At 38.9% G+C, this 56,186-nt stretch overlaps 1 protein-coding gene and 1 non-coding gene across 2 annotated transcripts; both read right to left on the bottom strand.

Annotated features, from left to right (window-relative positions):
• Positions 1-13,223: 13,223 nt before the first annotated feature.
• Positions 13,224-13,296, bottom strand: TRNAG-UCC. Its single transcript has one exon. It is a non-coding gene; the product is annotated as a tRNA-Gly (tRNA).
• Positions 13,297-28,189: 14,893 nt separating this feature from the next.
• LOC122673001 (ras-related GTP-binding protein C-like) lies at positions 28,190-30,788 on the bottom strand. Its single transcript, XM_043870525.1, is given in 2 exon segments — positions 28,190-30,676; positions 30,678-30,788. Coding segments are annotated over 2 exon segments (1,206 nt in total). The 3' UTR covers positions 28,190-29,581.
• Positions 30,789-56,186: the final 25,398 nt, after the last annotated feature.

Raw genomic sequence — 56,186 nt, 5'->3', positions numbered from 1 at the left:
TTGCCCATCAACACATTTGTTGAGAATGCCATGGCTTTAGAGACGATTTTTAAAAACAATGTAGATTTCATTATGTCTTTTATGCTCTTAATTCGTTTCTTCCAGTAATAAATTATCAGTTTATAACTATTAGAACAATAACAATTATATTAACAATAATAATTATAACAAACTATGATTTATAAATATCTTACAAAAATATTTACATTGGCAAAAGGAATTTCCACAAACTATTCCAATATTTGTTGCTTTGAAACCCAAAAAACTCCAGGGACCCATGGAGAAATATTTGTAGTCCCCATTTGTTCTATGGATTCCCCCGTTTCATGAAAGATTATTACAAAATCTTAGATTTCATTCAAAGAGCTCAGATATCCCCCAGGACTAATAAAATAATTCTTGAAATATGGAAAACTTGAAGCGGTAACTTCAGCTTTGGTATTCTGGAATGTTTCTGTTTCCTTAACTTGTATAATTCCAGTAAATGTTCCAAGGATAGAGGCCAAAAAAATTGAAAGGTATTTCATTTAAGTTTTTCCAAATATTTTTTCTGAACTTTTAAAATGAATTCTAAAGTACAAAGGAACTAATATATTTTCTGCTATTTGAGAGGTCATAATAACTTGATTTAGTCTTTTCGTTTGTTTTTACAAGGAATGATTGTTAGAACTCTCTTAATAAAATGGAAACAACCTTGAGGATTTATAAAGAAGCACAAACCAATGCACAGCTAATATCAAGTTTCCTCTTCATTTCATGATGGCATTTAAGACTGAAAGAGACACAAGTGGGGCACCATCAACATTCTCTTACCATCCACAGCTTTTACGAAGTTTTTTAACCACATCCAGAGTGACATTCTAGAGAAGGCAATGGCACCCCACTCCAGTACTCTTGCCTGGAAAATCCCATGGACAGAGGAGCCTGGTAGGCTGTAGTCCATGGGGTCACGAAGGGTCGGATGTGACTGAGCGGCATCACTTTCACTTTTCACTTTTATGCATTGGAGAAGGAAATGGCAACCCACTCCAGTGTTCTTGCCTGGAGAATCCCAGGGATGGGGTCACACAGAGTCGGACATGACTGAAGTGACTTAGCAGCAGTAGCAGTAGAGTGACATTCATGCAGGTACTGAATTTCACACATTCCAAACTAATATGACAATAATTAGCCAATGAACAAATTCTGGAAAGGAGAAAAAGAACAAAAAGTTATTAGACTAGGTTGTGAAATGTATACTTCTTTTAAAGTTTTTAAAAATTATACCCTTAAATTTACCTTGGCCCTGCATAACCACTAACCCCACCCCATCCCTCCTCACCTATGTGTCCTGCCCCATAACCAGGCTGAAACTGCCAATGGAACTTCCCAAAACACACAATGAACATACCTAATAAAATTTCCAGACCATAAAAATCAAGCAAAAAAGGGCGACAGGGGCAAAGATCTAAGATGCCAAAGTTCCAGTCTCAAAGAATCCAGAGATTCTTTGAGAAATGGTAGTAGCACATAAATCCAGGTAATTATTTTAGTGTTATCATTGTATGTGTATTTAATAACAACAAGGTAAAAGTGATCATTATCTTAACATCTGGCATCAGAATTTACCCCCAAAAGGGAACCATCTTTTTTTGGGATAAAGCCTTGGTAGACTTTTGCAGGAGAAAACAATCTGTGGAATAATATGTGGAATAACATAGTTCTGATACTTTCCATGGAAAAAGATGGATTTTTCTTCCTTCTGATAGGTGAATGAGGAAGACAGCAAAGAGGAGAGAGATAGAACAATGGACAGAGGCTGGAGCCAGCAAGCTGAAGGCTATTGGGGAGGCAGTGGCGGGACTTGTGAAAGTGCTGTAAGGCCTTCCTTGGGTTCCCTGAAACATTTTACTGAAGTTTATTTTGCTTGCAAACAAACTAGTAGAAGAGGCTGAGTTAACATTGACTGTGTGAGAGGGAATAGGAGCTCAGGAGACAAGAGAAGACAGGAGGGAATACAAGAGCATTAAGTCCCACCCCAGACTTTGTCCAAACTGTGGGCATGGAATTTTGACAACCTTCAGTTCAGTTCAGTCACTCAGTCCTGTCTGACTCTTTGCGACCCCATGAACCACAGCACGCCAGGCCTCCCTGTCCATCACCAACACCCGGAGTCCACCCAAACCCATGTCCATTGAGTTGGTGATGCCATCCAACCATCTCACCCTCTGTCGTCCCCTTCTCCGCCTGCCCTCAATCTTTCCCAGCATCAGGGTCTTTTCTAATGAGTCAGCTCTTTGCATCCGGTGGCCAAAGTATTGGAGTTTCAGCTTCAACATCAGTCCTTCCAATGAACACCCAGGACTGATCTCCTTGAGGATGGACTGGGTGGATCTCCTTGCAGTCCAAGGGACTCTCAAGAGTCTTCTCCAACACCACAGTTCAAAAGCATCACTTCTTCTGTGCTCAGCTTTCTTTATAGTCCAACTCTCACATCCATACATGACTACTGGAAAAACCATAGCCTTGACTAGACAGACCTTTGTTGACAAAGTAATGTCTCTGCTTTTTAATATGCTGTCTAGGTTGGTCATAACTTTCCTTCCAAGGAGTAAGTGTCTTATGATTTCATGGCTGCAGTCACCATCTGCAGTGATTTTAGAGCCCCCCAAAATAAAGTCTGTTACTGTTTCCACTCTTTCCCTATCTATTTGCCATGAAGTGATGGGATCAGATGCCATGATCTTAGTTTTCTGAATGTTGAGCTTTAAGCCAACTTTTTCACTCTCCTCTTTCACTTTCATCCAGAAGCTCTTTAGTTCTTCTTCACTTTCTACCATAAGGGTGGTGTCATCTGCGTATCTGAGATTATTGATATTTCTCCCAGCAATCTTGATTCCAGCTTGTGCTTCCTCCAGCCCAGTGTTTCTCATGATGTACTCTGCATATAAGTTAAATAAGCAGGGTGAAAAAAAAAATAAGCAGGGTGACAATATACAGCCTTGATGTACTCCTTTTCCTATTTGGAACCAGTCTATTGTTCCATGTCCAGTTCTAACTGTTGCTTCCTGACCTGCATACAGGTTTCTCAAGAGGCAGGTCAGGTGGTCTGGTATTCCCTAAGTAAATGTTTACCTAGACCTCCGGAGGCAAACAGCCTGTTCCAGGACCAGGAATCTCTGTATCCCATAAATCACTAGTTCTCAAAGGATGGCTCCCAGACCAGCAGCATCAGCATCACCTGGGAAACTGTTAGAACTTCACCCCTGGCTCATCAATCAGCAACTCCAGGGGTGGGGCTCACCAGTCGAAGAAGTATTCCAGCTGGGCCCAATGCATGTAAAATCTGAGTGCTGCTGACCTAGAAAAATGGTTCACAGCTTGGCCACAGCTTAGTTTCACCTGTGACATGTTGATTAAAAAAACGCTGATGCCAGAGAGCCATTCTCAATGATTCCACCAATATAAACAAACTACACTTCAAAGAGACAGTTCCTGAAAACAAGTCTATCAGCAGAAACATCAAAAATCTCTACTAAGCAACATTTTTAATTGGCTTTCTGGCTGGATTTCTTAAAAGTAACTATTTTGGCTTAGCAAAACCCATGTTCAATATTATATGTATGCCCTCCAAAACCGGGTTCAGTTGCTGGGTTGGGAAGATCTTCTGGAGAAGGAAATGGCAACCCACTCCAATATTCTTGCCTGGAGAATTCCATGGATGGAGGAGCCTAGCAGGCTACAGTCCATGGGGTCACAAAGAGTCGGACACAGCTGAGCGACTAACACTTTCACTTCCAAAAGCCTTAATTCTTCTGCCCATTTCAAACTCTTCTGTTAGGCTAGTTGTTAGGTTTCAGTACAAAAACTGGGGGGCTGTAGGAAAACAGGTGAGAGAGGAGAACAGCAAGAAGATGGAAAAATTAGGGACTTCCCTGGTGGTCCAGTGGCTAAGACTCCACACTCCCAATGGAGGGAGCCTAGGTTCTATCCCTGATCAGGGAACTAAATCAGCTAAAGATCCTGCATGCTGAAAAAAATAATCCCACATGCCACAGCTAAGACACAGCCAAATAAATAATTAATTAAAAAGTCTATTTAAAAAGAAAAAGTAAAGAAATTAGAGGAAGTAGTCTTGCAGCAAACATGTTTCCATGAACTTCCCCAGAACTACTGCATAAACTGGACAGTCACCAATCTCAGAAGAGTGTAAACAGAAACATAAGACTGTCCCATAGAGATAAGGCCATACCAATATTAAAAGCAAAATAACTTTCAATTTTAAATCCTAAATATTATCATTTTTGCTCTCCAGATGATAGACCCAGTTAAGTATATGTGGCCTATGCACTTTATCAAAGATGATCCAGGTTAGAGATTTTGAACATTTCACATAGCATACCACGGAGGGGGGCTTCTCCAGTGGCTCAGTGGTAAACAGTCCGCCTGCAGTGAAGGAGTTGAAGGAGACACAGGTCTGATCCCTGGGTTGGGAAGGTCCCCTGCAGGAGGGCATGGTAGCCCACACCAGTATTCTTGCCTGGAGAATCCCATGGACAGAGGAGCCTGGCAGGCTACAGTCCATGGGGTCTCAAAGAGTTGGACACGACTGAATCGGCTTAACACATATGTACATGCACACACCATAGAAGGTGCTTCTTAATGTTAACAAGGGTAAGAAGAAGCTTCCACAGACTTTTCCTCAAATAATTCTCCAAGTTCCATAATGCTGAGAGCACACGTATATAGTGAGAAATATTTGCCTTTCAATGTTAAGACACATTATATATACACAAAACACTCATTTCTGTCTTCTCTAAAATCCACATTTTCTCTGATTTCAAAAATTAACAACAAAAAAATTTGAGTTACTTAAATTTCAAGGTAACACCCAGAAATACAGAAATTCTGTAATCTCATTGGGTTTCGGTGAGGGATTAAACTTGTGCCACTGAAGAAATCCAAAATTCTTCATAATGAGTTTACTCAAGCTGCATAATTCTGATAAGTTTGTTCTTTCTCTTCAAAAATATGCTTATTAAAAGAAGAACTAATACCTTTCCTTAAACCAGTAGCCTGAGCTTTTATGTACAGTGAATGAATAATACTTATTATTTGGAGTGAAGGAAAACTTACTATTGTAAACAAGTAATAATGCCTAATACGGAGTGCTGACTTTGTGCCAGGACCCTAAATCGGTGATAACTCACTTAATCCCTATAATGATCCTAAAGTAGCTGCTGTTATTTTCATCGTCATGTTACTGATGAAGAAACTAAATCACAGAGAGATTTAAGTGACTTACCCAAGGGCACACAGCTGATACAAGAGCTGGGGTTTGGACCAGGGAATTGGACTCCAGAGTCCACACTCTAAACCAACTTCCTGCCTCTCAAATGGATCAAATGATTCACATTATTTTCACAAGAATGAAATGAATCCTTTCCTAAACATTTTATCTAGAAATCATATTGCTTCACAGAAAAGATTACAAGTAATCTGCTGTGGAACATTCTGAAAGAGATGGGAATACCAGACCACCTGATCTGCCTCTTGAGAAACCTGTATGCAGGTCAGGAAGCACCAGTTAGAACTGGACATGGAAAAACAGACTGGTTCCAAATAGGAAAAGGAGTATGTCAAGGCTGTATATTGTCACCCTGCTTATTTAACTTATATGCAGAGTACATCATGAGAAACGCTGGACTGGATGAAGCACAAGCTGGAATCAAGATTGCTGGGAGAAATATCAATAATCTCAGATATGCAGATGACACCACCCTTATGGCAGAAAGTGAAGAAGAACTAAAGAGCTTCTGGATGAAAGTGAAAGAGGAGAGTGAAAAAGTTGGCTTAAAGCTCAACATTCAGAAAACGAAGATCATGGCATCCGGTCCCATCACTTCATGGCAAATAGATGGGGAAACAGTGGAAACAGTGTCAGACTGTTTTTTTGGGCTCCAAAATCACTGCAGATGGTGATTGCAGCCATGAAATCATAAAAGACGCTCACTCCTTGGAAGGAAAGTTATGACCACCCTAGACAGCATATTAGAAAGCAGAGATATTACTTTGTCAACAAAGGTCTGTCTAGTCAAGGCTATGGTTTTTCCAGTAGTCATGTATGGATGTGAGAGTTGGACTATAAAGAAAGCTGAGCATCGAAGAATTGATGCTTTTGAACTGTGGTGTTGGAGAAGACTCTTGAGAGTCCCTTGGACTGCAAGGAGATCCACCCAGTCCATCCTAAAGGAGATCAGTCCTGGGTGTTCATTGGAAGGACTGATGTTGAAGCTGAAACTCCAATACTTTGGCCACCTGATGTGAAGAGTTGACTCTTTTGAAAAGACCCTGATGCTGGGAAAGATTGAGGGCAGGAGGAGAAGGGGACAACAGAGAATGAGATGGTCGGATGGCATCACTGACTCAATGGACATGAATTTGGGTGAACTCCGGGTGTTGGTGATGGACAGGGAGGCCTGGCGTGCTGTGGTTCATGGGGTTGAAAGAGTTGGACACGACTGAGCAACGGAACTGAACTAAACTGAATCTGCCTCTCATTCCTGGTAGTCTATTAGTAAATGAATAGACATGACTCTGTTTTTGTATAACTGTTCTTATTCATCTGGGCCTAACCTAGATGTTAACATAAAACCTCATTATTGCCCCCACAGAGTGCAGACAGATTTCTGCTGAGTGTTTTCATGAGCACAAGACTGGTGCTTCTGGAAAACAAATTCGCTAATGTGAGAAATGCAATGAAAGGACAGGTTTTATACTGCTGTAACACTTTTTCTCACATTATTTAATGGCCACTGGAAGTTCCCATCACTATCACTTTTAGAACAAAGCATTCTTTTCTCTCATCACTGAGTAAATCCTGCTAAAATTAGCCAGGCTCTGCTCAAGAGGTATCATTGCTCCAAGAGTTGTAATAAAGCAATGAGACACTGATGTTGCTGAGTGCCTGGCATACATTTATCTACTCAGTCACCGCTCTGTAAATTAAACTACTGAAGTACTGACTTGGGTGCAGTAAACAATACAGTGTATTTGTTTTGAATGAACATTTGAATCAACAGAATAAGACATGTGAGTAAAATATTGGGTTGGCCAGAAAGTTCATTTGGAATTTTCCATTGCATCTGACAGAAAACCACGAATGAACTTTCTGTCCAAGGCAATATAAATGCAAGATAACAAGGAGGCCCGAAATACTCTGAGAGAGTGCCTGGAAAGCCAACAAAAATGGGGATGTTGCCATAGTTTCCAGGAAACACACACTGCCTAAAATCTCAGTGTCAGAAGGAAACTGAAAATGCGGCATAATGAGCTCTTAAGTTAGGGGTTATTCTCTCCTCTGTCCTTTAATTAGTGTGATCTTGGCCTTTGGAGAAAAGCCATAATGAAAAAAAAAAAAAAAAAACAACAGTGTCTTTAATTCTGCCTGTTGGCAACCTTCTATCCTTATGAATCTCTCTTTGGAGCTTCTGCTGTGTAATGAGAGACACAACCTCCTTCTAAAATGAAGATGATTTCCTAATGAGGGAACTGACCTGAGCTTCAAAGCTCAGCACTGTCTGTAACCCAGGAAACTGTGGTTCTAGCTGAATTGCCCTTTTGTTAGTTCTCCATCACCCAAGGAAGCTACTTTATCTCAGAGACAAAATCAGTAGTTAAAAATCTAACAGTGGCTTATCGTTAGCCCCAGCATACCCCATATTCTCTTTTTTCTTCATTATATTCATAAGATATTTATAAGTGAAATGCAAGAATGTATAACAAGTTCATCAAAGGGATCATAACTGCAGTCTTTATCCAGATATTCACAGATGAAAGACAAAAAGAAATGCAGAGAGAGAATTTCCATCTGTAATAGGGCTTAAACATAAATAACAAGTTGGGCCTAAATTAAAATGAGGCTTCAGAGCTATCATTGTGTGCATGCATGCTTAGTCGCTTCAGCGTGTCTGACTCTTTGCGACCCTATGGACTAAAGCCCACCAGGCTCCTCTGTCCATGGGATTCTCCAAGCAAGAATACTGGAGCAAGTTGCCATGCTGTCCTCCAGGGGATCTTCCCGACCCAGGAATCGAACCCACATCTTCGGAATCTTCTGCATTGCAGGCGGACTCTTTACCCACTGAACCACAGTAAATTTACTATATCTTTCTTTCTATTTACTTTGATTTTTCTCATATAAATGTTTGTAGGACTCAGAAGTTTACTCCATCTACCACCTGCTGCATAAATGATGGAGACCATGGATGGAAGTATAACTAGAAAGAAGGGCTTCCCTGGTGGCTCAGAGAGTAAAGAATCTGCCTGCAGTGTGGGAGACTGGGGTTCAATCCCTGGTTCAGAAAGATCCCCTGGAGAAGGGCATGGCTACCCACTCCAGTATTTTTGCCTGGAGAATTTCATGGACAGAGAGAAGCCTTGCGGGCTGCAGTCCATGGGGTCACAAAGGGTTGGACATGACTGAGTGACTAACACCAGCATTAGCCCTGTAAACAGCAGGGGAAGCATATCAATTTTGTAAACCCAGCAGGGTATTGTGGGCATACTATTGAGCAAGTACAGTGCTATGTGTGTACAGTAAATGCATCTATGGTAAATGAGTGAAAAATACCTGAGTAGTTTGTTCATGCCTCTCCAATATGGCCCAATTTTTTTCCCCATTCAGATCCATTCCTGGACCCTATATCTAATTAAACACAGTTCCACAGGAAGAAACTAAGTACAATCATTTTCTTTCTTCCGGAACATCAGTGGGTCACAACTTAAATGCCATCTTAGAGCAGGTGAGTTCTGTAAGAGCTTTGTCTGTGACTCTTGAATTGATAAATGATTATCTCACATATTATCTTTAATTAGAGATTTTCAAGTTTAAGAGCTTTATGTTTTTATCATTTTGACATATCTAAAAGCATGTATACTTTATACTCATATATTCTACCTTAAAATACACTCAATATATAAAGAAAACCCAAGAGAATTAGCTGAAAAGCTTTTCATAAATGATATACATGGACAAATACCTACAAAATATTTTAAAGACCAAGCAGTAATACTCTAACATTTTTTTTTAAAAATTATTTTATTGAAGTACAGTTGACTTACAATATGTTAACCTCTAGTGTATAGCAAAGTGACTCATTCTTTTTCATATTCTTTTCCATAAATAGTTTATCACAGGATATTGGATCTAGTTTCCTGTGCTATTCAGTAGGATCTTATTGTTTGTCCACTCTATTATATATACCAGTTTGCCTAATATTTTTTGAAAAATACAAATCTATGAAATAAGGTATATGTTTGAATAGTTAAAGGGGCCAAAAAAAATCCATCCATATACACACACAAATTAAAAACAAATCAAGAAATACAAAGGGCCAATAACAATATTAAAAAATTAATGTCAAGAATCATCAGCAAAACAAATTAAAATAAGACACTCTTGACATAATGTTGGCTAAATATTTGACAGCACTGAAGTCCAAAGGTGTGGCAAACTCAGCACTTTCATGCATCACTATTAGAAGAATATGTTATGACTGGCACATAGGAACCTATCTGTTTTTATATAGAGAGCCCTAATTCTATCACTGTTCTTCCACTACAGATGTGTCTCTTTCTTTTGACAGTGTGGGCTTTGAAGTTAGATAGATTTGTGTTTAAATCTTGGCTTTAAACTTAGTATTTTGGGGACATTGGGAAAATTAAATTCTCTGTAACTTAGTTTTCTTATAAATAAAATGAAACCATTAACATCTTCCTCGTGGGGATTTCGGGAATCTGTCATTCCCTGCTGCTCAGTATTCTTACCCAAAGTCATCGAATAGAACTCTTAACTACTTCACATACCTTTCCACCTTACTCCCTTGACCTCCCTTGCTCTTCTGCACACTCTACCCACAGACTGGTCATATTAATTCCACCTGGGGTTCTTTCCCTGCCCTTCCCCCATCCTCAACATTTCTGCGGAGTCCCTTTCTCTGTGTCTAGCCTGAAAGACATTGATTATGCCTTCTCTCACCTATCTGTGGAACCCCTTTCCTTCTTTTTTCAAAAAGGCCTCCCAGACAGCTATTCAAAACACTTCAGTCACCTATGTGTTTAAGCTTAAAAGTGCCATAAACGTTTTCTACTTCCTGTTCACCTTTGCGGATATTGGGGTGTAGATTAAATGTTCAAGTTCGCATAAAAAAGAGATCCGCTGGCAATTAGGTTGACCTAAAAAATGGAAAAGTAATTTATCTAAGGGATGGATTCCAAATATAGATAAGTTGCTAACAATTACATTAAAATTTATTAAGAGAGGACTTCCCTGGTGGTACAGTGGTTAAGAATCCATCTGCCAATACAGGGGATGTGGGCTTGACCTGTGGTCCAGCAAGATCCCACCTGTCGCTATGGACCACCTAAATCTGTGTGTGCAACTGCTGAAGCCTGTGCACCTTGGAGCCTGTGCTCCATAAGGGAGAGAAGCCCCTGCTCGCTGCAACTAGAGAAAGCCTGAGTGCAGTGGTGAAGAGCCAGCACAGCCAAAAATAAATAAATAAAACATTTACTAATAATCCACAAATCTAGACTGATATTAAATAAAGGGAAAAAATCCTGGACAAAACTCATCCTTAAAGTAGAATGCCAGCTAGTAAATACAGAAATCTGAAAAATCACCATTTTGAACCCAGAGTAATAATAACTAATTCAGGGAAGAATCATCAATAGATACATTAAAACTGCTGAATAAAGGTCTGATGAAGGCAGAATATTTACAAATTTCAAAGTCTCTCCCCACAGATTACCTATTAATTACAAAAGGGAAAAAGATCTCTACATGGAGAAATCTGGTGGACAGCACCTTGACCAAGTGATCAACGTACCAGTAAAGAGAGAAACTGATATCACATGCTCCCCGATGTGGGGCCTTGAAAAGGAAATATGGTCACCTGTGTAGTATTCCTGCCCCAAATGCATAACCTAACTTGGGTTATGGGGAAGCATCAGACAAACCTAAACTGAGAAAAATTCTATAAACAGTGGGGTTGTGCTTTTCAAAACAGATCAATATCAAGAAAGGCAAAGATTAAGGACCTGTTTCATAGTAAAGGAGACTAAAGCAACACGACAATTCAGTGAGATACATAATATTGGACTGGCTCCTGGACAAAAAATTTATAAAGAACATTATTGCACTGTGCATAGAAGATAAGATTATCTCAGTGTTAAGTTTCCTGAATTCAGTAATTAAATTGTAGTTTTTTTAAGTCCTTGTTCTCAGGAGATATATGCTGAAGTGTTAAGAGGTAAACAGTCACCATGTCTGCAACTTACTCTGAAACTGTTCATCAAAAGAAAAAGTATCTTTATGTATTTTGATAGACAGCAATAAAACAAATTGGCAAATTTATTAGCATTGTAAAAATGTTAGGTAAAACTGTGAAGAGTGTATGGGAGTATTGCAACTTTTCTGTTCTTCTAAAAATTAAAATTTTTGTTAAGTTTTTAATAAAAAATTTTACTAAAGAAGTTTTTTTTTAAAAAGAAGAATAAAATGTATAGCCTTTCTGAGGACAACATAGTAATATTCATTTGAAATCCTTTAAGCTGTTCATTTTGTAACTTTTGAACTAGTAATTTTGTTTCTAGGGCTTTTTACCAATTAAATAATAAAATTTAAACGTGCAAGGGTATTTTTTACTGTTATATTTTTCATGAGTGAAATCAGAAGCAATTTGTATGTTCTCTATGTTCAACAATAGGATAATATTTAAATAAATAATATCAAATTTCTATAATGGAATAGCAAGCAAGCATCAAAACAATGTTTTTGAAAAAATAATAAGAACATGGCACAAGTTCAGATGGAAAGAGAGAGATACAAAACTGTATTTACAGCATGACACATACTTAAGTATATTGTAATAATTCCATATCTTAATTTCATTACAATAACCTAAAAATGTTTTATTTGATTATGAAAATCCTAAATCAGTGGTCGACACACTTTCTTAAAAGGCCACATTGTAAATAGTTTAGGCTTTGTGGGATTTAATTTGTATTTGATCACAGGCTAAGAGGGAAAATAGCAAAGGTACAATAGAGGTTTTCATACTTTTATACAACCATTTAAATTACAACCATTTAAAGTTGTAAAAACCATTTTTAGCTTGTAGGCCATGTGAAATAACAGGCAGTTTACTACAATTTTCCATTCCTATCCATTAGTAACTAACTTGGTAAGCTCTCAAGTTGCTTTCTGGTTTAAAATGTCCTATTCAGTAGGTGGGAATATTAATACCTGCGCGATGCACTTCGTAGGACTGTGCCAAGAATCTGATGTGTAGGGAAGCTTTTGGCAAATGTAAACTCTAATACACACACTTTTGTGTGTGTGTGTGTGTGTGTGTAGAAGAATTTTCTCTCTTCTGGAGTTTCTTTTCCTTTTTTCTGCCTACCTAAATCCTGCCAGTACTTTAAGGTTAAACCCTTTCCCAAAAAGCCACCTCCACTCCTGAAGCTCTAACAATCTCTTTTTTTCTTCAAAGGATGTGCATGCCATTTAGATTTCTGTAGGTGTGTGTGATTTTTTTTTCTCAAATTAGATGACAAGTACCTTGAGGGAAGGACTTGTCTTGGATGTTGTTTTCTATCCCTCACTACAAATAGCTCATCGTAATTATTTTGAATTTATTATATATTTAAAACATATCAGTTAAATGAAATGACAGGAACTGTACTATTGCATCTGTTTCAGCATACTCAGCTTTGTGATTCCACAAATGCAGTCTTTTATTTGAAATTTTAAAAATTGTAACAACAAATAGATACAAGAACATCATTTAACTTTCCAGAGAGCAAAACTGCCTCCAGTAACTCACAGCTACCACCTTGCCCTCCTACTTCACTGAAAACTAAAAAGTAGTAATTGTGATAATACCTGGAATCCAGGGAGTCCATGGACTTCTTTTAATTATATGGAGTTGATTGTCTATATTTAGCTATTCTAAACTAGTATCATTTACAGATATAAAATCTCCATTTTCACAAGATGAAATCACTGAAGCACCATTAAAAAGAAGCTGCAAAACATCAAACAGTAATTAATAATGTGCATGAGACGCTTCACACTGCACACATTCCAAACCAACACCTCTTCTATGTTTCTTTTTTTTTTTTTATATATTTATTTATTTATTTGACTGCATGAGGTCTTAGTTACAGCACATGGGATCTTGTTCCCTGACCAGGGTTTGAACCCGGGCCCCCTGCATTGGAAGCACAGAGTCTTAGCCACTGAACCACCAGGGAAGTCCCCTATGTTTCTTATTTCATTACTAGACATTAGTAGACAGACTTCTGCTTCCTGACTATGCTAAAGCCTTTGATTGTGTGGATCACAACAAACTGTGGACAATTCTTAAAGAGATGGGAGTACCAGACCACCTTACCTGCCTCCTGAGAAACTTGTATGTGGTCAAGAAGCAACAGTTAGAACCGGACATGGAACAATGGACTGGTTCAAAATTGGGAAAGGAGTATGTCAAGGCTGTATATTGTCACCCTGCTTACTTAATTTATATGCAGAGTACATCATGCGAAATGCTGGGCTGGATGAAGCACAAGTTGGAATCAAGATTGCCTGGAAATATCAATAACCTCAGATATGCAGATGACACCACCCTTATGGCAGAAAGCGAAGAAGAACTAAAGAGCCTCTTGATGAAAGTGAAAGAGAGTGAAAAAGCTGGCTTAAAACTCAGTATTCAAAAAACTAACATCATGACACCTGGTCCCATCACTTCATGGCAAATAGGTGAGGAAACAATGGAAACAGTGACAGACTTTTCTTGGGCTCCAAAATCACTGTAGATGTTGACTGCAGCCATGAAATTAAAAGATGCTTGCTCTTGGAAGAAAAGTTATGACAAACCTAGACAGCATATTAAAAAGACCTTTGCTGGCAAAGGTCTGTCTAATCAAAGCTATGGTTTTTACAGTAGTCATGTATGGATGTGAGAGTTGGACTATAAAGAAAGCTGAGCACTGAAGAATTGATGCTTTTGAACTCTGATGTTGGAGAAGACTTGAAGAGTCCCTTGGACTACAAGGAGATCCAACCAGTCCATCATAAAGGAAATCAGTCCTGAATATTCATTAGAAGGACTGATGCTGAAGCTTCTATACTTTGGCCACCTGATGCAAAGAGCTGACTCATTGGAAAAGACCCTGATGCTGGGGAAGGTTGAAGGCAGGAGGAGAAGGGGACGACAGAGGATGAGATGGTTGGATGGCATCACTGACTCAATGGACATGAGTTTGAGCAAGCTCTGGGAGTTGGTGATGAACAGGGAAGCCTGGTGTGCTGCAGTCCATGGGGTCGCAGAGAATTGGAAATGACTGAGTGACTGAACTGAACTGAAAATTCATATGTTGAAGCCCTAATTCCCAATGAGACAGTATTTGAAGATGGGGTCTTTGGGTAATAAACATTAGATGAGGTCATGAAGGTGGGACCATCCTGATAGGATTGGTGCCCTTATAAAAAGAGACACCAGAACATTGCAGTCCCCCTATCCTCTCACACCCCCTTTAAGAATGTAGCACAAAGGCAACGATCTGCAAGCCAGAAAGAGAGCTCTCACTGGAACACAACACTGCTGACACCCTGATCTTGAACTTCCCAGCTTCTAAAACTGTGAGAAATACATTTCATCATTTTCTTGTACTGAGTCTATTTTGCTATAGCAGCCTGAGCAGAGTATTCACATTCTGTGTTATAAGGCCAGGGAGCAGTGGTTCTGGATATATGCTTTCTGGAGGTGAGAAGGGTTTGAAATAAAACAAAAAGAATATATTTCTAGAAACTCTAAGAGACGGTAAAATTGAAAGAGCTATATCATTAGGAGTTCAAGAAACCAAATGGAATGACTTTTTTTTTTTTTGGAATGACTTTTTAAAAGCTATGCCCAAGAAATAGAAGGCTTTCCCTAACTCCTAGAGAAAGAAGCAAGTGACCGAGGCCCCAAAGATAGTATCAAGGAATAGCAAAGTGGCTGAAATCAGGAATAGTTCAGCTTCACAGTTTGGGAGTCCAAAGAGACAGGGTGGTGGTCCCACCACCATTGCAAGTGGAAACTAGGAGAGAAAAGCAGAGGAATGGTGTAAGCGGCCAGAGCAAAGAGACAGCAGAGACAAGGGCAGCTGCTGGACTCTGCAGACAGACGGACACGTCACTGGGTCTTCTTTGAGAGACACAAACTACAGAAGGGTGGGAGTGCAGCCACTTGGCTAGTGGGAATTACAAATCTGGCAGATTCAGGGGCAGTCAGTTAAAGTAAACTTCCCCAGGAGACACGAGCTAGCAGAATGTTGGGGACATTAAGATTTTACTTCATGGGGAAGACCCGCTGGAAAAGGAAAAGTCTACCCACTTCAGTATTCTTGGGCTTCCCCTGTGGTTCAGCTGGTAAAGAATCCACCTGCAATGCGGGAGACCTGGGTTTGATCCCTGGCTTGGGAAGATCCCCTGGAGAAGGATCCAGGGGATCCTTCTGCTCCAGTATTCTGGCCTGGAGAGTTCCATGGACTGTATAGTCCATGGGGTCACAAGGAGTCAGACACGGCTGAGCCACTTTCACTTTCACCAGTCAGTGTCTGAATAAAAACATCAGGTTTGTAGAGGAGGCATTCCTCTGTGATAAGAAATGTTAGTTTACCAAGAAGATACAAAAAAAGGAAGTTTAAATCTAAATGCACAGCTATGTCATTTTATAAAGGGGCAAAGAACCCTGTGCACCTTTATATCCTGCAAGGCCTCAACCACGCATCCATGTGTTTATGAACAATTATGTTGCTTCTATATCTTGGCTATAGTAAATGACAGTGCTGTGAACACTGAAGTGCATATATCTTTCTGAATTAGTGTTTTCATTTTTTCTGGATGTATATTCAGGAGTGGAATTGCTGGATCATATGATAGCTCTAGTTTTAGGTTTTGGGGAACCTCCATACTGTTTTCAAAAGTGGCTGCGCAGTTTACTTTCCCAACCGTGTATGAGGGTTCCCTTTTCTCCACATCCTCACCAACATTTGTTATTTATGGTCTTTTGATGATAGCCATTCTGACAAGTGTGAGATATATCTCATTGTGGTTTTGATTTGCATTTCTCTAATAATTAGTGTGCTGAACTCCTTTTCATGTACCCATTGGCCTTCTGAGCCACCAGGGAAACCCCATTAAATTTACCTAGTAGTAAATATTTACTTAACTACCAGTGCTCTTTATTTGTTTCTGTTGATTCACATTACTCTTTATTGTCTTTTCATTTAGCTCAAAGAACTCTTTTATTATTTCTTGTAAAGTAATAATTTCTAATTTTGCCTTCATTTTTGAAGGATAGTTTTTACTGGATTTAGAATTTTTGGTTGAGTTTTGTGTGTGTCATTACTTTGAATGTGTCACCCTACTAACTTCTGGCCTTCAGAGTTTTTGGTGCAAAATCAGCTCTGATGCTCATTTAAACTTAAGGAACATCATTTATAGATCATGAGTTTCTCTCTTGTTGGCTTCAAGCATTTCTCTTTGTCCTAGTCTTTAAAGAACTGAATGATGATTTATCCAGATATGGATCTGTTTGAGTTTATACTTACTGGAATTTATTGAGTTTCTTGGATGTATAGATTAATATTTTTCATCACATTTTAGAAATTATGGGACATTAGTTCTTCAAATATACTTTCTGTTCCTTTCCTTCTGTAACCCCCATTATGTGCATATTGATCTGCTTTAAGATTCCCCTCAGATTTCTCAGGCTCTGTTCATTTTCCTTCATTCTCTTTTCACTGTTTTCCTCAGACTAGATACTATTAGTTAACCTATCTTCATATTCATTGATCCTTTCTTCTGCCTGGTCAAATATGCTGTTAATTTTGCATTTCAATTATTATACTTATCTATTGCATAGTTTCTATTTGGTTTCTTTTTATACTTCCCTTGGTATTTTCTAATTGATATGAATATTTTCTATTGATATACACATTGTCATCAGACTGTTCCCTTAATTCTTTAGGCATGGTCTTTGAGTATATTTAAAATGGCTGATTTAAAGTCTTTGTCTAGGAAACCCAATGGCTGAGATTCCTCCAGAACAGTTTTTACTAGTTGATTTAATTCCCTTTGTATGGGAATTACTTTTTTGTTTCTTTACATGTCACATAATTTTGGTTAACAACTGGACATTTAAAATAATATAATAAGGCAACTTTAAAATTCAGATTCTCCCCCTCCCCAGAGTCTGTTGTTGTTGCTATTTATAATTCTTGTTGGTGTTTGTTGTTTAGTGACTTCTATGAAATAATTTTTTAAATTCTGTATTCTTTATCATTTGCAGCTGCTGAAATCTCTGCTCAGTTAGTTTAGTGGTTAGCCTATGACCTCACAGAATGTTTCCCAAACGTCTGGAGCTGTTACATTCTCCAGGGGACTCCCTGTGTGTGTTGAAGCATGCCTTCAATATTCAGTCAGGTAGGTAACTCTGCCTTAGCTTTTACTTCATATTTTCACAGAGCCTCAAGGTCTGTATTATGGGCCTTCTCAGGTATTTTTTGGGTATTAACATAGCTTTGCACATGTACATCTCTTTCATTTTGAGCTTTTTGGTTAGTGTATTATTTGTGTCAGCTGTTCTCCACTGCCTCAAGCAGCTGTACTGTAAAAATATTTACCAAATGCTCTCTCAGGAGATGCTTTTGGTACCCAAGTTTGAATGAGGCCAAATAAAAACAAAACTTTTGATTGAGGTCTTACAGGGAATCACTGGATAGGTGAAATAATGACAATTCTTTGGTAATAAACTCATGTCTGCTCTTTCTAGTATCAGGAATGTGGACTGTTATTTTCCAGGTGATCACTAGACTGGGGATGGGGAATTAGACTTGGGTAGGTTAAAAAACACTACAAAGCTCACTGTTCCTATAGAGATTCAGCTGTTTTGTTTTGTATAAATGTGTCCAGGGTTGCTTCAAGTTAGAGTTCTGAAAAAGTTGATTCTGACAGTTGTTGCCAGTTTTTTTCCTTGCCTTGATGGAGGGGCACATTTGAAGGTCTTTACTCTGTCATTTTCACTTGTACATCTTGGAAACTCAAGTTATGAAAATCTTCAAATGTGGAACAAACTATTTCCCTCAAAATGCCAGATAATAAGATGTTACTAGCATGAGATGGCATTTTGAAAGCACATCTACATGCTGATAACTCCATGAATGTTAACTGATGTTTTACCCCCAAAAGTCTCATAATCAAGTAAGTTGTATAACCCTAGGTTGGGCAATATTTAGTAAATATCCTCACTGTAGAACATCTCAGGGATATACAAGTCATTTATCATAAATCTCTATGCAGAAGATAATGTGCTACATTTTTTGAATGTGCTTAAAAATAAAGTATTTTCCCCACAGGTGCTTTGTGGGACTAGAGTTCCAAAGAAGAATTAAAACACACTGTCTGAGATGTTATTCCTGTCCTCTAAGATTCTGTAGTCTAGATTTGTATCATTTACTATCACAGGCAGGCTTTCCAGGTGGCTCAGTGATAAAGAACTGCCTGCTAAAGCAGGAGCTGCAGGAGACACATTTTCGATCCCTGGGTCGGGAACATCCCCTGGGAGAGGAAATGGCAACCACTCCAAAATTCTTGCCAGGATAATCCCATGGACAGAAGGATCCTGGTGAGTACAGTCCATAGGGTCGCAAAGAGTTAGATGCGATAGAGTGACTGAGCATGCAATATCACAGGCATTAGCCATATGTGGCTCTTAATCACTTAAAATGTGGCTGGTCTGAATTAAAATGTGCTGTAAGTATAAAATACTGGATTTTAAAGACAGAATAAAAGTATTATAATTGATTATGTGCTTATATAATATTTTGAATATATTTACTTTAAATAAAATTAATATTAAATTATTTTACCTATTTATACTTTTTTAATGCATCTACTAGAAAATTAAAAATTATACATGTGAATTGGTTTCTAAATCTGTTGGAAAGCATCTAGACCCTTCCTAGAAATGTCATTATCTGAAACCAGTTTATAAACCTTTATCTAACTTATATGTAGAGTACATCATGAGAAATGCTGGGCCGGAAGAAGCACAAGCTGGAATCAAGATTGCTGGGAGAAATATCAATAATCTCAGATATGCAGATGACACCACCCTTATGGCAGAAAGTGAAGAAGGACTAAACAGCCTCTTGATGAAAGTGAAAGAGGAGAGTGAAAAAGTTGGCTTAAAGCTCAACATTCAGAAAACTAAGATCATGGCATCTGGTCCTATCTGGCAAATAGATGGGGAAACAGTGGAAACAGTGTCAGACTTTATTTTTGGGGGGCTCCAAAATCACTGCAGATGGTGACTGCAGCCATGAAATTAAAAGACACTTACTCCTTGGAAGGAAAGTTATGACCAACCTAGACAGCATAATAAAAAACAGAGACATTACTTTGTCAACAAAGGTTCATCTAGTCAAGGCTATGGTTTTTCCAGTGATCACGTATGAATGGATGTGAAAGTTGGACTATAAAGAAAGCTGAGTGCAGAAGAATTGATGCTTTTGAACTGTGGTGCTGGAGAAGACTCTTGAGAGTCCCTTGGACTGCAAGGAGATCCAACCAGTCCATCCTGAAGGAGATCAGTCCTGGGTGTTCATTGGAAGGACTGATGTTGAAGCTGAAACTCCAATACTTTGGCCACCTGATGCGAAGAGCTGACTCATTAGAAAAGACCCTGATGCTGGGAAAGATTGAGGGCAGGAGGAGAAGGGGACGACAGAGGGTGAGATGGTTGGATGGCATCACCGATTCACTGGACATGGGTTTGGGTGGACTCCAGGAGTTGGTGATGGACAGGGAGGCCTGGCGTGCTGGAGTTCGTGGGGTCACAGAGTCAGACACAACTGAGTGATCAAACTGAGCTTGTTTATCAGTCTGGGAAGTTACAGGTTTATTTTAGCTGTTAAAGTTAGATATAGATAGTATAAAAGGAAAATAGTGAGTCATTATATTTCCTTAATACTGAGATTTCTTTTTAAAGAATCTTGATAGTTAATGTGGCCAAAACATAATAAAAGTACTTGAAAAGGAAAGTCTGGCTACTGTATCACTCCCATCTGGAGCACTTCTAAACATTAAATGGGTTAATTATAATTGATTATACATTCCTGTTTGAACAAGGGTTCTGGCTAATAAACATTATTTACAAGAATGGCATGCACCCTGACAATGACAACTCCCCAGTTGCTTATTACATTATACATTTGACTTTACTTAACATTTTAGTGGAGGTAGTCCCATGCCCAAGCATAAGTGAGAATCTTCCTCTTACGGGTAAATGTAGGGCCCTTTGAAATGACTGAAGCAGCCTCACTGGAAGAGTGGTCTGTTATTTCCAATACCATGGGGAAGGGAGATTATGATTTGAGAGTTTAGAAGGAAGTGCTGACTTTGGGGGAAAAGTCAATGTTGGTTCAGGAACCGGGAGTTGACAGGTGTCAGAAGCAGCTGGAATCAATCGGCCAGTACCCTGTGAGGTACCTGTGTAGGGGAACTGGGATCCCAGTCTTGGGACATGCTGCAGTGAACTGAGGTACTGAGAACTCAAAGAACCCAGCTGGCTTCACTGGAGTTCTAGTTCCAGAAGCATCACTGCACCAGGGGCCCCTGGAATCTACTGAACCACGAAGGATGAGTCTTCAGCATCTCCCCTTGTGGCAGCGGGAAGCAAAGACAGTGGTGGACTCAAGAGCTTCTAGTTTCTTCACTTGGGTGAAGATGGATGGACCCTCCCTCCTTTTTCGACTATAAGCCTCTAGGGCCCCTGTATAATTTAGCGAAGAGGCAGACCAAAGAGAAAGAAAATAGATTTCCTATAAATGAGGCAGGAATTGCTTAAATGAACAATTACTTAGAAAAGTAAATAAGTACTACCATGTTTTAATTCCTCATTTGTATAGTAGTTCATACCAGGCTATATACAATATGTCATTTGTATATATCCTTCTTGGCAAACAACTTTCCCCTCAGTTGATTGGATAAATCTCCATTCATATTTTCATTCAGCATCTATAGCTTCCTTTTGGCCTACGGTATCATAATTGACATTATACAGTGATAAACTGAAATGGATAAACTCATGATTCATGTTCTTAAACCAGGTAAAAAAGGATAATATGCAAAATTCCTACCTTCTTTTGCTTATCCCTATAGAACTTAGATCCAGATACTTGAGCTGGTGACAGCTTCTTGCCAATGCATGGATGCCTGCATTGGTTACCTGTTGGCGTTCACTCACATCAAGATAACTAGACTTTAATTTAAAATGATTTAGTAGGGACTTTCCACAAATAGGCACACTCACTTTCTCATCTCTTAGCTAGCAGGACAAGAGTTGGTGTGTGTCTATGTGGAGAAACATTAGCTTCATATTTAACTAACTAGCTGAGAGGAAAGGCCATGTCTATAGAATTTGCTGCTATAAAGAAGACACAGATGCTTCAAATCACATGGTACATTGCCCCAAGCCTCAGTTTCCTAAATGAGAAAAGGCTCTGTCTTCTATGCTCCTCACATCTACTTGGTTAAGTACCATGAGCTCTGAGCAACTAACAAGTTTAGCCTTATCTAGATTTTCATAGAATGTTCTGATCAGAAGAGTTATTTTAAAAAGGTGTTAGAGATAATATAAGCTATATTTCCATGACCAGAGTTCAAATAAAGCTCAAGTATTAAAAAAAAAAAAAGCTCAAGTATTTTTGCTGCTTTGTTTAAATAATTTAAGTATCAAAATCAAGAAATAGCATAAAGACTGTTCTAAATGAAAAACTATTTGAGAAATCATTGTCAACTTTTTGCAAGGGCAAAAATAGCTTCAGCTTTCAGAATAGAGAAGAACTTGTACATAAACATTTACACAGATACAATAATAATAATAACAACCATATTATTAACTTTGAATTGTTGCTGTTATTTATATTATTATTCCCCTTTCTTCTTCCATTTCTAAAATCACCTTGTGGAGTCAGTTTATAATCCTTCAAACATCACCTCCTTGGTCTTCTCTTATTTCTAGAAACCACCACAACCTACCTGCCTTGCTTCTCCAGGGAAGCAAATATCCATCTCTGAAAGCCTCTGCTTGGCTTGGCTGGGAGCCGTGGGTAAGAGCTTGTAACAAGCTGCACCGCTGGTAGCAGGAATAACATTGCTTGCCTTTTACTCCTTTTCCCTTCTTCTAAAGGAAAGAGGACACTCTTGGGAAGTGGAAAATTCACTAGATGAGTTCAGATGCTGGAGTCAAAAGTGCTGACTTTGTGTCCCTGTTCTATGATGCTTCCATGACATTCAACCTGACTCTCTTAGAACACAAATTTTCATAAAATCAGGATACCCCTAACTATGTATGTTGCATATTAAAGATGAAAATAGTTTTCTTATTTAGGAAAAAATAGCATGGGATGTGCAGCCAGATGACTTGAGGGGGAAGCCTACACTGCCACTTACTGATTAGGCAAATTTGGACATGTTACTTAATTCCTTTGAGCCCCATTTTCCCTTGGGGGAACAAAATGGGGACAACTGCTTAACACTTAGAGAGTTATAACTGTGAATAAATACATTTCTCTGTGAAAGTGCTAATCAAATAGAAGGCAACGTTATTTGATAGGCAGCATATTGATGGATTTCCCAGTTGCTTTTCTATCCCCTATGTTTTGAGGAGTGGTGGTGGTCACTGTTTTCTGCAGTCTTTGATGCTACTGCTGGTGTCTTTGCCTTTCCAAAGTGCTCTTCCGTGAGAGAGACACTTGTTTGCCGTGAGTGTTGTCTGGGTAGTAGTACTCTATGGTGGGGAGAGTACTTGTTAATCAGAGGACTGGGATCCAATTCCAGCTCTGCCATTGCCCATCTGTGTGAGCTTGGGAAAGTCATGGCATCTCTCTGGGTCCTGATAACATCCTCATTATTTAAGCAAGTGTTTGGATTAGGGGACATTTAAGGATTTTTTCAGCTCAGAAATTCTATCATTAATTTAGACATTATATGACAAGTTATTGATACTTTCTTTTAGGTGCCTCACCTATAACATGGCCTTTTTTTTTTAATGGGACATTCATGCTGGAGCCCTGAGCTACCATGTAAGAAGTTTCACTATCCTGAGATCTCCCATGTTGTGAGGAAGTCTAAGCCATAAGGAAAGGCCACGTGTAGGTTCTTCAGTTGATATTATCAGCTGAGTCCAGAGTTCAAGTCATCCCTGTCCAGATGCCAGACGTGAGTTAAGGAGCCTCCAGATGATTCCAGACCCAGTCACTAAGTCACCATGGCCTGGTACTTCCCTGGTGGTTCAGTGGTTGGGCATCTGCTTGCCAATGCAGGGGACACAAGTTTGAGGCCTGGTCTGGGAACTGGGATCCCACATGCCTTGGTAGCAACAGCTACTGAAACCTATGTGCCCTAGAGTCTGTGTTCTGGAACTAGAGAAGCCACCACAATGAGAAGCCCATTCACCACAACTAGAGAGTGGCCCCCACTCAATGCAACTGGAGAAAACCCATGCACAGCAACAAGGACCCAGTACAGCCAAAAATAATAGGTGAATAAATGAATAAATATTAAGTCAACTCAGCCTTCAAGTCTTCCCAGCTGAGGCCATAGACATGGTGGAAGAGAGACAAGCTATCTTTCCTATGCACTGTCCAAATTAAAAAAACCACAGAATCTAATGAAATGGTTATTCCACACTACTGAATTCCAGCATGGCTTTTTATGTAGCAACAGCAACTGAAACAGACTCTAACAATACCATATTGCATAAAGATACAAATTTTTACCCATTGTCTTTTGCGGCTCTGTTATTTGGGATTAAAAGCTCTGTAATTTGGGGGCAAAGTGTCATGAAATGGGAATTAATTAAGCAAATAATGCTGTGGCTCAGACCCTTTCATGCCTCATCTTTCTCTGGCGAAGGCTCGTGGGTAAGTGGGCTTCTGTCATGCAGTGCATTTCCTCTGTGACTACTCTGTCTTCCCTTACCTCTTCCCACTGTCCCAGCTCTTGCTTATGTTTGATGGTAAAAGAAAGAAGCGGTAGAGTTCAGAGTTCAGAATCCTTACAGTTCTGTTTTTGAAATCATATCCTAAATTGGCTCTTCAAAAAAATCTTTGGTCAAAAAAATCTCATACATCCCCAAATCATGCATCCATTCCTTTCCTTTTGACTCTATTCCAGTCAGTGATGATGGGTCAAGTCACTCCAGAGAATGATGCTGGCTTCTCTGCCAAGACACAAAAATGTATCAGGTGGAATCCTGGCTTCCAGTCCATTCATCCATTGACTAGAGTGTATGACTTAAATAAAGAAAAATAACAAAACCAAAGCCAAAGCCCTAAAGATTTATGTAACCACTTTTCTGGGGTCTGGTTAGGATCCCACAGAGAAGGAAGTACCTGAGAGTTCGCAGATAGGCCCTGATTGCCACCAAGCTCCGGTCTGTTACCTGAGAGCAGGAGCTGAGGACCACACTGTCCAATTTAGGACACCATGTGACAATGAGATGGACAATCTGATCCCTCACCTACAGGAGAAAACAGACAGGATTTATTTTCAAGCACATGTGTCTCTTCACAGAGAAGATGGGGCAATGAATGGAGAGTGTTAGAGATTAAAATGTTCATTTTTTCTCAGCTGTGTTATAATCACCATCACAATCATATTAATAGTTTTCATTGGAGGACTGCCCGAGGTATGTTGGATTCTGAGCAAGGGATTTTATATGTGTTGGCTCTAAATCTTTCAATAGTCCAACAAAATAGATATTGTTATCCCCACTTTACAAATAAGGAAATTATGGGTCTGGGAATTAAACGTCTTGCTAAAGCTACCCCTGTGTAAAAAACAAAGCTGAAAATAAAATCTGGAGCTGGTGGTTCCAAAGCCTATGCTTTATCCAAAGCATTTTCAGTTTAGAAATTAACTGTGATCTGATGCAAGCACCAAGGTTCTTTATTAGTAAAATCAGCAAGTAAGAGAGACCTTGAAAAAACGATGATATAGAATGAAATTAGCTGTAAGATTCTAAAATGAATGAAAAGTTTAGGCTTCATACGTTGAGTTTTAATGAAACGAGTTATGAAATGCTAAGAAATTAATGTGTTATTAAGGATCAAAATGTACCAAACTGGAACCTGATAAATGTTGGAAAATCAAATCTAATCTATGGCTAACTCCAAGATTTTATATGATTTTTCTACATATTTTAAGCATTGCTCATTAGGTTTTTACTTTTGACCATCATGTTAATGACTACATAGTACTCTATTAACATAAAGATTTTATTTCCCTAATATCATCATTATATAAAAAATCACTAATAAGCACCTAATTGTAATTAGGATGGTGCTAGGCACTGAACACAGACCCAAGCTATAAAAAGAATGAAATCTTGTCATTTGTGACAACATGAATGGTCCTAGAGGGTATATGCTAAGTAAAATAAGTCAGAGAAAGACAAATATTGTATGATTTCACTTATATGTGGAATCTAATATAACAAAACAGGAACAGAGTTATAGATACAGAGAAAAAAAGAGCTGGTTGCCAGAGGTGGGAGGAAGAGAGAATTAGCTGAGGGAGATTAAGAGATACAAACTCCCAACTGCAAAATAAATGAATCACAGGTATAAAATGTGCAGTGGGAGGGAATATATAATTTTTTTTTTAAAGTAAAACTTACAGAGTAGGCAAATTAAGAAGTAGCTATTCATTTCACAGTAATTCTAGGCAAAGTTCTTAAATATAACAAGTTCTTACTGTGCATTCAAAATGAGGATTCTCAAAAATTCAATTGGCACATAATTTACTGTGATACAGCCTTCAGAGCCTGGTTTCAACCCAATCATTAAGTTAACAAAAATTTACAGAGCGCTGACTGTGTGCTGGGAATTGTGCTTTGCTTCATGATCAACACTGAAAGCCCCAGTGACCTTTTGGGGCTAGGCTCCAAATCTGTGCTCTCGCACATCTGTTTTAGTGCCAGAATCCACAGAATCCCCATCTGAATATCAAGGAGAGTCATGGACATGCTTATCCCATACTGTGTCTAGATTAACAAAGGGAACTCAAATATGATAGTAATACAGCATTATTACACTCAAATAATTTAAACAATAGGCCCTGTCCTTGTATGGTACCCATCATCTTATTTAGGATATTGAGTAATCCAGCACGGCTCACATAATACTCATTTAGGAACTCTTCATGGATTAAAAGTGAATGCCTAGAAACTGAGTAAGATTAAGCTACTGTTGTGTGAGTTTGCTGTTTTGAGTGAAAAGAGACTAAGAATGAAAGCTTATTTATTTCCAGAAGTTTGAGTTTGTGAAAGACTTTCCCAAACATATCTAAATACATCATCAAGCAAGCTAAGAGCAGACTGTCATCCCTTAAAAAGAATTTCTTTCAAAGACATGACATTTTGATTTAAAAAAAGGAGAAATATAGTATTGTTCTTCTCTTGTTAATTCATTCAGGGTTTAAGGCAAGAACACTTCAGAACCCAAGATGATTCTAGTAAAAAGAGAAAGCTGAGAACTTAAAAATTTTAATGCAACTGCTGAAGTTAGAATATTTTTTCATTGGCTTCCAATCAACCAGTATAAAACAGAATGATGATAATCTGTTTTCAGCCAGAAGTACTGTCCAATCCAAGTTCACAGAATTTCAGTCAACATTTAGTTTGTGAAAAGCAGCCTGTCCCATTGTCACATCACCGTTTGGCTAATCATATCTGAGGGGGAGGATGGATTCCCTTTTCCTTCCACATAGACTGAAGCCAAGTGAATATAGTGGGGAAAAACCAGCAAACCTGGGTCCAGAGCTACTAGCTTCATGACTAGCATTTTTCTTTCACCTCCCAGAACCTCGACGACTCTACCTGTAAACTGGGGACAATGCTTCTTCTCACAGAGGTAGTGGGAAGCTGGTGAAATAATGTGTGTAGCAAGTGCCTTATATATTCCTGAAACATGGAAGGGGCTCTGTAAATAATAGGTATTATCATTATCTCTTATTTAATAGTTCTGTTGAATTATTGTAAATACTAGCTCAGTTAGAAGAATGGCAGAAGATTCAGTTAACCTTGTCAACTTTTAGATCTGCCACCTCCATATTCCATAACCAAATAGCAATGTTTCCTCAGTGAAACAGTTTCAAATGTTTCTTCTTTTGAGTAGAAGAAATGGTCCACTGTCCAAACCCTTTCTATCATACTGGTACTCTGTGATTCTGTCCCCGGTAAAATGTACATTTCAGAGCATTATTTCATGATGAGGTGGGAAAGACATGGAAGCATTATTTAGTTTTATGTTGTGAAAACTTAGGCAGGTGGAAACCAAGGAAAATGTCAGTCTGAGTCCAAGAAGTCTCATCACTTTGAGGCCAGCAACATTAAGGGCAGTCACCTCTTGTAAGTTCTCCAGGCTCCTGACCAGACAGTCCACATAGACCTTGGGGACTCTCCCAATATTCAGGATCTGAAGGTGTGGACACTGTGAGGCCAGGGAGCCCACACTCCTGGTAGTAAGAGCAAGGCAGTCAAATAGTTCTATTTTGTGGAGACTATGGAAGGAAAATAAAAGTAAAATATTAGACTGTACTCCCTGATTCACTGCATCTGAGAAGATTCCCGAAGTCACCTGAGTGACATTTTTACTTTTTCATGGTGGAAAGTCTGCATTTTAATGTTATATTTGAGAAGTGAACATATAGTGCTGATAATATGAAATGAACTGGTAAACCTGATCAACAGATGAACAAAATTCACTAAGCGTGGTACCCTCCGCAAATCCAAGCCATGTTGATTTGCCTTATATATGGTAGTTGTGTTCTAGGAAGCTGCTCAAACACTGGATTAGCAAATCCTCAATCATTGCCCCTAAGGAAATACAGGGTTAGATTCCTGTGAGCTTCTGGTCATAATGTTTTTGTCAACTGATTAATACATAACCTTGTTTTAAATGGCAACCCACTCCAGTACTCTTGCCTGGAAAATCCCATGGATGGAGGATCATGGTAGGCTACAGTCCATGGGATCACAAAGAGTCGGACACGACTGAGCAACTTCACTTCACTTGTTTATTTATTTTTTTTTTCTGGAGTAAATACATTTATTGATACCCATTTTATATAGTTCAATGAAATAACCTATAAATATAAAAGCGTTTTCTTTTGGATATCACCATGGTCCATGTAAGTACTCAACAGTCAGAGTCGCCTGCAGGAAGCACGCCAAGTCACACAGTGGGGTTTACAGGCCTGAACACACACTTCATACAACAGTGGCACTTATGTACTCAAGTGGTCCAGTGGCTTTGGAATACATAACAACTGGGCATGTGGAGTAAAAGTAATGTGTAAGTTTAAGTCAATGAAAAGGGTATCAACCTTCAACAAAAAAGACAATTATAATCAACATCCTAGGTGAAGAAAGTACCACAGCTGACACTTGGTGTCGGAACACCGGAGACGAAGTATGTTTAACAACACATGTCATGGTGTCATATGCTCTCTTCAACCCCCAGTGGACAGTCCACCAGTGCCTTTGGGTCATTCAGGGTCAATAAAACAGCAATTCTTAAAAGAATCTCAACAGCTTAGAATAAAAGGTATGTGGGGACTGGTATCAAGTTTAAAGAAAAATGAGCTTAATATTTCAATGACACGATGAGTTTTTCTCCTAAGAGGAGGAAGAGATTGTGGGGAAAACAACTTTTTTAATTCCCTTTTTTTTAAAACAGTGATCAGAATCATTTATCAAATGTGAGGGAAGGAACCCAGGTATCTGGTATCCAAAACACAGGTGCAAAATTTTCTTCTGTCTCAAAGTTTGCTCCTCAACACTTCAGAGGGAACGAACGCAGCAGCCACTGTTGGAGACTTGCTCTAGACTTGATGCAGCACAAAATTTTCTCATTTCTTCAGAAACCAATACAGGAATGTCCTTTTTTGCTGTAGTCAGACCATGTGTCTTCTGAGTTAGCAAGCAAATGCATTTAGAAGGTCTGAGGTGTGCAAGGTCCAAAATTGAAATCTGAGAGGCAGTGTTAGAACTTAAGCGAGGCAGGATTTTTAGAGACTACTCAAATGAAAATCTAAGTGAAGCATATAAAAATTCAGTTCTTTCTATTATTTTCAACTGGTATTTGATGGCAACATTCCCTGGTAAGGACAGGTTAAGGGCTGTTATCTCCAGGTCCAAGACATCCCAACTACTTAAAGTAGGGCCCCCAAGAGGAGAAAGACACACACTTCTGTGGTCTCTGGAATTCTTTTTTGCTTTTTTTTTTTTTTTTTAAGAAATAGTAGCTTCAGTTGCACACCACTGGCTGAAGGGGTTTTCATCCAAATGAGAAACTCTACCCCTTGTCTCTAGAGGGACAGGTACCAGGTTCCCATTAGCGGCAACTCCCATGTCCTGTCGCACGTGGCATCTGACCCTGGAGTGAAGAATAAGCTGGCACAGAGCCCCGATCGCTGGCGTCCAGGCTAGATGGCATTTCGTGGCGTGCCGTTGTGTGTCAACGCTTTCAGGCTGGGGGCACTGGTCTGGTGACTACAGCTCCTGTGAGAAGTCACACCCACCTCAAAAACCTCATGAATGGCTTTTCGGAAACAATGGAAGTTATAGTCTATTAAACCTTTTCTTTCAAAACTTTCTTCCCTAAGGATGCAAACCAGTGCCAAAAATTTAGTCACCTCCTTTAAATACAGGACAGTTGTGTTATTCAGCTTGATGATGGCCATGGACTCTTTGTCATAAGCACTTCCACTTCCATCTTCCTTCAACCCATATATACAAGACACATCAATTACAACATCAATCATGTCACAGCAAAGTTCATATGACTGCATATCCACAGGAGAACTGTCTGTTGCAATGTAGATTTTGCTGACAACATCAAAGAGAAAAGCTTTTTCAATACCTGAATTTGATATAAAGATATTTAATAGATTTTCCAAGGTTGGTAGCTGTGGGATAAGTTTCTGCACCACCTTACTAAAGGCTTCAAATATTGAATGGTCATAGATACTAGTCAAATAAAAGCTAAGGTGAAGTTTTTCTAGCCCAGCATCTGCAAGGTCATCATTGGCCCTTTGATGAATGTCCCTCTGTGTTTCTATTTTGTGATCATCAGACAGACCATCAACTTTGTGAATAAAAACCTCAAAATTCATGTCTGGGTTAACTTTGTAGGCTTTAGAAACAGTAATGTGAAGTCTTGTTAAAGCCTCCATGTAGTCATCCTGTGCATCAATGACATATATCAACGCTCCTGTTCCCCTGAAGATCATCTCATAGTCAAAAGGTGGGTCAAAAAAGTCCATTTGCCCAGGAAAAACCCATATTTGGAAATTCACAAAGGAGCTATTAGAAATGTCATCTTTGTAAATCTTGTTGGTACTTTCCAAAAAGAGGGTCTCATTGGGTGACATTTTATGAAACACCACCTTCTGGATGGAGGACTTGCCGCTGCGCCGGAGGCCCATGAGCAGGATCCTCGGCTTGGAGCTGTCAGCGCCCCCCGGGCCACAGCCTCCTCCGGCCCCCGCCCCAACCCCGCCGCCCGCGGCTGCCGGCTGCCGCCTCCTCTTCCTCCTCCTCCACGCCGTAGCCGAAATCCTTTGGGAAGGAATCCGCCGCGCCCTAACTGCCGGCGAGGGGCGTCTCCTCCGCTCCGTACTGCAGGAACATGGTGCTGGCGCCGCCGCCTCCCGTGCCCTGACAGGCCAGGCCAGGCCAAGCCAGGCCGCCGCCTCCCCAGTCCGCCGCCGCCGCCGCTGTCACTTCACTTGTTTAAAAACACCTCATTTAATGTATGTTATTGATTCATTAACACTGAACTCATGACCAACAGGACTATAACTCATACTTGAACAAAGCTAGTTTGACATGTGTATTTACTCTCCAAGGCACATCATAGACCTCTTACCCTTAGGAATACTAAACAGCTCTTCAGTACTATATTTGGGGGCCATTTTAATAACAAGTCACTAATAAAAAGCACAAACATGGGGAAAACATGGCACTAAATGGACCATGAAAAGGATACCTCCATACAGTAGAACTAAAACAAGAGGGTAGAACCTCACCCTATTGGATCTCAGCTGAGAACATGCACTTTGGGCAACTCAATTTTTCACCACTATGTAAATGTCCATAAATGACCAGGAAGGCACTACATTATTGATTTGGGGGATACAAATAAATTTTAGCAAGTTGGTAAATTCTCAAACATGGAATCTATGAATAATGAGGATCTATTGAATACAATGGGGCTTCCCAGGTGGCGCTAGTGGTAAAGAACCTGCTTGCCAAAGCAGGAAACAGAAGAGACGTGGGTTGGATCCCTGGGTCAGAAGATCCCCTGGAGAAGGGCATGGCAACCCACCCCTGTATTCTTGCCTGGAGAATACCCATGGACAGAGGGGTCTGGGGTCTATAGTCCACAGGGTTGCATAGTGTCAGACCCAACTGAAGCGACTTAGCACGCATGCACACATGCACACTGAATACAATATCAACACATTAAACTCAGCAATAGTATATATGGTCAAGGCAGCTTACGGTAGAAATAGCATTACCTTAGTTTGTGCTGCTGCTGCTAAGTCGCTTCAGTCGTGTCCAACTCTGTGCAACCCCATAGACGGCAGCCCACCAGGCTCCTCCGTCCCTGGGATTCTCCAGGCAAGGACACTGGAGTGGGTTGCCATTTCCTTCTCCATTAGTTTATGCTAGTGACACCTAAATTATAGGATAGCCATGTTCAATGGCAGTGGAGGTTTATCAAAAATATTTTCACATTTCTCATAAATTGATTGTATTAAGGAATATGAAACCACCCCTCACTCTCAAATTACAGGACATGTAAAGCCTGTCTGATTGTTTGAAAGCATGAAGGCTTGCAGGTATTTGTGTCTGTTCTAGCAGCTGGTGCTCTTGATATATTTTTTCACACATATCTGTCTGACCTGAGTTACTACTATGACCTAGAAAATTTCAGTCATAGTAAGGGCACAGGGAAGATAGTAAGTAATAATATTGTCTACTTGGAGGACTTACCTGGTCATCCAGTGGTTAAGAATCTGCCTTGCAACTCAGGGTATGTGGCTTCAATCTCTGGGTCAGGGAACTAAGATCCCACATGCCACGGAGCAACTAAGCCTATTGGCCACAACTACTGAGCCCTCACGCCACAACTAGAGAGTCCATGCACCACAAGGAAAGATCCTGCTTGACACAATGAAGATCCTATGTGCCACAACTAAGGCCTAACACAGTTAAATAAATAAGTAAATATTTAAAAGCAAACAGAACGAAAAGAGCACATTGGGTACTTGGTAATAGACTGCAAGCCCATGCGTTGGTTCTGAAGGAATCAGGAAACTCCCACCAGTCCCTCTTTTTGTGTGACTTTCAGTTGAATGATTACCTAAAGCAGCAGCCCTCCAAATGTGGTTCTGTAACCAGCAGTAACCTGTTAGAAATACAAACGCCTGGAGCCCACCCCAGAACCTCTGAGGGTGGGGCCCGGTGACCTGTGGTTTAACAAGCCCCACAGGTGATTCTCATGCCTCTTTAATTTAAAAATCACTGACCCCCAGGAATCTTCCTAATTATGCCCTGGTCACTTGAGTAGTTAGCACCGGCACATGGGTCCTGAGTCCATGATTACATCTTGGATAACTGAATTCACTACTGAATAATGAAGCTTTAATCATATATTTCCCAGAACCAGCACAACATAATAAAATACCTTTTTAAACTGACAGTGTATTTTTAGGACATTATTTCAAAATCAATTCATATTACAATGAATGAGTTATTGTGTAGTATTTTAACACATGAACTATTAATTTATTGTCCCATCCATCTAGATAGGTTAATTTCAGTTAAGGAGTTTTTTGTTTGTTTTTTACTTTCTTTAAGACAATAGGAGAGTATTCAGGTGTAGGGTGAGTATATGTTGTGTGTTTGTGGGTGTTTGTGACTACATTTGTGTGTATGGAAGCAAAAATCAGAAAGAAAAACAGCATATTATAAGTATTATAATAAAATATGACAAACCATTATAAGAATATTTTTTTCTAAGGTCATGATTAATTTCCCAGTTATTTAAATACATATTTGTTCTATTGATTTGATAGTGTTACAGCCAAGTTACTCATAGTCCACCAGAACTTGTTATTGAAAAGAAGTCAGATTTTACTAAAAGTTAACACAGTGGCTTCCCTGGGGGTTCAGTAGGTAAAGAGTTTGCCTGCAGTGCAGAAGACCCAGGTTCAGTCCCTAGGTTCAGAAGATCCCCTGGAGAAAGAAATGGCAACCTACTCCAGTATTCTTGCCTGAGAAATCCCAAGGACAGAGGAAACTGGCAGACAGTCCATGGTGTGGCAAGAGTCAGACACAACTTAATGACTAAACCTATCAACACCATGAAGGAATGTGTACTTTAGTGTTAAAAAGCCTACACCTTTTTAGGTGCTCTTAGGACCAGTCCTTTACCTCCCTGAAGCTCATTTCCTCATATGTAAAATGAGGATGTTGGATTTATTAGGGTCCGTGGTGTCTGATCTCACATTCTACCTAAGGTGGAAACTGAGCTGGAAATGCAAGAGTTAGCTTGAGAACTAGAGTCTCAGAGAAGAGGAAACACTTGAGGTAGAGTCAGGTACTGAAAATCTCAGATATAACCCTTTACTGTTGACTACTGCAAAATTGGATGAGGTATGCTGGACTAGCAGGCATGGTGGCCTAAGAGAAGAAATACTGGGGAAGGTTCAACATCAGGATTTGAGAGAACACTGCCTTCCTACAGTCTTAGGGGAATGTATTTGAGGTGATATTCATATCTAAGAAAAACATAATTCCTCTGAATTCAGCCCACCTTGGGAAGCTATCAAGATAACTGAATGATTGCCAATTTTTATTCAGTTATGATGTCTTTCACATGCTGTTGACCTCATTGTTTGTCCCCTTCTGCTATTCTTTTAGCGTTTGACCTCCAACCCAATTACCCGACCTAGGACTATCACCTGCTTCCAACTAGCTTGTTAGATCTTCCAGCAGCAAGCCTTGATATGAAGTCTCAGAGAGTTGCAAATGGAACCTTTTCACCAGAATTTGACCAAGTCTCATCATTGAAAAACCAAAAAAAAAAAAAAAAGAAAAACCAAAAAGCTCTTTTGACTTCATGTTCCTATCCAGTCATCACTTTTCCTTTTTTCCCTACATTTCTAGACAAAATTTCTATTTTCCATTCATTCATCATTTCATGCCAATGTGTTTTTTCACTCTGTCATGCTCCCAAAACAATTCTCATGAAGATCACTAATAATTACTAGTAGCTAAATCCAATAAACATGCTAAAATCCCCAATTTATATACATTTTAAATAGCCTTGGACCCTGTTAACCTGCCTATTTCTTAAAATTTTTCTGTATGTCTAAAAGTAACACATTTTTCCGGTTTTCCTCATATCTCTTTGGCTTTTCCTTCTCATTCCTTTTGCAGACTCAGCTTCCTTTACATAATCATTGACAAATGGAGCTTCTCAAGGCTAAGGGCAAGACCTCTTCTCCCCTCACACTATAATCTCTTTCTGGATGTCAGCCATGGCCACAGCTTCTACAATGTCCATCTCTAGGCAGATCCTGCTCTGAGCTCCAGAGTCCTCTATCCTTCAGTTCAGCTCAATTCAGTCACTCAGTCGTGTCCGACTCTTTGTGACCTCATGGACTGCAGCACACCAGGCTTCCCTGTCCATCACCAATTCCAGGAGTTTACTCAAACTCATGTCCATTGAGTCAGTGATGTCACCCAACCATCTCATCCTCTGTCATCCCCTTCTCCTCTGGCCTTAAATCTTTCCCAGCATCAGGGTCTTTTCCAATGAGTCAGCTCTTCGCATCAGGTGGCCAAAGTATTGGAGTTTCAGCTTCAGCATCAGTCCTTCCAATGAATATTCAGGACTGATTTCCTTTAGGATGGACTGGCTGGATCTCCTTGCAGTCCAAGGGACTCGCAAGAGTCTTCTCCAACACCACAGTTCAAAAGCATCAGTTCTTCGGTGCTCAGCTTTCTTTATAGTCCAACTCTTCTATCCATACACGACTACTGGAAAAACCATAGCTTTGACTAGACAGACCTTTGTTGGCAAAGTAATGCCTCTGCTTTTTAATACGCTGTCTAGGTTGGTCATAACTTTTCTTCCAAGGAGCAAGCATCTTTTAATTTTATGGCTGCAGTCACCATCTGCAGTGATTTTGGAGCCCCCCAAAATAAAGTCTGTCACTGTTTCCATTGTCTCTCCATCTATTTGCCTTGGAGTGATGGGACTGGATGCCATGATCTTCGTTTTCTGAATGTTGAGTTTTAAGCCAGCTTTTTCACTCTCCTCTTTCACTTTCATCAAGAGCCTCTTTAGTTCCTCTTCACTTTCTGCCATAAGAGTGGTGTCATCTGCATGTCTGAGATTATTGATATTTCTCCTGGCAATCTTGATTCCAGCTTGTGTTTCATCCAGCCCAGCGTTTCTCATGATGTACTCTAAATGTAAGTTAAATAAGCAGGGTGACAATATACAGCCTTGATGTACTCCTTTCCCAATTTGGAACCAGTCTGTTGTTCCATGTCAGTTCTAACTCTTGCTTCCTGACCTGCATACAGATTTCTCAGAAGGCAGGTCAGGTGGTCTGGTATTCCCATCTCTTGAAGAATTTTCTATAGTTTGTTGTGATCCACACAGTCAAAGGCTTTGGTGTAGTCAATAAAGCAGAAATAGATTTTTTTCTGGAACTCTCTTGCTTTTTCTATGGTCAAACAGATGTTGGCAATTTGATCTGTGGTTCCTCTGCCTTTTCTAAATCCAGCTTGAACATCTGGAATTTCACAGTTCACGTACTTCTGAAGCCTGGATTGGGGAATTTGAGTATCACTTCGCTAGCATGTGAGAAGAATGCAATTGTGCAGTAGTTTGAGCATTCTTTGGCATTGCCTATCTTTTGGATTTGAATGAAAACTGACATTTTCCAGTCCTGTGGCCACTGCTGACTTTTCCAAATTTGCTGACATATCGAGTGCAGCACTTTCACAGCATCATCTTTTAGGATTTGAAATAGCTCAACTGGAATTCTATCACCTCCACTAGCTTTGTTCATAGTGATGCTTCCTAAGGCCCACTTGACTTTGTGTTCCAGGATGTCTGGCTCTAGGTGAGTGATCACACCATTGTGGTTATCTGGGTCATGAAGATCTTTTTTGTATGGTTCTTTTGTGTGTTTTTGCCACCTCTTCTTAATATCTTTTGCTTCTGTTAGGTCCATACCATTTCTGTTCTTTAATTGTGCCCATCTTTGCATTAAATGTTCCCTTGGTATCTCTAATTTTCTTGAAGAGAGCTCTAGTCTTTCCCATTCTATTGCTTTCCTTTATTTCGTTGCATTGATCACTGTGGAAGGCTTTCTTTTCTCTCTTTGCTATTCTTTGGAACTCTGCATTCAAATGGGTATATCTTTCCTTTTCTCCTTTGCCTTTCATTTCTCTTCTTTTCTCAACTATTTGTGAGGCCTTCTCAGACAACCATTTTGCCTTTTTGCATTTCTTTTTCTTGGGGTTGGTCTTAATCACCACATCCTGTACAATGTCATGAACCTCCATCCATAGTTCTTCAGGTATTCTGTCTATCAGATCAAATCCCTTGAATCTATCTGTCACTTCCACTTATAATCATAAGGGATTTGACTCAGGTCATACCTGAATGGTCTAGTCATATCTGAATGGTTTACCTCTATCTTTATACCTGCTTAATATCTCCATTTATATATCCTCAAGCACTTCAAACTCAATACAGCCAAGAACACACTCACATTTTTCCTCCCCAAAATAACATTCACTTCCAAATTTTCTCTGTCTTTTCACAGTATAGTTTGCAATAAACTAAAAATTGGACAACCTAAGTAAAATAAAAAGTGTGACATATTAATTCAATGGGATACCATATATTAATTAAAATGAATGTACCATAACCATATGTTTTAACATTAGTTCATCTCACCAAAAATATTAAACAAAAGAAAGAAGTCACAAGATAATATGTACAGAATGACTCCAGTTACAAAATTTTTTAATAGGCAAAATTAAACTATTTTTTAAGGATGCATACATATGTGGTAAAACTATAAATAAAAATAAGATTAATGGTTCTCACAAAGGTCAAGGCCATTGATGGTCTCTATTATAGAGGCAGGGTAATGTACATAGGTTTATATGCAATGGATGATACTCTGTTTCTTAAGATGGTAAATATATGAGTGATTTCTTATTAGTTTTCTTTATACTTTGTAATTACCTTTTAAATTGTGTGTTAAAATATTTAATATGCAAGGAATTTTTCAAATACACCTAATTTTTTAAGACAGAAGACTGTACTGGTAATGTTATTTATGTAAAGATTTGAAAACAAGGCTTTGGAATTATAGGGAAGGGTAGAAAGGTTCTCATAGCCAAAAGTGCTGTATAACCCACTACTACTAATTTAGGCTGGGCTTGTTATAAATTATGGGATGAGTAATCATAATCATTGTGTAAATGAAGTACTTAAATAAATAATAATATGTGTGTATGTTTGAACTCACTGAAGAGGTAATCCATGCATGAACATGAGCTGTTGTGAACAATAGTTCCTGGAGATGATTGTGGGCAAGCTGAAGAAAGAGATGAACATCAATAAAATCACATGTTTTTGTAAAAACCTCTAACTATTGTAAGAGGGTCATGTTGCAGTGGAGTAATATATAAAGTCAGCCACTGTTTCCACTGTTGTGGAAACAGTGGCTGACTTTATTTTTCTGGGCTCCAAAATCACTGCAGATGGTGATTGCAGCCATGAAATTAAAAGATGTTTACTTGGAAGGAAAGTTATGACCAACCTAGATAGCATATTGAAAAGCAGAGACTTTGTCAACAAAGGTCCATCTAGTCAAGGCTATGGTTTTTTCAGTGGTCATGTATGGATGTGAGAGTTGGATTATAAAGAAAGCTGAGTGCTGAAGAATTGATGCTTTTGAACTGTGGTGTTGGGGAAGACTCTTGAGAGTCCCTTGGACTACAAGGAGATCCAACCAGTCCATCCTAAAGGAGATCAGTCCTGGGTGTTCATTGGTGGGACTGATGTTGAAGCTGAAACTACAATACTTTGGCCACCTGATGCAAAGAGCTGACTCATTTGAAAAGACCCTGATGCTGGGAAAGATTGAAGGCAGGAGGAGAAGGGGACAACAGAGGGTGAGATGGTTGGATGGCATCACCGACTCAATGGACATGGGTTTGGGTGGACTCTGGGAGTTGGTGATGGACAGGGAGGCCTGGTGTGCTGTGGTTCATGGGGGGGTGGGTCACAAAGAGTTGGACATGACTGAGTGACTGAATGGAACTGAATGTATACTTAACAGAGTGGCATTGGAGGATATAATGGATATGGGTCCATCTGTAGATCATAAGCCCTAAAATGTGTTAATGATCTAAAAGCAAATGTTATGCCAATATTATTACATAAAAGTAGAGGTGGTTACAATGGAATACTACTCAGCCATAAAATGAACGGCAGCAACATGAAATTATCATAATTAGAAAGTATCATACTAAGTAAGTCAGAAAGAGAAAGACAGATACCATATGATATTACTTATATGTGAAATCTAAAATAAGACACAAATAAACTTATTTATGAAACAGACTCACAGACAAAGAAAACAAACTTAAGGTTACCATAGGGGTTAGGGGAGGGATAAATTAGGAGTTTGACATTAGCAGATATATAAACAACTACATACAAAATAGATGAACAACCTATTTTACAACACAGGAAACTGTATTTAATACCCTGTGATAAACCATAGTGGAAAAGACTACAAAAATGAGTCTGTATGTACATGTATAACTGAGTCACTGTGCTATACAGCAGGAACTAACACAACATTGTAAATCAGCTATGCATGCCAAGTCGCTTCAGGCATGTCCAACTCTTTGAGACTCCATAGACTGTAGCCTTCTAGGCTCCTCTGTCCATGGGTTTCTTCAAAGCAAGAATACTGGAGTGGGATGTCATCCCCTCTTCCAGGGGATCTTCCCAACCCAGGGATCAAACCCAAGTCTCTTACGTCTCCTGCATTAGCAGGCAGGTGTTTTTGTTTGTTTGTTTACCACTAGTACTACCTGGGAAGCCCAAATCATCTATACTTCAATTTTTAAAAAGCAGAAATGGTTAGGTAATCATGAGAACTAACTCATAATGACACAAAGAGTACAGGCCTTTCTTGAGAAAAAAATCTGTAATGAACCCAATAGAGGAAGGTGAAGAGTATTCATATCTTGAAAATTTGGACACAAGGATGGTGGAAAATCTATGTGGCTCCAGTAGGAACCAAAATTCTTAAGTTTCTTAAGTGGCTGCAAAAGATTCACGGCCATAAGCAATCCAGAGCTGGATAATAATCTGGATAGATATCTAGAGCTGCCATCATTTATCTAATTTTAGAAGACCACACTCTGGCAGCTATTCTAGGTATCTTCTGTTCCTCATGTACTATTCCAGTTTCTCAGCAACTTCTATCCATTTCATCCATAAATATCTCATTTCTCTCTGAGTTTGCACCACCATCAGCTTTAGATGCCTTCGTCTCTAAACCACATCAATAATGATTACTACATGAGATCCCTGCTACTCAAAGCATGTCTTACAGCATCAGCGCTTTGTGGGGACTGGCCAGGTATGCAGCTTCTCAGGTCACATCCTAGACCACCTGAGTCAAATCTGCATTGTAACAAACTCCCCAGGGGATTTGTATGCACATAAAAGTCTGAGAAGCACTGGATTAAAGGGCGTTAGAAACTTCTTTACGATTCTCTGAGCCAATGATAGTATAAAACCAATTGGTTTTTAGTTTATACTACTGATCTGAGGGTAAAGGAAAGAAAGAAATTCTGGATCAAAGAAAGATTAGGATGACTTAATTCCTACCCCACCCATACAACCCAGAATTCAAGCTGTCAGTAAAATGCTGAGAATTCTCATCAATCCTTCAAATATGAAGAAAAACAAAATAAATTATGTATAATGGGCATATAAATCATAAGTTGAAGACTTTTTCCTTGAAAAGATAAGGAAAAAGAAGACTGAAAAAATTTTAAAATATTGATAGCAGATAATTTGGGGTGTTAAAAATACATAGTTATATTTATTATGTTTTTCGTTTCCAAAGAATGGGGATAATTAGCCTAACTAATAAAAATAAATGAAAAAAAAGAATAATATCCAAGAATAAAATATTTCAAAAAATAATAAATATTTAACTGTGAAAAGAGTACAAACATGTACTCCAAAGAAGAAGAGACAAATAATAAACATGATGTTCAATTTTGCTATCAAAGAGCAGTAAAGCAAATTGGTAATACATAATTCCAGATTATCAAAGAAGCAAATATTTTTATTTAAAATTATAATAGTGGTCAATGCTAGCAAAGTGAGGTTAGATTACATTGTTAAATTCTATTGAAATGCATATTGAGACACCTTTCTAGAAAGCTGTTTTGCAGTATTTGTATTCTTACCCTCTGATTCAATAATTCCACCTCTAAGATTCTATCTTAGAATTTTCATCATATTATATATATGCTTAGTTACTCAGTCATGTCCAACTCTTTGTGACCCATGGACTGTAGCCTGCCAGGCTCCTTGGTCCATGGGGATTCTCCAGGCAAGAATATTGAAGTGGGTTGCCATACCCTCCCCCAGGGGATCTTCCCAACCCAGGCATCGAACCCCGGTCTCTTGCGCTGCAGGCAGATTCTTTACCATTTGAGTCAGGGAAAGCCCAAGAATACTGGAGTGGATAGCTTCTTCCTTCTCCAGGGGATCTTCCTGACCCAGGAATTGAACTGTTGTCTCCTGCATTGCAGGACTATTCTTTTACCAGCTGAACTACCAAAGAAGCCCCTCTGTTCCTAGAAGGAACAGAGACACAGATATAGAGAACAGACTTTTGGACTCAGCGAGGGAAGGAAAGGGTGGGACAAATTAAGAGAATAGCAATGAAACATACACATTACCATGTGTAAAACAGATGGCTAGTAAGAAGTTGCTGTATAACGTAGGGAGCTCAGCCTGGTGCTCTGTGATGACCTAGAGGGGTGGGATGGGGGATGGATTGGAGGGAGGTTCAAGAAGGAGGGATATATGTATACTTACAGGTGATTCACACTGTTGTATGGCAGAAACCAACACAACGTTGTAAAGCAATTATCCTCCAATTAAAGATAAATTTTAAAAATTAATGGCAGTTTTTATTTGTTCCTTTAACTTTGTATGTTTTAAATTAAAAAAAAACATTGTTTCAGCAAATATATAAGCAGTAAAATAAAACATAGATAGAAGATTCTGACATCTAGATAGAAAAGTACTGTGCTGTCTTAAAATTAATGAAATTTCTTTGTTACAAAACCCACTATGCCTTCAATAGGACTTGAACAGAAAATTTATAATTGACAAAATACAAATAGCAAACAGATAAATAAAGATAAAACCAAGTAATCAAAGACAAGAATAATAAAGTAATCTTACAAGAGAACAAACTTTTTTCTTTATCAAATCAGTGAAGTTCACTTTGTTCCTACCCCTCAACTTTCCACCCCCACTGCCAAAGGACAGTGACTGGCAAGTGTATGATGAATAGGCATTCTTTCCCACTGTTGATAGAGTATATGTTAATCCAGTCCTTGAGAACATTTGGAAATGTAAATTAAGAAAAGTTAAATCCAGAAATTCCACTTTGAAGAATCTAGCCTTAATAGTCATTAAAGGGGAGATGGGAATCTCCATGCAAAAAGATATATCACTGGTGTAGCTTTGTACTTCAAAACATTAGGAACATCCTAACTGCTCAAAACTTAACAGATGGCTAATACATTTTGAAAATGTTAAAATGACGCTAATGGCAAGCTTTCAATAATGTAGGAAAATATTTGCTAAAATGCTAAAGACAAAGGTTCTGTACAACTATTTTTTAAAAACCGATGCATTAGCAATAATTCAAAGCAAATATATTCAAAATAGTTTTAACAAAGAAACAAGAAAAAGTACACTGGAACTTTCTGAACCAAAGTGTTGTATTAATATTCCAAAGTGAGTGACCATGAGATATGAAACTGTGGCAAAAGGGACCATTTTGGATTTCAATGCCAACACTTCATTTCTAGTTTTTTATCTTTCCATTCAATGTTGACTATGGCAAAATTGTTCAAGGACTAGGATTCAAAAGACTTGAGATAATTCAGAGAAACCACAAGCTGCTGCCAACTTACATAAGAAATGTTGGCCTTCTTAATTTACTTAAATACTTTGCCAGTCAGATTTCAATTTGATGAGGTTTTATTGTCTAGTTCCAGGCTATTTTTTTTACATCATAGGGGCCACACTCCTTGGTTTGTTTTTCTACCAAGTAAGTTATTACACAGTTCACAAGCTGTTGACCTTGGGAGGATTTGAGGTGTTTCCCCAAATTATTTCCTGCACTGTGCCAGACCCTGCAGGTATTAAAAGTATTCTTGTGTTAAAAGAGACAAGGTTAAGGAGACAAGGTTATAATTATAGAAACTGTTGGGAATGTGTGCTGTAGGCATTCAGAGTGGGGGATAATCAATGGAGGCTGGAATAAAATAAAGTGGCATTTACTGAGCATGTACTAAGCACTAGTCACTAAAGGTTTTATGTATACTATCTTTCAATTTTCACAACAGCTCTCCTTGATGATTATTATGACCCACATTTTATAAATAAGGTAACCAGGGTTCAGAATGGGCTTCCCTCGTGGCTCAGACAGTAAGTAATCTGCCCACAATGCAGGAGAGCTGGATTCAATCCCTGGGTTGGGAAGATCCCCTGGAGAAAGAAATGGCAACCTACTCTAGTATTCTTGCTTGGGAAATCCCATGGACAGAGAAGCCTGGTGGGCTACGGTCCCTCGGGTCACAAAGAGTCAAACACAACTGAGTGACTGACACTGATGAGGGTTCAGAAAGTATATAACTTTCCCAAATTCACATAACTAATGAAGAAGTCTATACAATTTCCACTTTTTTTTCACTTAGTACTCAAAGAAGGCTTCAAAGAGTAGTAAGAATTTGAGAGAAAAATGAGTACAATATCAATTGATAGAAGGATAGTTAATCTGTAAACAAATTATGATGAAAACAACATTTCTTCCTCATAGCAAGTTGACCAATTCCTCAGATCAGTTTAGTAGAATATTTGTTCTGCTTATAAAGTCAAAAGTCTAAGGCATCAAAATAACCACTGCTGCTGCTGCTAAGTCGCTTCAGTCGTGTCTGACTCTGTGCGACCCCATAGACGGCAGCCCACCAGGCTCCCCTGTCCCTGGGATTCTCCAGGCAAGAACACTGGAGTGGGTTGCCATTTCCTTCTCCAATGCATGAAAGTGAAAAATGAAAGTGAAGTAGCTCAGTCATGTCCTACTCTTAGCGACCCCATGGACTGTAGCCTACCAGGCTCCTCCGTCCATGGGATTTTCCAGGCGAGAGTACTAGAGTGGGTTGCCATTGCCTTCTCTGCAAAATAACCACAGGCTTAAGCAAATATTTAGTCTCTCAGTTACTCCTTCCAAAAGCACAATATAAACTGATTTTTATGTCTCATGATTTAAAAAACAGTAAGGAAGAGAGCTGATCGAAGTGAGGATGCTTCACAAAGAGTCTTGAGAATATGTCAGACTCCCAATTTACACTGGAGTAATCATGTGATGTTTTAAACATCATCACATCTAATGTACTAACCAATTAGACTTTCCCAGGCTGATGGCATTGGGAATTTTTTTTTTAAAAGCAAACAAAAAGTAGAAGAAAAGAGTGACCAAAAGAAAACTTCTGTTTGTATGGGGTTGTATATGCAGAAACTACGCTGTGGTTTTCACCCGGCAAACTCACCAGATTCCTTTGGGAAAAGGAGAAGCAGTCTCAAATTAGAGGAATAAATATCTGTCACTCTCCAAATCACTTCACCTGAGAAATATGGATGACACCACACAGCAGTCCATGAAGCTTCTTTCTAAATGGTTTTGGTAGCTATGGGAGCAGTGCCAGCTACCCTGAGAAAGACACCGAGAGCTAATGCCACCATATCTGAGAACTCCTCACGCTCTTGCTTGGTGAGCACTCAGATCACAGAAGTCAAACTTATCAGAACCTTAGAAATCCTGTAAGGCTGGGCCCTTCCTGCAGGTGCCATCAGCTACTGGGCCATTTTACTGCAGTGTGTGGACAACTCCTTCCCCAAAGTGTGAGGGAAAGACAGCTATTGAAAATATAGTTACTTGACAATCTTTCCAGAATGGTGGGGTACATGCACAGTGTCAAGTCTTTTAATCCGAGACTGGAAATAAAATCATGATGGGAAAGTTTGGTTATTTTGTGATTAGCCTTGAAGTTCTGAATAAGAGGAGAGAGGGAAAATCTTTTCAAGATGTTTCCTTGAGTTGTGCTATAACACAAAGAACAGTAAGCTTGAGATTGGAAGGTCTAACTTCGGTAACTTACTGTGTGCCAATTAGCAGGTCGCTAACTGTCTCTGGGTCTCAGATTACTTGACAGACAACTGTAGGTAATGCCTACCTCAATGAGTGCTTGATAAGAACATCAGATAAAGAAATACAAACATACATAAATGGAAGGTACATGTAAATGAGATATTTATCATTATTTACCTGTTTCCATGCTTTTTAACTAAAGCTTCAATGGCTTTGTCTATGATCTGGCATCCATTAATAGAGAGTCCTTGCAGGCTGAAAAAGAAATTACATGCCAATAATATCTCTATTTAAAAAGAAGGATTTCATACCAAAAGCTTGCAGTTCACCAGTTATTCAAATAGCTGCAAAAAATATCTAAAGAAGATTTTGTTTTGGTAATCCATGCACTTTAATTTTGGTTTGACAGCTTTGGAAGGCTCAATAAGTCAGACACAAATATATATTTTTATTTCTTGAACTTCTTTTCTGTTGCCTTGATTTCATCTTTGGGGGAAACATATTTTCATTTCAAATTATTTTCTTTATTGTGATCAAAGAACATGGTTGTATAAGGGATATGGAATGCTCCTGGGTGTGGCCACTTAAAGTATAGTTTCCATCATCATCATCATGTTATTCAGCCAAGACTAGTTTCCTATGGAGATAAATTAAGGAAAACATACAATGACATCATGATCATTACACTTATGTTTTTTGCTCAACACTAAGCTTCAGTTAGAAATTGACAAAGAAATGAAATACAGTGAGTCTTACATAGCATTTCTTTTAAGATTTACCACTAAATATAGTGGGACATGGGTTTCCCTGGTAGCTCAGCTGGTAAAGAATCCACCTGCAATGCAGGAGACACCCCAGTTCAGTCCTGGGTCAGAAAGGTCCCCTGGAGAAGGAATAGGCTACCCATTCCAGCCCATTCTTGGGCTTCCCTGGTGGCTCAGATGGTAAAGAATCCACCTGCAATGCAGGAGACCTGGGTTCTATCCCTGGGTTGGGAAGATTCCCTGGGTTGGGAAGATCCCCTGGAGGAAGGCATGGCAATCCACTGCAGTATTCTTGCCTGGAGAGTCTCCACGGACAGAGGAGTCTAGTGGGCTGCAGTTCACGGGGTTGCAGAGTCAGAAATGATTGTGCCACTAAGCATAGCAAAGACAATGATGTGTTTAACATGACACTAAATGTGTTTCCCAAACAGTTCTTATACGGTGCAGAAAGTATACTTGTGATGCTTGACAACACATCTGATTTTGTGACTCTGGACGGAAAGCCATAATGACTCATTGCCTTTGGCATCTGATATATATTGATATACTGCACAGATTCTATTAAAATATCTAAAGGAGGCCTTGCCCACTGCCAGAGAGCTACCATTAACTTCATCAGAGCTGGGCATTAGGTGGTTAGAGAGGCAGGTGGAAAACTAAAACTACTTTGGCCATAATTCTACTCTAAAAGATTAGTGAAGATCAATTTTGGTATCGGGATGACTGTTTACAAATGCCTGGTTTTCTCTTTCCTTCTCTTTAATCTTTGCTTTATGCTTTGAATATACAACATACAAGTTGGAATTACTTCAGTTTGTTGGGGATATAATTAATTTTCTCATGAAGTACTTCCCTGGTGGCTCAGACTGTAAAGCATCTGCCTACAATGTGGGAGACCCGGGTTCAATCCCTGGGTCGGGAAGATCTCCTGGAGGAGGAAATGACAACCCACTCCAGTATTCTTGCCTGGAAAATCCCATGGATGGAGGAGTCTGGTAAGCTACAGTCCATGGGGTTGCAAAGAGTTGGACACGACTGAGTGACTTCAGTTCAAAATACTTCAAAGATTATTTTGTATTCTGATTTTTCTGCAAATCAGAAAAAGAAAAAATTTTCAAGGTAACATATCAGTATAGGTAAAAACATCATACTATTTAAATATATACATATGTGTAAAGCAATTGTCCTTTAATTTAAAATAAATAATTTTTTAAAAGACCAAAAAAAATATATATATACATATGTATATTAAACAGTTGGACACAACTGAGTGACTTTCACACACACACTTGTAAATATTGACCTACATATCAATATATGCAAAAGCTTTTATGCATGTGTTTATGTGGCTCATTTATGGGTAAGGAATCTATTACTTTCATTTGAGTCTCAAAGAAGTTGTTACCCATAGTATCTTAAACACTTCTCAAGACTAGGAGTTAGCAAATTATGGCCCATCAGCCAAATGCAGTCGCCATCTGATTGTATAAACAAAGTGTTACTGGAACAGGACTATGTCAGTTTATTTACATACCATCTAGGGAAGCTACAAAGGCAGAGTTAAGTAGTTATGACAGAATGTATGGCCTGCAAAGCCTGAAATATAAACTACCTGGCACTTGAGAGACAAAGCGTTTGATCCCTGCTCTGGACTCTGGTCCATCAGGAAACCTGGCGCTCCTGGATGTGAACTGAGCCTACCCAGGCCAAGTCTACAAAAATCATGGATGGCATGCTTAGAGCCAAACATTAAATCCTGAAGGAAACATCCTCATGTTTTATTTGTAAGAAATAGATATGAGGCAGAGGGTAGTCAGAATCTGAATCCCCTTGTTTAGATTCCAGTTCAAACTACTACTTACTACATGTGTGAAGTTAGGCAAGTTACTTAACCTCACTGAGTCTAGGCTTTCCTCCTCAGTAAAATGAGGAAAATAATAATACCTATCACTTTATGGCAAATAGATGGGGAAACAATGGAAACAGTGAGAGACTTTATTTTCTGGGGCTCCAAAAGCACTGCAGATTATGACTGCAGCTATGAAATTAAAAGACGCTTGCTCCTTGGAAGAAAAGTTATGACCAACCTAGACAGCATATTAAGCAGAGACATTACTTTTCCAGTCAAAGCTATGGTTTTTCCAGTAGTCATGTATGGACATGGGAGTTGGACTATAAAGAAAGCTGAGGGCTGAAAAATCGATGCTTTTGAACTGTGGTGTTGGAGAAGACTCTTGAGAGTCCCTTGGACTGCAAGGAGATCCAACGAGTACATCCTAAAGGAAATCAACCCTGAATATTCATTGAAAGGACTGACGCTAAAGCTGAAACTCCAATACTTTGGCCACCTGATAAGAAGAACCAACGCATTGAAAAAGACCCTGATGCTGGGGAAGATTGAAGATGGGAGGAAAAGGGGATGACAGAGGACGAGATGGTTGGTTGGCATCACTGACGCGATGGACATGAGTTTGAGTAGGCTCCAGGAGTTGCTGATGGACAGGGAGGCCTGGCGTGCTGCAGTCCACGGGGTCACAAGAGTCGGACTATGACCGAGCAACTGAACTGAACTGAACCTCATAGAGATATTCTAGGGATTAATATAATGCAGATATAACATTTAGAACAGTGGCTTGCATATAACAGGAACAAGAAAAGTTTTATTTAAAAAATATATTGTCAATTAATTAATGGGGAAATGGCAGGGCAACTTTTGCTGCATTACCCTGAAACTCCTTGTATGAGTGCCATCATGCCCGCATCTGTGGCCCCAGACCAACTTCGATCCACTGTTGTCAACCTGCTGTAAAGGCCCCTGCATGGAGCAGGACCTTGTCTCCCCTAAGCCCACGGCCACTGCTGCTTGTCTTAGTCTGCTCCTGCGTGGATTAAAACCAAGTGAGCCTTCATCAGAAATGCTTCTGAATCCCTTCAGAATAGGGCATGATCAGGAGATTTTACTAAGAGTACTAGGGAGTAAGAGAAATCAACACAGAGGCCAACAGCTGAGATATAAACAGCTCAGCAAAGGAGGAAGAAAAACATGAGGTGAACAGTTAAAACTACTCAGTATGTCTCTGTTCAATCAACTCACCTTCCTTCAGGCCTGCTTATTGAACCTGCCACACTTTCCTCCTGACAACAGGGGAGATAACTGCATTACCGTGACAGGATTATCATGGAGCTCATTCAAACAGCCAGTGATAATGTAGCCATTAAAAATTACTTTCCTGAAGAGTTTTTAATTAATTGAGAAAATGCTTAAATGAAAATGATGACTACAAAATGTTTTATACCTTTTATAATCTCTAGTATTTCTATAAATGTGTTAAAATGCCTTTAAATAAATATGTATTGATTTGTAGCTTAAAAAATGTTATTTATCAACAAGGTGAGGCCAATTTACAGTGGAAAAATCCAGATGAGTGATTAGCTCTGGGGGATGGTGTTGGGGACTGAGTGGGAAGGTGGCATGGGGCAACTTTCTGGGATGGTGGGAATGTTTGCATCTGGATGGGATGGGTAACACAGGTGTATGCATTTGTCAAAACTCCATAAATGGTACACTTACAATATGTGTGTTTCATTATATATACATTTTATCTCAAAAAGAAAAAAGGAATTTTAATGATACACATGTTGAAGTATTTAGTATACCAGATGTCCATAACTTTGAAAATGAACTCAAAGAAAATGCAGATAGATTGATGGGCAGGTAAAGGAATGGATTGATAGAACTGTAGTAAAGTAAATACACTATCACCCAACAATAAAGTCAAGGTGGTGAATATAGATGTTAACTATACAATTTCTTTAATTTTTAAACATATTTTAAACTTTTCGTTACAAAATGATGGGAAAATGCAACCAAAACCTAAGTCTGGTCTGTCCTTCAATCCACACCAGAGCTTTGTACTAGAATGATGGAGGTAAGAGTTACTGGTTTGCCCACCTTTGATAAAGCCAGTTGGTGAAAACTAAGAATTCTAAATTATCATTCTAAATTATCTAAATTTAGTAATTCTAAATTACTTTAGAATTGTAAGTTCTAAAGTATTCTAAATTGATACTTGGATGTAAGTGTTCTTAATATTCTCCAGTTATTTATTCGTTTGAAATAAATAACTGGAGAATATTGTCAGTTGGATATGTCACTCTATTACTTTTATCTGAGCCGAACTGGATTCATCAAACCCCTAGAGTCTGGATCATCTTAAACACATTCTCCATAATGGTGGCCTTACTGACTTACCAGTTCACACTTGCTTTCATTGTTTCCACACATAACAGGAGTGACTGTCATTTGATGTAAAAAAGGAACAGAGAAATCAATCTTTTTAGGCTAGAAGCTTGTCATCCCAGGCAATTTTCTACCAGTAGAACCTAAAAGTTTTGAGAGGCTGAGTTAAAACTGAATTATATGAAATAATATTGGCCAAGAGATTCAACTTGATTTCTACTCCTATCCCAGCTTCAATAGTGCTAAAGACTAGAAGCTGGAACATTATACCTACAGCTCCACAGTTTCCCTGGGAGGACTCCCAGTGGCTGCCTACTCACCTGGATGGCAGTTCTTAGCTTTTCAGAATTCAAATAACCAACACTACCAGATATTACCTGTTCACCATCAGCATCAAAAGAGTTATGCACAATGGTGTTCCAATTAAAGACCACCAAATTAATTTTGTTTTGATATATTATATTCTTATTTTAAATGATAACTGGGGCTTTCCTCAGAAACAAAAGAATCATGCATGGATTCTCACCCTGTCTATTTGTTCACAGAAGGGTTTAGCCCTTTTTTTTGCCATGCACACCTCTGACAGCGTATATGAGCTTGTGCCTGAATAATATTTGCAAATGAATAAATTATAATATGTAGGATTGCAAAGGAAACCAATTATATTGAAATACAGTAATAAAAATTTGAAAAAGTTTGTGATCTAACATATTTGCCTGTTTATTAATAGTATATGTAATATGATTTAGCCATCTGGTACAGTAACTAACATCGTTTTGACATAGTGACAGACATAAACTATATTTTGAGATTCTTCAATGATTTTAACGTGAAATGAAAATAAATATGCTTTGTGTTGGTGATCAAATCACACATTTTGCTAATACATGATCAGTTGCCTAGAGTCATAGTAGAAGGAGATGCTAAACAAACTGTAGGGTAGAAATGAAAACAAATGATTTTTTTCCCTATCGAAGTTCAAAACCCCTTCAATTCTATTCAGAGACCCCAGGTTAAGAGTCCCCTAGTCGAGACTTTATTTATCTTTCTGTTAGAGCAAGCTGGGAAAAGAAAAGCAGGAATAGGGTGAGAAAAAGTCTCAGAGAATAATGAGATTGGGAGAGTGAGTGCCAGAGTAGAACAATGCTAGCCATGTGAATAAAAGTGTTGTAAATGTGCTGGCAGGAAGAGTGGAGAAAGAAAAGGCAGGGACAAAAGTGAAATGATAGACTGGAACAAAAAGAAACTTCATTTCCAAGACACTGCTGGTGAGAGTTAGTTACAGCATGTCCTGATCTGGGGGTGTGACCATTTTTTACAGGTGACCCTTTGTCTGGGAGCATGAAACAGAATACTATTAATAACAACAAGGATGTGGGAAACCTGGCAAGTCTATTGAGATGCATATCCCAAAGTCTGCAGGAGCCACTGACTCATGGAAACAAATTTAGAGATGATTTCCCTAATTTTTTTGTACCTTTCAGCCAGAACCAAACCTGCTTGTGGTGGATAGTATATCCCAATATTTCTTAGATGAGTTGCTATTTGCTCCTATTCACTGTCCCAAAACTCAAAGAACAGGGCCAAAAAATAGAGTGCCTGAGAGGACCATAAAGAAAGCTGAGCACCGAAGAATTGATGCTTTTGAACTGTGGTGTTGGAGAAAACTCTTGCGAGTCCCTTGGACTGCAAGGAGATCCAACCAGTCCATCCTAAAGGAAATCAGTCCTGAATGTTCATTGGAAGGACTGATGCTGAAGCTGAAACTCCAATACTTTGGCCACCTGATGCGAAGAACTGACTCATTTGAAAAGGCCCTGATGCTGGGGAAGATTGAAGACTGGAGGAGAAGGGGATGACAGAGGATGAGATGGTTGGATGGCATCACTGACTCAATGGACATGAGTTAGAGCAAGCTGCAGGAGTTGGTGATGGACAGGGAAGCCTGGCATGCAGAAGTCCATGGGGTCGCAAAGAGCTAGACACGTAAGGGATTTGATTTAGGTCAAACCTGAACAGTCTAGTGGTTTTCCCTACTTTCTTGAATATGAGTCTGAATTTGGCAATAAGGAGTTCATGATCTGAGCCACAGTCAGCCTCCAGTCTTATTTTTGCTGACTATAGAGAATTTCTCCATCTTTGGCTGCAAAGAATATAATCAATCTGATTTCAGTATTGACCATCTGGTGATGTCCATGTGTAGAGTCTTCCCTTGAGTTGTTGGAAGAGGGTGTTTGCTATAGCCAGTGCGTTCTCTTGGCAAAACTCTGTTAGCCTCAGACCTACTTCATTCTGTACTCCAAGGCCAAATTTGCTGTTACTCCATGTATCTCTTGACTTCCTACTTTTCCATCCCAGTCCCCTATAATGAAAAGGATATCTTTTTTGGGTGTTACTTCTAGAAGGTCTTGTAGGTCTTCATAGAACCGTTTAACTTCAGCTTCTTCAGCATTACTGGTTGGGGCATAGACTTGAATTACTGTGATATTGAATGGTTTGCCTTGGAAACGAACAGAGATCATTCTGTTTTTGAGATTGCATCCAAGTACTGCATTTTGAACTCTTTTGTTTACTATGAGGGCTACTCCATTTCTAAGTAGTAGATATAATGGTCATCTGAGTTAAATTCACTCATTCCAGTCCATTTTAGTTTACTGATTCCTAAAATGTTGATGTTCACTGTTGCCATCTCCTGTTTGACCACTTCCAATTTGTCTTGATTCATGGACCTAACATTCCAGGTTCCTATGCAATATTGCTCTTCACAGCATCAGACTTTACTTTCATCACCAGTCCAGTCCACAACTGGGTGTTGTTTTTGCTTTGGCTCCGTCTCGTCATTCTTTTTGGAGTTATTTCTCCACTGATCTCCAGTAGCATATTGGGCACCTATCAACCTGGGGAGTTCATCTTTCAGTGTCCTATTTTTTTGCCTTTTCATACTGTTCATGGGGTTCTCAAGGCAAGAATACTGAAGTGGTTATTTATATAAAGACAAAATATTTTCACTATGGAACATCTTAGCAATTTTGAGAGTCTTTAAAAATAATGACAGCTTCAATATAATAGTTTTTATTCAATATTATTTTCTTCTCAAACTCATACCTAGTAATTTATTAATCACAATTTCAACAAAATCAATGGGTTTTATCCCTACACAGATCAGTTACCTTTAAATAAAAACAAAGAAAAAAATGAAGTTATTGTGTATGTCAGGGACTTTATACTCTTAACTCTTGTTAGATGACTTTCAAATAGTGCCTTTGGGGCCAAGAGGACTCTGGATAAAATAAATAAAAATTCATCACTAAGTGTGGGAATGAATTTTAAGTACTTTGACTTAAAGTCAGTTAAGATTAAACAGCTCTTGCTTTATGGTCAAACATTGTTATCATTCTGGAGTATTTATTCCTAAAAGACATGCCTTTTTCTCATTTAAGCCTACAATTCACGTGAGTGAGATATTAAGTGGAAGCTTGTTCATTATTTTTAGAATGTGTGACTCTTCCTTAGATTAGGCTTAGCCTGAAAACAAGCTTGTATGAAGAACATCAGAGATGGGAAAAAATCTTTACGAGGCAGGGTAGCCAAGTTTTGAGAGACATATCACCAAGCCCTCCATTTCTGAGGAGATGGTTTTAGTGTGATGACTAAGATTTTATCTAGGCCCCCAACTTTCAAATGTTGAAAATCTAGTACCTGATGTTTTGAGAGTCACCTCCAGCTGGGGGATACTGTTCTCAAGCTAGCTGTCTTGAGTAAATTATTGTTTTTCAATCCAACAAGGTCCTTCCATATCTCTAACAATACATTTCATAATCTTTCTCCCCACTCTGTTTGCAAAATTCAACTGGTTTTCTCTGTGCTATTGGTATTGATGCAATTCCATACACAATATTTCAAATATTTAAGTATCAATACTTTTCCACTCCTAACAATGGTATGTCATAGTTTGGGTTGCCCCATAAGTAGACCCTGGGACAAGAATTTGAGGGTTAGGAGGTTCAGAAAACACCAGTAGCTTATTGGTATGTCTCTCTAAAACACCAGTGGCTTATTAGTATTTTTCTCAAAGACATTCACTTTGTTAAAGACCCACTTTAGTTGCAGAATATTTTCCAGGGCCATTATGGATTATAGTAGATCACTTGTGAACCTACTGCAGTCTAGAATCTAAGTGCCAAGAGATTCCATACAACCTGATTCAGTCACTGGCCCTGATGAAGAAGGTTAGAGTATTAACCTTTTCTGAGTCATAAAATCTAAATACCTAAGTGGGTATGTCCACATAGGATTTTAAATAATGGTACCTTTTAGTACAGTCATGTCAAGTAATTCTTTTGTGACTTGCATTATCTGGGTATCTCCAGAATTTGTGAAGACAGATGTTTTTGACCAGTCAGTCTGTCTTTCTACTTCTGTTTCCACCAGAAACAGCTCTGGTGATAACTGCTTAAAGCAAATTCACGAAGTATGTTTCATGGAACCAACATTGAATAGATACCATAGGTAAAACAGGGTTCTGTATTTTCCAAATATAGTAGCAATAGTATCTCTTGTCTACAGGCTCTTATGGAACTTTGCCACTTTCTCAGAAAGATATGGAATTGAATTCCCCTGTTCTTGCAGTCTTGTGATCACCTGTAATTAACAGAAAGCAGCGAAAGTAATGCTTCATGATTTCTAAGGTTATATTCAAGGTTATATCACTATGGCTTTCACCTTGTGAGCTGAAATATTTTTTTGGAACTCTGAGCTTCCATGGAACAATCCTATTGCCCTGATGGAGCCATGCTGTTGGGAAGCCCAATAGAGACTAAATTGAGAGACCGCAAGGAGAAGCCCTAATGAGGTATGAAGAGAGAGTCCCATCTGCTCCTGCCTGCTATTCTAGCACCAGTCACCACCTGTCTGGACTACATGAAAGATTCCAAGCCACAACCACCCAGGTGAGTCCTTCTAAAATTCCTGACTCATAGAAACTATGAAAAATAAGGAAATGATTATTGTTTTGAGACTCTAAGTTTGGGGGCATTTGTTTCACAAAAAAGTTTCTATAACAAAAATTGGGCAAAATTGGGTTAAACAAAATGCTATAGATTTTTGTTTTCCCTTGAAGGATTTCTCAGAGCCTTCCTATGCTAATGAGGATGTACACTTCCAAGACTGGCATTTAGTATGCAGTATTTTCCAGTTCTTTTTTCCAAGAAACCATTTTTAAAACTACCCTCAAGGGATAACCTTGGAAAATGCTGGGCTAAAATGACGGTCTCTCATGGGTCTGTTTCTTTCTTCCCCAGTAATCTGAACTACAAAAAGTAAAGATTTTATTTCATTGTGATAATAAACTGAAGAACAAATAGTTATTGGTCAGCCCAGAAAGAGTCACTACTTGGTAACTCCCATGCGTGACGTAAACTTGTTCCAGCAGTATCAGAGAGCAAACAACATAAACTCTGAATGTCACTCATTATTTGCTCTGCCAATAATAGCTCCAGGATGTGCTGTTTGTTCTTCCAATGGGTTTGACAAACATTTCGATGCACTAAATTTCCATAACCGTCTGGCCCTTCTGTCTTACTTTTAAACTGAAAAGCTCTTAGAAGTAGGCTAAAAAGAACGATTCAGAGATTTTGGTCCCTAATCTCTCTGAGAGGAATGAAGGAATTCCTTCAGTTCCATTCCATTCAAATTCCATTTCAATGTAGTATTAATTTCCTTCTTGGTTTTAAAATAGAGTGCTTCTCCTGTACAGAAAATTCTGAAAGGTCAGGAATGAGGATTAAATGGTTAGTGATTGGGCAATTTGTACTGATTTTGTGAGTATTAAAAAATTGGAGAGGCAACATTGAAAAAGTTAGAAATATTTCATTTTTCTAATCGAATATGTGAAATTGGAATTGAGGTGAAGAGATCAGACTTCAGTAAATATATAACAAGGGAGTATCACCTATGATTTGATACAAGACTAGGAGTGAGGAGAAATTCTTCTCATCCCCAGTTAGGTCACTGTATGACTACAGCAAATAATCTAATCTATGTCTTGTTTTCTCCATGAATAAATCACCACTCAGTTTTCTAGTTCCTTTACCTAAGGAACTCTAAATAGAGTCAGTGTCAGAGCTGAGACTAAGGTGAAGCCAATGAGGCACTCCCCTTGGGCACACAATTTAAGAGAATACCAAAAATCTCAGTTATCAAGATACACAATATTTAGTGCAATATTATTATTATTATTATTTGCAATATTTTTAAAAATATTGCAAACATTTTTAATGCAAACAAAGTTAATGCAAATAAAATCCATGATGAAGAAAACATCAAAACCTTCAACAAAGTCAGGATCAGTATTACTGATTTTTCTTTTTACCTCCAGGCTCCAGTATAGCTCAGCACAGAACTGTTACTGAGCCCTAAAAGTCACATAAATTGAGCTCCACCAGTTTATCACGCATGATGATTGTGACAGACAAGAAACTGATGCTTACATTGG

The sequence above is a fragment of the Cervus elaphus genome, chromosome 16 (assembly GCF_910594005.1).
Source record: "Cervus elaphus chromosome 16, mCerEla1.1, whole genome shotgun sequence".
Taxonomy (NCBI): domain Eukaryota; kingdom Metazoa; phylum Chordata; class Mammalia; order Artiodactyla; family Cervidae; genus Cervus; species Cervus elaphus.
Note: the sequence above shows the minus strand (reverse complement) of the source record. Positions and strands in the feature narration are given on the sequence as shown.